Source organism: Thalassophryne amazonica, chromosome 3, assembly GCF_902500255.1.
Source record: "Thalassophryne amazonica chromosome 3, fThaAma1.1, whole genome shotgun sequence".
In the NCBI taxonomy this organism is placed as follows: domain Eukaryota; kingdom Metazoa; phylum Chordata; class Actinopteri; order Batrachoidiformes; family Batrachoididae; genus Thalassophryne; species Thalassophryne amazonica.
The window spans coordinates 13,358,332-13,430,420 of NC_047105.1; the positions used below are offsets into that span (position 1 = coordinate 13,358,332).

Sequence of the window (72,089 nt, forward strand, 5' to 3'; positions counted from 1 at the left end):
GGAGGAGGAAAACTGAAAGCATTACCAGTTACTAAGCAAATACAATCCAGTTTGAAACTGGTTTGAAATCTTTCTCTGGTAACAATTTTTGCTTCATCTTTTTCTTCAACAGATCCCGACTGTTGATTCAGGACAGGATCTGTTGACAGTTTCTGTCATTACTCCGAATTTTCCTCACTGACATGGAACCGTCTTTGCAGACTTCCTCTTCAAACTCATCAAAGCCTTCTGACATTTCCCACAATGCCACCCTGCAGCTGAATTCCATGTGGAATTTCACAAATGAGCAGTCGACTGAAGTCAGCCTCTTTGACATCCTATCGTATCTACTTTTTTTTTATTGGCAATTCATTTCAAAATAGTCTGAAATCTGAGCACCAGTCAACCAACCAACTAGAATCATCCCCCAAAACATGAATCAGCTGCAAATCGTGAATTATCAGCAAACCGTGAATTGCAAAACGTGAATATACTGAAAAAATATCTCCCAAAATGTGAACGCAGGTCTTGCAAAATGGAATTTGGAAAAAGTGAATTTCTTCACAATTTGGCTGTTGAGCCAGTGGTGCCAAGCTACCATCTGTGGGATTATGACTGTGCACCTCTCATTTTTATTGCACCACGGAGTTTCATGCCACCTCTCGGCTCGTACATGCGTTTACTTTGACGCTTGCACAAATTTGATCCCCACCCCTGCACACAATCTGGTGTGCCAATGAGTAAACCTGTCGTAAACTGTGCATGGCTGCATGCCAGTGCGCAATGAAAACTTTGAAATGTTCATCACTCTCTGTACCACTCCACCTTGAAACTATATCACTGGTAATGCAAAGTTCAAAAGTTGCACTATGCACAATTTCTCCAGTTGCAGCTGCAGAAGTTTATAATGTCTTCAGAGTTGGCTGGATGTCTTGGTGGCTTTCCTCACTTGTCTCCTTCTTGCACAGTCACTCAGCTTTTCAGAACTGTCTACTCCACACAGATCTACCATATTGTATTTTTTTCATAATTGGTGTAAACAAAGTCCATGACATAATCATCCATCCATCCATCCATTTTCTCGCGCTTTATCCGGAGTCGGGTCGCGGGTGACATAATCAGTGACTTGGAAATGTTCATGTATCCATCCCCTGACTTTTCTAAAGACAATTTACAGTAAATTCATCAAAGGGTGCCAATAGCTCTGTCAGTGTTGTGTGGGCCGCTGAAGAGGAGGTACTGCTGGCCACCACCAGAGGGCACCCCGCCTGAAGTGCGGGCTTCAAGCACGAGAGGGCGCATCCGCCCCAGGAGCAACCGGGAGTGGCAGCTGTCACTCATCATCAACGCCAGCTGTCACTCATCAACCACCACCACCATATAAGCCGGGCAGCTTGTCCACCTCACTGCCGAGATATCGACTACCCGAAGGTAACTTCTCAGCCGTGTTTGTGCTGAACGCACGTTGTTTTTCTCTCGCAATTCTGATTGTGTTTACAGGTGTTCGCTTGCTACTTACAGCCGAGTTCGTGGATGGTGAAGAAGTGAACGGATTTCACTTCTTACTCCGAACTGCAATAAAGTAGGAGACTAACCTTGCATGACTGTGAACTTGTGATTGAGGTAGAGGTGTTATTCCCACCGGACTGCAGAGAGAGAACATTTTTGCTGACTGTTTGCTGGGTGTGTGCACACACACCCACCGTTAACTGTTTCTACCTCCTGCCAGCAGTACCAGATCTGACAGCTGGAGACAGTGGCCACCTGGAGACTCAGGACTTGGTGACTCCGGCGTGCTTCAGATCCGTTGGCAGTGGAACTCGTGTGGGACCCGACTCTTCTCTGGACAGACGTCTTCTATCCTCAAGCCTGCCCACACGTCACCTCTGTATATTGACTAATATCAAATTCTGTGATTGTCTGTATTTCGTTGTGCACATTCACAACATTAAATTGTTATCTTTTGGCTCATCTATTGACCGTTCATTTACGCCCCCTGTTGTGCGTCCGTGTCACTACACTTTCCCTACAGGATATCTCGGCCAATGTCATGGATTCCAAAGGGCGTCAACCATCGGCTGAACTACCAATGGAAGAGCAGGGTGCACAGGCGCCAGCAGGAGACATGGTTGGTGAGTTGCAGCAAATCCTCACCACCTTCACTGCTCGGTTAGATTTAATGACCGAGCAGAATATCATACTCAATCGTAGGATGGAAGCTCTCACCGCACAGATGGAAGCACGCACTCAGGGTACGGCTGCAGCTCCTCCTGGTGCCAAATATAGACATTCCAGTGGTCGTTCAACGAACCTCCCCACCGTCCCCTGAAGCATACATAAGCCCCCCAGAACTGTACGGAGGCTGTGTGGAGACGTGCGCGGACTTCTTGATTCAGTGTTCGCTCATCTTCGCACAGCATCCAGTGATGTACGCGTCGGACTCCAGCCGGGTGGCTTATGTGATTAATTTGCTTCGAGGTGAGGCATGCGCCTGGGCTACGGCGCTCTGGGAGCAGAATGCACGGCTCCTAACCACATATACTGGGTTTGTGAGGGAGTTCCGACAGGTTTTTGATCACCTTAACAGAGGCAAGACCGTTTCAACAGTGCTACTGTCGTTGCGACAGGGGCACCAGAGTGCAGCTGAGTATGCAGTCGACTTCAGCATCACGGCTGCGAGGTCTGGCTGGAATGCTGCTGCACTCCGCGCCGCCTTTGTAAACGGACTGTCGTCGGTCCTTAAGGAGCACCTGGTGGCTAAGGACGAGCCAAGCGATTTAGACGGGCTCATCGACCTGGTTATACGATTAGACAGTCGGTTAGATGAACGTCGTCGGGAGCGAGACGAAGGACGTGGCCGGGCACGCGCTGTCCCTCTCCCTTCCGGGTCCGAAAGGGTTCCGCCCTCCCCACGCTCCACGGCCTCAGTGCTCCGTGCGGTTGCAGTTCCCCCTGCTGACGATGCTATGGACACGAGCAGGGCTAAATTTAAAGCATCCACTAGACAGAGGAGACTGGCCCGCGGGGAGTGTTTTTACTGCGGCTCGAGCGAGCATGTGCAGAAAGATTGCCCCCAAACGGTTAAACACCAACACCCGCCCTTAGAGACTGGTCTAAGGGTAGGCCAGGAAATCCACGTGGGACACACACGAATATCCGCATGTCTCCCGGTCACAACCCTGAGTGGGGATTTAACCCTTCAAGCACCAGCACTGGTGGACACGGGGTCCGAAGGGAATCTGCTGGATAGCAGATGGGCAAGGGAAGTAGGGCTCCCCCTGGTGGCTCTTCCTTCACCTTTGAAGGTTCGAGCACTAGATGGCACCCTTTTCTCCTTAATTACACATAAGACACAACCAGTAACTCTGGTGGTGTCTGGGAATCATCGGGAGGAGACTGAGTTCTATGTGACTCCTTCTACCTCCCATGTAATTTTGGGCTTTCCATGGATGATTAAACACAATCCCCGGATCGATTGGCCGTCTGGGGTTGTGGCTCAGTGGAGCGAAACCTGCCACCTTGGAATGTTTAGGATCCTCGGTTCCCCCCCGGTTTGAGTGCTAACGAGGAGGTTAAAGTCCCTCCCAATCTGACTGCGGTGCCTGAGGAGTACCATGATCTCGCTGACGTTTTCAGCAAAGATCTGGCACTCAATCTTCCCCCCCACTGGCCGTACGATTGTGCCATTGATTTGATCCCGGACATCGAATACCCGTCCAGTAGACTGTACAACCTCTCATGTCCAGAGCACGAATCAATGGAGACCTACATCTGGGACTCGTTAGCTGCCGGGTTGATCCAGAACTCCACCTCCCCGATGGGTGCTGGTTTCTTTTTTGTGGGCAAAAAGGACGGCGGACTCTGTCCATGCATTGATTACAGGGGGCTGAACGAGATTACGGTTTGTAATCGATACCCATTGCCCTTGTTAGATTCGGTGTTCACGCCCCTGCATGGAGCCAAAATTTTCACCAAACTGGATCTTAGGAACACTTATCACCTGGTTCGGATCCGGAAGGGAGATGAATGGAAGACGGCATTTAACACCCCATTAGGTCACTTTGAGTACCTGGTCATGCCGTTCGGCCTCACTAACGCCCCCGCGACGTTCCAAGCCTTGGTAAACGACGTCTTGCGGGACTTCCTGCACCAATTCGTCTTCGTATACCTGGACGATATCCTCATCTTTTCCCCGGATCCTGAGACTCATGTTAGGCATGTACGTCAGGTCCTGCAGCGGTTGTTGGAGAACCGGCTGTTTGTGAAGGGTGAGAAGTGCAAGTTCCACCGCACTTCTTTGTCCTTCCTGGGGTTCATAATCTCCTCCAACTCCGTCGCCCCTGATCCGGCCAAGGTTGCGGCGGTGAGAGATTGTCCCCAACCAACAAGCCGTAGGAAGCTGCAACAGTTCCTCGGCTTTGCAAATTTCTACAGGAGGTTTATTAAGGGCTACAGTCAGGTTGTTGGCCCCCTGACAGCCCTGACCTCCTCTAAGGTCCCCTTCACCTGGTCGGATCGGTGCGAAGCCGCGTTTAGGGAGTTGAAGCGCTGGTTGTCGACTGCGTCAGTTCTGGTGCAGCCCGATCCAAACAGCCAGTTTATTGTTGAAGTGTACGCCTCCGACTCAGGGATAGGAGCCGTGCTGTCCCAGAGCAGGGAGTCCGATAAGGTTCTCCACCCCGTGCCTATTTCTCCCGCAGGTTGACCCCGGCTGAGCGAAACTATGACGTGGGCAATCGTGAGCTCCTTGCGGTGAAAGAGGCTCTTGAGGAGTGGAGACATCTGTTGGAGGGAGCTGCAGTGCCATTTACGGTTTTCACGGACCATCGGAACCTGGAGTACATCCGGACTGCCAAGCATCGGAACCCCAGGCAAGCCCGCTGGTCATTGTTCTTCGGGCGTTTTGACTTCCAGATCACCTCCCGCCCTGGGACCAAGAACCAACGATCCGACGCCTTGTCCCGGGTTCACGAAGAGGAAGTCAAACCCGAGCTGTCAGATCCAATGGAAACCATCATCCCAGAGTCCACTGTCGTGGCCACCCTCACCTGGGATGTGGAGAAGACCATCCGGGAGGCCCTGACACGGAACCCGGACCCGGGAACTGGCCCGCAAAACAAACTGTACATCCCACCAGAGGCCAGGGCTGCCGTTCTGGACTTCTGTCATAGTTCCAAGCTCTCCTGTCACCCAGGGGTGCGAAGAACCATGGCAGTGGTCTGGCAGTACTTCTGGTGGGCGTCTATGGAAGCCGGCGTCCAGGAGTACGTCCAGGCCTGTACCACCTGCGCCAGGGGCAAGGCAGACCACAGGAAGACACAAGGACTCCTCCAGCCGTTACCTGTGCCACATCGCCCCTGGTCCCACATCGGCCTGGACTTCGTCACGGGTCTCCCACCGTCCCAGGGCAATACTACCATCCTCACGATAGTGGACCAGTTCTCCAAGGTGGCCCACTTCGTGGCCCTCCCGAAGCTCCCAACGGCCCAGGAGACAGCAGACCTCCTGGTCCGCCATGTCATGCGTCTGCATGGGATACCAACTGACACTGTCTCGGATCATGGTCCTCAGTTCTCCTCTCAAGTCTGGAGGAGTTTCTGCAGGGAACTGGGGGCCACCGTGAGCCTCTCGTCCGGGTATCATCCACAGACCAACGGACTGGCAGAGCGGGAGAATCAAGAACTGGGACAGGCCCTCCGCTGTGTGACCTCCGCGCACCCGGCGGCTTGGAGTGACCATCTGGCCTGGATCAAGTACGTCCATAACAGTCAAGTGTCTTCAGCCACCGGCCTCTCCCCATTTGAAGTATGTTTGGGGTACCAGCCCCCATTGTTTCCTGTGGTGGAGGGAGAGGTCGGTGTGCCCTCAGTCCAGGCTCATCTTCGCAGATGTCGTCAGGTGTGGCGCACCGCCCGTTCTGCCCTGCTGAAGGCCCGGACGAGGGCGCAGGCCCATGCAGACTGCCGGCAATCCCTAGCCCCTGCATATCAGCCTGGGCAGGAGGTGTGGCTTTCCACTAAGGACATTCCATTACAGGTGGACTCCCCCAAATTGAAAGACCATTACATCGGACCATTCAAGATCCTCAGTCCTGCCGCAGTAAAGCTTCAACTCCCAGCTTCACTGCGGATCCACCCGGTCTTCCACGTGTCATGCCTTAAGCCACACCACACTTCACCCCTCTGCACCCCCGGACCAGCGCCGCCTCCTGCCCGGATCATTGACGGGGAGCCTGCATGGACGATTCGCAGGCTCCTGGACGTCCGTCGGAAAGGCCGGAGGTTCCAGTATCTGGTGGACTGGGAGGGTTATGGTCCCGAAGAACGCTCCTGGGTGAAGAGGAACTTCATCTTGGATCCGGCCCTCCTGGCCGACTTCTACGCCCGTCATCCCGACAAACCTGGTCGGGTGCCAGGAGGCGCCCATTGAGGGTGGGGTCCTGTTGTGTGGGCCACTGAAGAGGAGGTACTGCTGGCCACCACCAGAGGGCACCCCGCCTGAAGTGCGGGCTTCAAGCACGAGAGGGCGCATCCGCCCCAGGAGCAACCGGGAGTGGCAGCTGTCACTCATCATCAATGCAAGCTGTCACTCATCAACCACCACCACCATATAAGCCGGGCAGCTTCTCCACCTCACTGCCGAGATATCGACTACCCGAAGGTAACTTCTCAGCCGTGTTTGTGCTGAACGCACGTTGTTTTTCTCTCGCAATTCTGATTGTGTTTACAGGTGTTCGCTTGCTACTTACAGCCGAGTTCGTGGATGGTGAAGAAGTGAACGGATTTCACTTCTTACTCCGAACTGCAATAAAGTAGGAGACTAACCTTGCATGACTGTGAACTTGTGATTGAGGTGGAGGTGTTATTCCCACCGGACTGCAGAGAGAGAACATTTTTGCTGACTGTTTGCTGGGTGTGTGCACACACACCCACCGTTAACTGTTTCTGCCTTCTGCCAGCAGTACCAGATCTGACAGCTGGAGACGGTGGCCACCTGGGGACTCAGGACTTGGCGACTCCGGCGTGCTTCAGATCCGATGGCAGTGGAAATCGTGTGGGACCTGACTCTTCTCTGGACAGACGTCTTCTATCCTCGAGCCTGCCCACACGTCACCTCTGTATATTGACTAATATCAAATTCTGTGATTGTCTGTATTTCGTTGTGCACATTCACAACATTAAATTGTTACCTTTTGGCTCATCTATTGACCGTTCATTTACGCCCCCTGTTGTGGGTCCGTGTCACTACACTTTCCCAACAGTCAGCATACATTTTATGTCAGGATTTTTACTTTCACTTTATGAAAGTATTTCCTATTCTCATAGTTTTTGGACATTTTTAAAATATTTTGATTAAAACAAAATTGGTTTGTTGGCATTTATTTCAGACCATTTATTACAATGTGTACATAAAATATCAGGGTACCAACAACTTTGTCCATATGTGTACATCCACAAAGGTTACGATACAAACAGGAGGACTTGTGGGTTTGTTTGCTAGACACCACCATTGTTTCACAGAGACCGAATAATAAAGCCATGAATAATGAGCCACGTATGGATTTGTCAGAAATTTCAGTGATTGAGTAATGAGCCACGTTTATGATGTTCTTCTGAAGGAATTGCAGGAAACAGATGTTAAAAAGGCTACAAGGACTTTCTCAGAGTGGAGCCTGCTCTGTTGCAGGTAGCCTGTCCTGACCTTGTTTTCCTGAGGACTGTCTTGTGCTGGTTGATGAAAGGAAGTACATTAGTTATTTCTGTTAATTACTGAAAGCTAGTTTTCCCAAACTGGACAAGTACCACATGCTGAGCAAAACACATTGTGCTTCTTGGTCAGTTGGGTGATTTAACATGTGCTTGTCTCATGTGTGAGAGAAGTTCTTCAGAATCCTGGCCTGATTTCCACTGTGACTTTGAATAAATTTGAAAGTGCGGAATAGTTTGAGTTTGTACTTTGTGAGGGACAGCAGTAAGAGCCGGGAGAGTAACGGCACCCGTTTAAAAATGTCAGCTACCTATTATATAAACAATAACCAATCCCCAGGGGCAACACGCTAGTCATATTTAAGTCTGTATTTAGACAAACTTTAATCAAAGTTAGCTTAGCCCTAACAGGTAGCTAATAAGCCAACTACCACAATGAACTGTTTCAAATTCAAATTCAAGTCACTGTATTTATCCCCAAGGGGCAATTTTAAAAAGGCACGATATTAGCTAGGAAGATTTAAAATAAGTAAATAAATAAATAAAATAACATACACACAGTACACAACCATCAACAATACACAGGCCATGCAACCGCATTCAACAGCTATAAAGGTTATAAAGTGCTTTTAAATAAAGTGCTATTAAATTGTGCTTCAAAAACATCAGTTTCAAGCCATGAGGGGGTTAAGTTCAACATTTAGGAGCTGGACAGCCCTGGGGATGAAGGTTGTCTTCCTCCTCTGATCCGACAGCCTGGACAATGACATCTGCATCCCAAAGGGAGCCACTCAAACTCTGAAGACGTTTGTCATAACAGTGGCTTTACCAGTTTCGCTTACTGCTGGGGGAGGTGATGGTCTAGTGTTGGGTGTTGGGCTCGAGACCAGAAGATCCTCAGTTCAAATCCCCGCTTGACTGGAAAATCACTAAGGGCCCTTGGGCAAGGCCTTTAATCCCCTATTGCTCCCGGTGTGTAGTGAGTGCCTTGTATGGCAGCACCCTGGCATCGGGGTGAATGTGAGGCATAATTGTAAAGTGCTTTGAGCATCTGATGCAGATGGAAAAGCGCTTTATAAATGCAGTCCATTTACCATTTACTGCCTGTAGCAACAATTAAATGGATGAATATCCCACTGTCAATGTCTGGTTTGTGAAAATTTCATGCCCACTGATTCTCATCTTTAGGGACGTCTCATACTGTCCCCAGATTGTGTCACAATTCCAAAATTAAGGAAACCAGACCCATTTTATTAAAATAACAGGTAAATTTGATATATGCAACTAGCATATGACCGCTTATAAACAAGTGTAACCAGTGGTTGCCATCACCTCCCCTAAACTATTGTCAATTATTGGCACATACACATGAGTCCCAATACACACTCCCCGATACACACTCCCCAATACATATGCTAATTCAGTCTATGTGCTATTCTGGTGTTATTTCCACACTTTTCCACCAAGCTAAAATGTATCTGTTTCCATCTCACAACTGTCTTCTGTTGAAGAACTGGGATTTAAGTAATGGAGGAGAATTAGGAGAAGCCTTCTGCTCAGATATTGAAAAATCCCACTCACTGCATATTGTACCTTCTTATCTACAGTCTCCTACTTTTGCAAAATATTACTCCCCTTTGCATCCGACTATTCACTGTTTTGGATCATGAATCCCCAATGTCGGAAATTTTTTGAACATCCATCCATTTTCTATATCCACTTACTTCACTCATGGGTCACGGGGGGTTGGAGCTCATCCCAGCAGTCATGGGGCATGAGGCAGGGTACACTGTGGACAGGATGCCAGTCTGTCGCAGAGCCACATATAGATAGACAAACACATTCACACCCGCACGCTCACCGGTGGTCAATTTAAAGTTTCCAGTTCACTGAACATGATGTCTTTGGATGTGGAAGGAAGCCGGAGCACCTTAAGGAAACCCACGCAAACACAAGGAGAACATGCAAACTCCACACATAAAGGCCCCAGGTGGGAAGTGAACCCATGACCTTCTTGCTGTGGGGCAACAGTGCTAACCATGAATCCACCGTGCCGCCCATTTTCTGAACGTTTTCAAAATGTTCTTGTGCCCTACTTTAACCATCGCTTACACGCAATTATGTTTTGGGGCCAAAACGTTGCTAATCCAGCGTCATAAATTGGCAATGAGAGACTGGTCTTAACCTTGTCCTTTCCTTTCCTCTATTTTGTCTTATCCTCCAGCCATCGTGGTGACAGTTTTTGGAGTCTGCTGGGCGCCCTTCCACATCGAGCAGCTCCTGTGGAGTTCCATCAGCCAGTGGACCGACATGATGCACAACGTTTATCAGTGCGTCCACATTCTCTCTGGCGTCCTCTTGTATCTCAGCTCTGCAGTCAACCCTGTCATCTACAGCCTGCTGTCCACACGTTTCCGAGAATGTTTCAGAGAACTCATGTGCTACCAGACGGTGGACAGCAGCGCTTTGAGGGACTCCCCTCTGTTCCCGAAGCTTTCACTGGATCACATAGACACCAGAGCTCCGGTACAGGACAGTAAGGACACCAATGCCTTCATCCCCTTGCTGTCTTCAAACACGGCACTGAGCTTGGACGCTGCAGTCCTGACCTGTGCATGCAGACAGTCTCCCTGCAAAACATCTGTGTTCTAACACACATTACACATTTTAATGAATTACTTGTAAGTATTATTCATTATTTTTGTCACTGTTCAGCAGTGCCTGCGCATTTCACTTGCTGTCTGATATTGCAGCACGCTTTTGGAAACACAAAGCAACAGAAAAATGGTTTCTCATTTCAAATACATGATCTGAGCTGAATGACAATATGGTGTATTTTTCCTTCTTCCTATTTAAAGAAAGTAATGTGTTGCTGTTCAGATAAAGCAGTCGCGTTTTTTTTTTTCTTTTTTTCTGTGATTTAGTGGAAACTATGAACAAAGAATGTGGCTTCATTTACTGTGAACTTTCCAAAGTCTTGTTTTGTCTGTTGTTGCATGTCCACGTACATGACTTGATGGATGTTCACTGTGTTTACAGTCGTTTGGTTATTGTGGAATGTCTAGATATTACAAGAATGTTGGCGCCAAACATGAATGTTTGTGTAATCCAGTTTTGGTCATTATTATTTGGTAATGGTTGCTTCACATGCTCAAAAATCAAAACCATGCTTATTTAGGGTCTGCTCCTTTCTCTGCCCCTGACCAAGGCAGCGTCTACATCTGGAGTTGGTCCTCGGGCGCCGGACTGTGGCTGCCCACTGCTCCTAGTGGTTAGATTGTGTCTAATTGTAATTAGGATGGGTTATACATGCAGAGGACAAATTTTGTTGTATGTATGTATGTGCAATGACAATAAAGTTTCTATTCTATTCTTGTCCAATGGCTGGAACAAAGTGTAACGTCACACCTAAAATTGCAACAATGGAGTAGTCCCACACACGGGTATGAAGACAGTTAGGACTGATATGTGAAGCCAAAGACTTGTCATCTTCATCCTGTGCTAGAATTTCTGTGCATCACATTCGCTCCAAAGTAGGTTGAAAATAAAATTTTTAAAGGCCAATTTTGGGGTTAACCTTCTTTGACATACCAAGTTTGGTGGAAATCAGCAAGGGGATTAAGCCAACACACAAACAAACAAACAATGAGGCACAGACAGAGCTTTGATTTGATTTATTTGGCAAGAAAAGCTACCTGTACATAAAATATATAAAACATCAATTGCTGAAGATATCACCCCCCCCCCCCCCCCCCCCAAAAAAAAGAAAGAAAATGATCTATTTCTATTGTTCTCAGGACATGGCCCCACTGATTGACCTTTGGCAAATTTGACCTTCCTGGGCAGCTGTGGAACCCACCTCCGTCAGTATGCCAGGTTGGGTGGAAATTGGAGTAAAAAAAAAAACAGTTTTGACCTTTGAGCCAATGACCTTGACTCCAATGGGTGACCTATGGCAAATCTGAGCTTGCCTTGGCAATTCTGGAACCCACCAACATAAGTGTGCAAAGTTTGGTGGACTAGACCTTGGAGTTAAAAATAAATAAACAACCTCTATTTGGACCTTTGACCCCAATGACATTGACCTTTACCAAAACATCAACAGACATCAACCAAAGGACTTGGAGGAACAAGGGAACAAATAGTCCTGGAATGAGATCATTAAAACACAGTGAAAGTTTTTGTTGTAGCCTACGTAATGTGATGAATGTCAATACTGTATGATACGTTTGATTTGTTGCCCATGATGCTTCATGAATAAGCCACATCCCAATTTTGATTGATCAGTATGGGATAAATAAGTGTCTCCACTTCAACTGGTGCTCTGACAACTTCCACGACCCTCATCAACTGGCAACAGGATCTGCTGCTCCACCACAGAGCCACGATGTGTGTTTTCTTCATGACTGAGGATGCACATGCTTCAAAAAAAGGTTCATTGGTCTACAGGGTTGGTCCTGTGGATCAGACTCTCTTTTGTGTTGCACACAGATGGTCTGTGTCAGAGGAAGCATGGCAGATATCCATCACAAAATAAATTTTACTATTTCTAACCCTAACCATAGGCTAACTCTCTTCATTCCCCAAACCCTAACCTTTCAGACCCCCCCCCCGGCATTCCGTGCTCTCGTCATAAAATGAATTTGATGTGATACGATACATTTTATTGTCCTTTTTGTGCTCCCATCACAAAAGCGTTGCATTTTCGTGTCGGAGCACAAACTAATAGATAAATCCGTGATGTCGTCACAGAATGGCGTTCAATAGGGTTGGCTTGACTGGTCTTTCACAAAGATACAGTCATCAGGTGAGGCTGCCAGCCTGGTTCACTGAAAAGCCCTTCAGGCAGTTACTGATAAGTGTTGCCAAGACAAAACAATTAATTATCAGCTTAAAACCAGATATGAAAACCGAGCCAGTTTCATTTGACAGCCAGAACGTTGAAACTGTAGAGAATTTTAAATATCTTGGCACAATTCTGGACTCCCAGGTGTGCTTCTGTGAAAACAAAGAGTACGAGGGCTGTCAATATTAAGTATAGGTCCTTTTTATTTGATGATGCCGCATGAGAGCGCTGCGCGACGTCTCGCGCCGTGGGAAGTCCTTAAAGCGACAGTATCACCTCAAAATCTCTCATCAGCCATTAAAATTTTCACCGAAAACCAGCTTAATTTTTCAAACCGTGTCCACTTCGATGTGTCTCACAGGTTTAGAAAAATTCTGATCAAACAAAGCGCCAGTCTCTCAGCAACTTCTCAGACAAAGGAATTCCGACGAGGGACTGGACGACTCCTCCCACAAGGAGTGCTCACAGGCGAATGACGTCACCGACAGGCGTGGAAAAACTCACGCATGCGCACGAGGGTTCAAGCATGTCTGACGTAAAAACATGTGAATGAAATCCATATAGTTTTTGAAAAAAATAAAAAGGACATTTACTTTATTGACAGACCTCGTATACAGATACAAGAGCCTCTTTCTTCTTCTTCAAAACTTCAGCAGCCTTGGTGTCTGCCAGCAGATATTAGAATTTGTGTACACAACAATGGTTGAAAGCGTTTTCACCTTCCGGTCTAAAAGTTGCAGATGCAAGAAGAACTTGACAATGTCAACTAAAATAGTTGTCAAATCCTTAAAACCTTTGTCCCAACTCCTCACTGAAAGGACAAACAGCAAGGAGTATAATGGCAGAGAGTTCCCATCTGCTCTTCAGCCACTTTAAGGCTTTGAACTCTAGAAGGCGCTACAGAGACCCTTTTGTCTTTGTTGCTCTTTGGTGTTTTTCTCCTTGATTGTGTAAACAACAACAACATTCCCAATGTCTAAATATGCCTATTCCAACAAAATTCCAAAGGTGCAGTTTTATATTATTTTATTATTTGTTTAATTCTTGCAAACCTCATTTTCAAAAACAAACAAACAAAGCACACAAAAAACATTTGTTTGCACATGTATTATCTTGTATTTAAAAGGCAGTTGCAGATATTCACGAGTTAATAAAATAATTGTAAAAGCCTGATTAAATATACCCTGACTAGTTGAGATATTGCAGGAAAGAAGTAAAAGTTTTATCAAATTTATGAAAAATCCACATTTGTATAGGTCAACAGCAGTCATCTTTTTCCATGTAATTTTTTATTTATTTCTTTATTTTTTTTAGAAGTTATTGGTAGAATTTTAACTTTTCAAAAGTTTTAGGCATGATAAATGTGTATTTTCAACAATAGCTTATATACACATGCACACACATATATGTTCATCTGCCAAAAACATTGGAAACTAGAAGCACTCAGAGAGTACAAACCTCCACCAAGGCCATAGGGTCACTGACCCTAAAGAGATTCCCTCCTTGGCACAGTGATCTATTCAACAATTCAGTGTTACAACCAAAACTATGATACATACACTTTTCTTTCCTGTATATTTGACATCCTCGACCATGAAAACATACCACTAGAACTTGGAATCACTTTTATGTCTTTATTAGTTCAAACGTTATTGTATAAAAATGATTTTTCGGTAATGGTGGTTTTCTCCTGGATCTAGCTCCGTAACATTTGAAGCTACATTAAATCTGATGACACCTTACTGAATCAGTACAGATTTAGCTACAATTTGGTGTTAGTTGTGCATCTCTAGCTTCATTTGTCACCTCACACTGACACATTTTCTATTTTCCCTATATTTTTGCATATTCTGGATCACCAGATCCGGAATCCGGATCCGATCATCACCAAACGTTGTTGTTTGATAGAACATTTGACTATGTTACACCCTAATTTTTTTTCTAGCCTTTCTGCCTTGTTTTTGTGGAGTTAGAAACTAGAATGTCAAAATTCCCCCTATCTTGCAATGGTGAAGAATCCTTTAAAAAATTCCTGGATCCGGATCATGATCTGGAGCACCACTAAAATTTAATCACCTGTTCCTCTTGTCATTTCCAACCACTCCACAAAATTTCATCAAAATCCGTTCAAAACTTTTTGAGTTATCCTACTGACAAACAGACAGACAAACAAACAAACAAACAAACAAACAAACTCGACCAAAAATATAACGAAGAACAAAGAAAATATAACAAAGAATTCATGTCCATCATGAATACTGTATGTATGAGTTATTTGTTGATATTCCTTGACTGAATTGTGTACACAGTGGCCAGAATTCAGGCACACGCCTGTTATATTGTCCAATCAACTGAATTTACCCAAGGTGGACTCCAATTAAGCTGTAGAAACATCTCAAGGATGATCAGTGGAAACAGGATGCACCTGAGCTCAATTCTGAGCTTCATGGCAAAGGCTGTAAATACTTATGTACATGTGATTTCTTAGTTTTAATAAATTTCTGAAAATTTCAAAAAAACTTTTTTCATGTTGTCATTATGGGGTGTTGTGACTAGAATGTCCATTTTGGAATAAGGCTGTAACATAAAAAAATCTGGAAAAAGTGAAGCGCTGTGAAAACTTTACAGACGCACTGTACGCGTACAGCATGATAATCTAAATCTCATTAACAAGAGATGGTAGAAGCTGGTGATCTGTTCATTGTAGTTCACAAAGTCAAGGACTTCAAAATAAACTTGCAGTTCTATAAAGAAAAGAAGGCAGGAAAAATCACAAGCACGGTCTTCACAAACAAAGTGTGTTCAGTTATGAGGCATAATGAAGGATCAGCGTGAAAACCAGAGCCGTAAACAAGTCAGAATAATCCATTCATTTTCTGTGCATTATACAGCGGCGTAAACACAATAAATTCCTTCACCATGATTGCAGTAAATCAACGTTTTCCAATCCTATAAGTGAGTGCCAAAATGAACCATGATTTCCATTCATAACCTTTTCATTTGCAGTCACTTACTTATTCCAAGAATGCCTCGACCCTACACCGTTTATGTGTTGGTTGGTGCAGTTTAATTCGAGAAGGATGGCCTGCGGGCGATTCTGACCACATTGTACGTGTTCAACCCAGGTGCATCAAATCCAGGGGACAAACCCTGCTTGTCAAACATGTAGAAGTTAAAGAGTTGACCATCTTGGGTTTCCAGAGACACTGAAGCTGTGCCAGCATGCAAAACACAAGGGTACTCCTTTTCAAGAACCACTCTGAACACTCGCTCAACAAGGTAGCTGAGTTTTATTGTCCTGTACTTCTCCGGGATCAGCTCCTCAATCTGAGGCCCAAACTGTTGCATTATCAGAACACCACCTGGCCCCACTTTGATCTCATAGAAGGTGACATTACTGTAGGTGAAAAAGCCTAAATAAGGATCTGGGTCTGGAGGAGCTAAGAGGACTTTCTTGGCCTCCCTGAAGGCTTTCTCTATAGCTGGAACAATGTGGCTATAGGCCTTGCTGACAATATCCTGGTTCTGGGACCTACTACCAGCCATGAGCAAAACCAGGCCCAGTTTGAGTTTGGGCATCAAGGAGAAAGTGGCAGAATAGCCATCTAGATCGCCGTCTTTACGAAACATCTCATAGCCCAGCAGCTCGTTCACCTCCCACGGGGTGCCAGTGCGGTTGGCAAAGTAGTCCTTATCACACTTGAAGAGGGGGGTCAGCATGATTTTTAGGGAGTCAGGCTCCAGGATCTTGCGATGATAAGTGCCCAGAAGCATCATGGCTAACTTGGCTAAGTCTGCGGCAGTGGAGAACATTTGACCTGAAGGTCGGTACCAGCCCAAGTCATAAAGTGGGGCGAGCTTTCCATTGGAATATACTCCCACAGCCATCTGACTCTGGAGCCCTGGGGTGATGTCGAACCCAGTGTCTTCCATCCCCAGTCGTTCCAGGATGTTGTCAGTGATCCACTGCTGGTACTCAATGCCGGCCACTCCTTCAGCCATCACATGAGCCAGCAGTGAGAAAGCCAGGTTACTGTAGTGGCATCTAGACGGGGTTAAAGAGATGTTAGAAATTTGTCAAGCTCTTCATCTGATTGCGGTTCTACTTTAGATAGATATGTCCCAGTAAATATTGCAACTGCCACTAGATGGCTTACAGTGTATTGGATTGTTTTTTTTATTTTGGGTTAGAAGACTGAGCAGTGTCAACAAGCTGCTAGGCACTGGTGCTGCTAGTGTGCGTGCGTGCGGTGGTTGCAACGTGCAATGGTATGAAACCTATGGAACCAAATTTGCACGCTAAATGGAACCAAAATTGCACGGTAAATGGAGCACAATGGCAAATGGGACAAATGATTGATATCAAATGACAAGGATTCAGTTGTTGTGGCGGCGCCAAGGGGGGGCTTGGTGGGGGCTTAAGCCCACCCAATAATGAGCCAAGCTCCCCCTCAGCCCCCCCAATAATTCTGCCAATAATGTGAATAGCGACTGACATATTTGTGGATCTCAACTGCAATTTTGCGCTGAGAATGTCTCATTATTGCGTAACTGAGCAAAGTGATGAATGTGTGTGTTCAGTGATCCACCAATACTGAATTCACCTTCACAAACAGAATTTTCAGTTTTGCAAATAAACATTTATTTGTAAAAACCCACACACAAGTTACACAACAGAAATTTGTGTTTGTGGATCACAAAGCACGTGTACAAATCAAAGGGCAATTGTAAATCACCCTCTGAGCATTTGCAAGTATTAATGAGACAAATTTAACTCTATACTCCAAAAATTTAGGTTTCCTATTTATTTATTACGGCCACTCTTAAAACTTCACTTATCTTTATTTATACCTATGTGCAAGTTTACTGAACTTGCAATCATTCTAAGTGATGTGTGTGCACATTGATGCCACATTTTAGGGAGCATGGATGACTAAAACATATACCTTGGTATTTATAAAGCAATTTACTATATATTGTTCATTTCGACGACATTTTGTGGAGCCCCTCCAACTTTTACCTCAGCCCCCCCAACAAAACTTTCCTGGCGCCTGTCACTGGTTATATAAAAACAGTTATATGAGCTTGTGCCGCTGTCGCAAGCTCGCTCAATGGTAGACAAAGCCACAAACCGGAAATGGCACAAACTTCTTTCTTTACATTATTACAATATTGTTGTACAAACAAAAAGAAGAGTAACGACAACTGTGAAGTAGCCTATCATTACTCTGAGGTTCTGCAACAATTATTCAATTTAAAATTATTGTTTGATGATATATATATATACAGATAGTGAAGAGCTTTGCTCATTAATGTCAGCGACATGGAACATATTATAACCTCCCCAGTGGAGATAATAAAGCTGGAGGTGGTCTGTAGTAATAAGGTTGTACTGCTGAGGATGCATAATAACACACTTGTGGAAACATGTGAATGCAAAAATCTTACTTGGTGCCTGGGTCGGCGACTAGGATGTCATCTTGTAGCAGATTGATTGCAGTTTGTGTTTTTCCTTTCCACAGTAGATTTGTGGCTCGCAGTCTCCTGGGCAGGCCTGTGATTGTCCCACAGCAAAACATTCAAACAAACATATTATAGTTATAAAAAAAACAAAAACAAAGTCAATTGAATTATATGAATATACGTGAAAGCTGTGTCTTTATATCACTATTCTACTCTTCACTCTATTCCAGTCTGTTATTTTGGCTTCAATGGTAAAAGTGTTATTTCTTTCTACCTTGATGCCTCCATGATAACACAAAAAGAAGGTGGAATGTCGAGATTAATGTTTTTTTTTTCCTGCTGCAGTTTCTATCAACTTTTGTTTATTTTATTGTACAGAACTATGAGGAGCGACTGAGAAGTTTTGAGCCTCACCAAGAAAAACTACCGTGTGGTTCTCATCTTTTCAGAATCATATTTATCTAATAGATTACAATTTGTTCATGTAAATGGGGAATCTTCTTCACAGACTAAGGTTAATTATGGAGTTCCACAAGGTTCTGTGCTAGGACCAATTTTATTCACTTTATACATGCTTCCCTTAGGCAGTATTATTAGACGGCATTGCTTAAATTTTCATTGTTACACAGATGATACCCAGCTTTATCTATCCATGAAGCCAGAGGACACACACCAATTAGCTAAACTGCAGGATTGTCTTACAGACATAAAGACATGGATGACCTCTAATTTCCTGCTTTTAAACTCAGATAAAACTGAAGTTATTGTACTTGGCCCCACAAATCTTAGAAACATGGTGTCTAACCAGATCCTTACTCTGGATGGCATTACCCTGACCTCTAGTAATACTGTGAGAAATCTTGGAGTCATTTTTGATCAGAATATGTCATTCAAAGCGCATATTAAACAAATATGTAGGACTGCTTTTTTGCATTTACGCAATATCTCTAAAATTAGAAAGGTCTTGTCTCAGAGTGATGCTGAAAAACTAATTCATGCATTTATTTCCTCTAGGCTGGACTATTGTAATTCATTATTATCAGGTTGTCCTAAAAGTTCCCTGAAAAGCCTTCAGTTAATTCAAAATGCTGCAGATAGAGTACTAACGGGGACTAGAAGGAGAGAGCATATCTCACCCATATTGGCCTCTCTTCATTGGCTTCCTGTTAATTCTAGAATAGAATTTAAAATTCTTCTTCTTACTTACAAGGTTTTGAATAATCAGGTCCCATCTTATCTTAGGGACCTCATAGTAACATATCACCCCAATAGAGCGCTTCGCTCTCAGACTGCAGGCTTACTTGTAGGCTTACTTAATATTTGTTAAATTTATTTTTGTTTATATATTAATAATCTAATGATTAGTATATATAATTTTAGAGAAAGAGACAAAAAGAAATAGATCACAGGAGGGAATCTCTTTAGGGTCAGTGACCCTATGGCCTTGTTTAGAGAAGTGTTTCATAAATGTTAAAAATTCATATATTTGCAGTTTAGTTGAATAATAAATTGAATTTTGTCTCTTATTTGTTTTTGTCTATAAGCACATGCAATACCAATATCGGTGCTCAGATGACAGTTGCTTCTGGGAAAGGTGCAAGTTGCAATAAACTGTGATGCCAAGCGCTAAGGATACATGCTCTCCAGTCACAGCAGATGAAACTTTTTTTTACTACTGAGCAAACTTTTTTAGGTTCATTGATTCCTGGCATCAGTGACCCCATGACCTTGGCAGAGGTTTGCACTCTCTGAGTGCTTCTAGTTTTTCTTCTTTTTTTGTCCTCTGTCTGCATATATAGTAATGGTAAATGCCACCCTGGCAGAACCATTTATATACATAAATACGTGGTGTGCATGTGTGACCCCCCCCCCATCCGCTCTTCCCTATCAGCCTACAATGTCCTACTCAAAGCCAAGAGACAACTTCTATCAGGAAGGGCTGACCACCAAAACAACATGAAGACCCAACCATACAACATACCAGGACAAACAACCACACATGAACAAGCAATGACAGCAACAGTCTGTTGTCCAGTTAGTGAGCATCCATACCCTAATCTATGACACCAGACTCTTGTAGTTCCTAGGGTTTGTAAGAGTAGAATGGGAGGCAGAGCCTTCAGCTTTCAGGCTCCTCTCCTCTGGAACCAGCTCCCAATTCAGATCAGGGAGACAGACACCCTCTCTACTTTTAAGATTACCCTTAAAACTTTCCTTTTTGCTAAAGCTTATAGTTAGGGCTGGATCAGGTGACCCTGAACCATCCCTTAGTTATGCTGCTATAGACTTAGACTGCTGGGGGGTTCCCATGATGCACTGAGTGTTTCTTTCTCTTTTTGCTCTGTATGCACCACTCTGCATTTAATCATTAGTGATTGATCTCTGCTCCCCTCCACAGCATGTCTTTTTCCTGGTTCTCTCCCTCAGCCCCAACCAGTCCCAGCAGAAGACTGCCCCTCCCTGAGCCTGGTTCTGCTGGAGGTTTCTTCCTGTTAAAAGGATGTTTTTCCTTCCCACTGTCGCCAAGTGCTTGCTCACAGGGGGTCGTTTTGACTGTTGGGGTTTTTACGTAATTATTGTATGGCCTTGCCTTACAATATAAAGCGCCTTGGGGCAACTGTTTGTTGTGATTTGGCGCTATATAAATAAAATTGATTGATTGATTGATTGATCTTTTGCATTCTGAGAAACCAGCATTTCTCAACATTGCACAAGTGAGTCAAAACTTCACACATTCTTGAGAAATGTTGGTTTCTCAGAATGCAAAAGATGGAGAACCATGCCCTATGTTTTCTGGGTCAGGCTCAAAACTTCTCAATCACCACGCCCCCCTCGTATAACAAAATGAAGAGGTACTTCAGATAACAGGTACTTAGAAATACATGCTCACGGATAGTAGTTTTCTGTGAAGATATGAGGATGCTGCTGCTGAAGGCCGTCAGCAGATTTTGTAGCTGAACAGCTTGAACACAAAGTAATTAAGTTCACAGCAATAATTCTCCATCTCACATACAACATAGTGAAGTATTAGACCAAGAGTCACTTCTTCTGCTGTCTGTGCATCCATTAATCAATTCATCCATCCATCAATGACACCATGCTTTTTGACTCCTTCATTAAGATGAGGGTTCCTCTGTCTTTTGAGTGGCGACAGTTGAAGGTCAGTGATGGTCACTTACTGTATAAACATGCCCACTTGATGTAGCACATTGTTTGTTTGTACAACACTGGATCATGAGCCTGAAATTCATGATATCACATATTTTATTGTTTTCACTGTGAACCCTCCAGAGCTATCACAAGTACTCCTCTTCAGCATAAGGCAACATGACCTCTTCAAGTATTTTGACATATCCAAACTGATCCATGATACCTGGTATGCGATATATAGGCCCAACTCCATAGTAGGAGAAACATGCCCATATCATGATACTTCCACCACCATGCTTCACTGTGAACTGTGGCTTAAATTCAGAGTTTGGGGGTCGTCTCACAAACTGTCTGCGGCTCTTGGACCCAAAAAGAACAATTTTACTCTCATCAGTCCACAAAATATTCCTCCATTTCCCTTTAGGCCAGTTGATGTGTTATTTGGCAAATTTTAACCTCTTCTGCATGTCTTTTATTTAACAGAGGGACTTTGTAGGGGATTCTTGCAAATAAATTAGCTTCAGGTCTCACGCTCGTCAGCACACTTCCTGAGGTACGTTAGATTTTGTGACTAACATTTGTACAGTCAGTAAATGTGGTGTCCCTCACACCTTGTTATATTGAGCTGTTATGTTAGTCGTGTTAATTAGCTTCCACTGCAGTGAGTTTGTGAACAGGATGTTCCATGCCTGCAGGGTGGGAAGCTGATTAGTAATTAAGCCAGGAAGTGTTTGCTGTTTGTACACCTTTGAGCGTTCTCTCTGTGTGTTGAGTGTGGATTCACAAGATGATTTCTTCATTCACAGACTCGGTTTGTCGCGGCCACCTGGGGGGTGTCGGCGGGGTCCTTGGGTCCAAACTGGTTCTGGCTCCAGACCGTTAACGCTGCTGGGAGCGCACCGCAATCCACCACGCCAGACCGCGCACTTTTATATTTATCACATCACTGTTATGTTTATTAAACTCTGTTATCCTTTGTACCGTGCTCTGCTTATTTCATACTGGGTCCTTCAAACGCTGGTCGGTTCTCCGGGCTGAGTCAGACACATAACAACTAAATCTTCAAGCACCAAATAAATAAATAAATAAAACAAGGAAGAACTAATTTAAATGTAGTAAGTTTTGATGACTAGAGTAATTCAAAAAGTAACTTTTCTTTGACATGCTGACCAGTGGCAGAATACTGCCACCTGCTGGGTGGTTGGTGGATGCTAGACTGTTTGTAAAAAAAATTAGGAGCAGGTGTGGTTGAATTCAAGCCCCTTTCACACCGGGCCAATGCAGAGTTGTGCAAGTCTGCGTACCGACTACGCCGAGCTGATGCAGCCCTACGTGGCAATACGCTGAAGGACACAAAGGGATCCGTGAAATGGATGTAAAAAATTAAATGTTTAATTTTTTCATGGACTTTTGGCATAGAGCACTGGGCGCAGTGCACTACACAAGTCTACACAACACTGTGCTACTGTACACCATGCCTCAGCAATTGTACGCTACCCTACACCGATGTGGTGAAAAATCCTTTTACGTCTTTTACCAGTACATACGAGGTCTATTAGAAAAGTATCCGACCTTATTATTTTTTCAAAAACCATATGGATTTGAATCACGTGTGATTACATCAGACATGCTTGAACCCTCGTGGGCATGCGAGAGTTTTTCCACTCCTGTCGGTTACGTCATTCGCCTGTGGGCAGTCTTTGAGTGAGGAGTGGCCCACCATCTCGTCGTTTTTTCATTGTTTAGGAATGGCTCAGAGACTGCTGCTTTGTTTGATCAAATTTTTTTCAAAACTGTAAGGCACAACTGAGTGGACACCATTCGATAAATTCAGCTGGTTTTCAGTAAAAATTTTAACGGCTGATGAGAGATTTTGGTCTGGTCGTCATTCAATTTCAATCAATCAATTTTATTTATATAGCGTCAAATCACAACAAACAGTTGCCCCAAGGCGCTTTATATTGTAAGGCAAGGCCATACAATAATTACGTAAAAACCCCTATGGTCAAAATGACCCCCTGTGAGCAAGCACTTGGCGACAGTGGGAAGGAAAAAGTCCCTTTTAACAGGAACAAACCTCCAGCAGAACCAGGCTCAGGGAGGGGCAGTCTTCTGCTGGGACTGGTTGGGGCTGAGGGAGAGAACCAGGAAAAAGACATGCTGTGGAGGGGAGCAGAGATCAATCACTAATGATTAAATGCAGAGTGGTGCATACAGAGCAAAAAGAGAAAGAAACACTCAGTGCATCATGGGAACCCCCCAGCAGTCTAAGTCTATAGCAGCATAACTAAAGGATGGTTCAGGGTCACCTGATCCAGCCCTAACTATAAGCTTTAGCAAAAAGGATAGTTTTAAGCCTAATCTTAAAAGTAGAGAGGGTGTCTGTCTCCCTGATCCGAATTGGGAGCTGGTTCCACAGGAGAGGAGCCTGAAAGCTGAAGGCACTGCCTCCCATTCTACTCTTACAAACCCTAGGAACTACAAGTAAGCCTGCAGTCTGAGAGTGAAGCGCTCTATTGGGGTGATATGGTACTATGAGGTCCCTAAGATAAGAAGGGAGCTGATTATTCAAAACCTTATAAGTAAGAAGAAGAATTTTAAATTCTATTCTAGAATTAACAGGAAGCCTGGTAGGAATGGGGTCTAATAGACATGTTGATGGTTTGGAGGAAGTAACTAATGAAAATAACTAAGACAGAACAATCGGAGAGAAAGAGTCTAACCAAATACCGGCATCACTGAAAGCAGCCAAAGATAACGATACGTCTTTGGGATGGTTATGAGTAATTTTTTCTCTAATAGTTAAAATTTTATTAGCAAAGAAAGTCATGAAGTCATTACTAGTTAAACTTAAAGGAATACTCGGCTCAGTAGAGCTCTGACTCTTTGTCAGCCTGGCTACAGTGCTGAAAAGAAACCTGGGGTTGTTCTTATTTTCTTCAATTAGTGATGAGTAGTAAGATGTCCTAGCTTTACGGAGGGCTTTTTTTTATAGAGCAACAGACTCTTTTTCCAGGCTAAGTGAAGATCTTCTAAATTAGTGAGACGCCATTTCCTCTCCAACTTATAGGTTATCTGCTTTAAGCTGCGAGTTTGTGAGTTATACCATGGAGTCAGGCACTTCTGATTTAAAGCTCTCTTTTTCAGAGGAGCTACAACATCCAAAGTTGTCTTCAATGAGGATGTAAAACTATTGACGAGATACTCTATCTCACTTACAGAGTTTAGGTAGCTACTCTGCACTGTGTTGGTATATGGCATTAGAGAACATAAAGAAGGAATCATATCCTTAAACCTAGTTACAGCGCTTTCTGAAAGACTTCTAGTGTAATGAAACTTATTCCCCACTGCTGGGTAGTCCATCAGAGTAAATGTAAATGTTATTAAGAAATGATCAGACAGAAGGGAGTTTTCAGGGAATACTGTTAAGTCTTCAATTTCCATACCATAAGTCAGAACAAGATCTAAGATATGATTAAAGTGGTGGGTGGACTCATTTACATTTTGAGCAAAGCCAATAGAGTCTAATAATAGATTAAATGCAGTGTTGAGGCTGTCATTCTCAGCATCTGTGTGGATGTTAAAATCGCCCACTATAATTATCTTATCTGAGTTAAGCACTAAGTCAGACAAAAGGTCTGAAAATTCACAGAGAAACTCACAGTAACGACCAGGTGGACGATAGATAATAACAAATAAAACTGGTTTTTGGGACTTCCAATTTGGATGGACAAGACTAAGAGTCAAGCTTTCAAATGAATTAAAGCTCTGTCTGGGTTTTTGATTAATTAATAAGCTGGAATGGAAGATTGCTGCTAATCCTCCGCCTCGGCCCGTGCTACGAGCATTCTGGCAGTTAGTGTGACTCGGGGGTGTTGACTCATTTAAACTAACATATTCTTCCTGCTGTAACCAGGTTTCTGTAAGGCAGAATAAATCAATATGTTGATCAATTATTATATCATTGACTAACAGGGGCTTAGAAGAGAGAGACCTAATGTTTAATAGACCACATTTAACTGTTTTAGTCTGTGGTGCAGTTGAAGGTGCTATATTATTTTTTCTTTTTGAATTTTTATGCTTAAATAGATTTTTACTGGTTATTGGTGGTCTTGGAGCAGGCACCATCTCTACGGGGATGGGGTAATGAGGGGATGGCAGGGGGAGAGAAGCTGCAGAGAGGTGTGTAAGACTACAACTCTGCTTCCTGGTTCCAACCCTGGATAGTCACGGTTTGGAGGATTTAAGAAAATTGGCCAGATTTCTAGAAATGAGAGCTGCTTCATCCAAAGTGGGATGGATGCCGTCTCTCCTAACAAGACCAGGTTTTCCCCAGAAGCTTTGCCAATTATTTATGAAGCCCACCTCATTTTTTGGACACCACTCAGACAGCCAGCAATTCAAGGAGAACATGCGGCTAAACATGTCGCTCCCGGTGCGATTGGGGAGGGGCCCAGAGAAAACTACAGAGTCCGACATTGTTTTTGCAAAGTTACACACCGATTCAATGTTAATTTTAGTGACCTCCGGTTGGCGTAACCGGGTGTCATTACTGCCGACGTGAATTACAATCTTACCAAATTTACGCTTAGCCTTAGCCAGCAGTTTCAAATTTCCTTCAATGTCGCCTGTTCTGGCCCCCGGAAGACAGTTGACTATGGTTGCTGGTGTCGCTAACTTCACATTTCTCAAAACAGAGTCGCCAATAACCAGAGTTATTATGTGCTAAGGGGTGGCGGTCAAGTGGTTAGTGCACTTGTTTCTAGTGCACAAGGCTCCACAAGGTTCAAACCCCACCCCTGCCCATTCTCCAATACGGAGTTGAGTAAGGATGGGCATGCGGTGTAAAACGGTGAATATGCAGCTCGATGTTGGTGATCCTGAATGAAAACAAGGGAGATACTGAAGGAAGGAACTTACTTTGAGTCAAATCGTAGTTATTTGCAGTGATGAAAATACGTATGATGCAATGTCATGTCTAATGTAACTTCTGGAGATTTTAATCTATGGTTCTTCTTAATAAGATTACATTTGGAGATGACTTTCAGCAGCCAGATGTCACATTGCTAAAAAGCCTGATGACCTATAGGACACAATACCCTGATGCTCAAAACCTGATCAGTTATCTTTCAACCTTTAACTGCAGCAAGCCTATTTCTCATAATGATGTTTAATATTTAAATAACTATTTAAATATACTTCTCATAATTTTGGTGTACCTGAGAGCTGGCTGGCCATCCTTCGCAGAGTTACAGATGATGAGCGGATCTGAACTTCACCGCTGTCAAGAAATATCAGGCCATCTGTCACGTATTTCAGTTCCGAGTCTCGCGTTCTGCCTAGCGGGTTTTTGATGGTGAAGTTTTCCACGTATTTTTCCAGAGGGTCATCTAAGGAAGCGATCTTCCCGTCCTCCCAGAGTCGGTACATCATCAGAGCGGGGAAGATTTTCGATAGGCTGGCAATTCTGAAAACACACAAATGCTGTCAATTTGAGCTACCTAGAAAAGACTTGAGCTGACGTACAAGTACGTGTGTTCATTAACTCGCACATTGTTTTACTGTCTGACACACTAGAAAAAAAAAGGTTTTAAAAAAGGTCTGACAGCAAATATATTTAAAGTAAATATGCTTCAATTATTTCTTGTTTATACAATCATTATCAAGGTTTCTAGTGTCAGTGTGTGCAGGCGGTTCAAGGGGAGAAGCTTAATAAGGTAAGTGCTCCACCAGCAGAAAACTGTTCTTCAAAATCCCACCTCTTCTGGTGGATCTATTCCTATTGCGCCCCCTGCTTCCATTGCACCCATTACTGCTGAGAACGTAATGTACTTTCATTTTTCCTTTTGCTTCAGCATGATAGCATGATTAAAAATGGGTTATTTCCTTGTCAAACGACTCCATCCTGGATCTAGAACTTGGTGAAAATGAGAAAAGAGACAACAACAGTTCAACAATAAGGCCCCTTCACACTTAGTGCGAATTTGGCCTATTTGCGCAGAAAGTGTGCATGAAGTGGGAATCGTGTGCAAAACGTGTAATTTCATAGTTGCCTTCAACGCCTCATACACCTGTTGCTGCAATTATTTGCACACACCACCGGCTGAAAGACAGAGTGTGTGCTGTGTGAACCCACTGAACCCTCTCACGGCAGGTGTCGGCCAAATTCAAGGTGACACACACAAACATGTAACACCGCTCGCACGGCACTTAAAAAATGTGTGACCATTTGTACTATCTTCACAAAAACAGTCAGCAGACAATCACTGTATTGTAGGCGGATGTTTTCTTCCCGCTGCGTTCATTGCAGGCCAACAAATGGGCATTCATGGGCATAGGGGGTTTCCGTGGAGTTGTTGATGTTATTTATGGGACTCACGTCCGCATAACTGCGCCATCACAAGATGAGGCTGTTTATATCAAGAGAAAGCGGTATCATAGCATCAACACGCAGATTGTTTTTAATGCGGACGATATGATTTTGGACGTCGTAGCAAAATGGCCAAGCTCAAAGCACGATTTAAGAATACTGTCTGAGAGCGGCCTGAGACAACTGTTTGAAGGACGTGCCAGCTGGTTGCCACCTGTTATCCATGCAGACCTTGGCATTTCACACCATACCTCCATCCTGACTCAGGACCACAACGACTTTACAACAAGTGGTGTAAATATTTTTGAATTATAGGCTATTATGCATGGGAATTGAAATTAAAAAGCAGTTGGAGTATCTTTGTATTACTCTAAATGCCTTCTTAAAATTTTTTTCAATCATCTACAGTTATTTACAATTTCCAGCTGGTGAGTGAAGCTGTGCTGTGCCCTGTGTATGTGCATAGGGTCCATAAGAAAACACAGGCAGTGGTTGAGGGGGATATTGGACAGCTGAAACTGAGGTTGCATGGCGAGGCGAGGCTGTTGCCTGGAAAAGACTGCAAAATAGTAATCGCCTGTGCAGTACTCCACAACATCTGTAAGGCCAGTCAGATCCCAGAACCTCGCGAGGATGGACAGGACAGCAGTGACGATGAGGATGATGAAGATGCTCATCCTCAGCAGGAGAGGAATTTCGCTCTGAACTGGGAATCCTTACGGAGCTCAATTTACACAGTTGCACTTTAGGTCATTTCCAATCAGTGTATGTCAGGGCTCGTGATGGACTGACACAGGAAACAGGTGGAGACCAATGCAGACTCTCAGACATGGCTGGTTGTGATGAATAAATAGCTTTATCTTGGAACCAGGCAGTAGATTCATTACACGAGTAATCAGATAATGAGGCTGAGGCATCAGAGAGGGAACAGGCTGGGACGTGGTCAAAAATACGAGCTGAGGTCATACCAATGGCGTCGAGGAGTATCACAGGCAAAAACAAAGGCAGAGTCAAAAATGCAAGCTGAGTTCAGGATTAAGGCAAGGCGGAGGTCGGAGCAAACATGCAAGTTCAAAACACAGAATCAAACAGGACATGAACTGAAGGCAAGAGAGTGAACAAAGTCAACAATTGGGCAGTGAGATGTGGAACTGTGAGGGTTTTAAAGAGGAGCAAACTAATCAGGTTGATGTGAAGCAGGTGTGTGGAAAGAGGTGTGGTGAAGTGAACAAAGAGGAGAGAAGAAAGGCAAGAGTGTGCAAGAGGGCAAAACAAAGCAGTGCAAAACAAGAGAAGTGAGTGACAGAAAAACTAACTGTGAGAAACATGACGTGTTCAAAAATTAATGTGAACAAAAACAAAAGGGGCAAACTTAAGAACTACCGTAACAAATCAAAAAGGGGAAAACCAGAAAACTAATGAGTAAAACTAAAACTAGAATGGAACTGTAACTGAACAGTACAGAAAAGTGAATACAATAAAATGGCCAAACAAACTATCGGTTAAACCGCAAATAAACAAAACCCAGTGAACACAGAATAATGCAACGAATAAAACAAGATAACTGCTAAACAGAAAATGCAATGAATAACAAATGGAACATAATGTGATGAGCAACACCAAAGATAAATAATAACAAAAACCTGTGACTAAACATTATACAACAAATGTGATAAACAGAACTAAACTAACTAAAAAAAAAACCCAAAGTGAGCAAATACGAACAAAGAATGAAACCAGTGACGGAAGTGTAACAAGAAAAAGCAACAAATAATTGAATAACTGCAAACTAAATGATGAGGTGCTGAATGAAACCAGTGACTAAATAATAAACAAAGCAAAACAATAAACAGAACCAAACTGAGACTAACTTGTTAAAGTATGAACTAATGAAAAGTAGAACCAGAAAATCACAAAGGAAATCCACCAAGGGCTAAGACCTAAACCCTGAGCTGGGGCCGAGCATGACAGTGTAATGGTGGCTGTATTGAGCCAACACACGTAAACATTCAAAACGTGTTAAAGTAAAGACATACACTGCATAATTTCTATTTATAAGCCAATTTATTTTTCAGAGTCTGTAATACTCCTCCTGTAAAAGAAGGACTTTTTTGTGTTTTTTGAGGACATCCATCTAAATCTCCAACTTCCTCTCCAGTGAGGATGGTGATGGTGATGGTGAGGGAGCAGGATCCGTCTAAGGCTGAATGTGGGTCCGTGCTGTGGAAGGCCCAGTTCTTCTGTTGGCTCAGAGCTGCAGAAAAGAGGAAATATTCAGCCTTGTTTATTATTATTGCTTTGTTTTATTTATTTTCATGCATTTCACGTGTCAAACATGGGTACACAGTAAATTATAACTATAGGCTATACTATAGGCTGTGGCCTCCTAACTGATTTTTTTCTGGATATTGTGTCTATCCTACGTTGTGAAAATCAATTTGACCTACCTTTGACGCAGTTCTGCCAACTAAATCAAGGAGCTATCAATGCCATCCTTCAGGCTGGTGATGCTGGTGTTGGACTTTCCCAACACACTAAACTCTCTGTCTGCCAACTGTGACAGCTGTTTAGCTGGTGATCCACCACCTAAACAATCCAGTAAATAAGCATGTAAATTATATAAGATTCATACATTTATTCATATCAGTGTAGGTGATGTCAGCAGCCATAGTCTAAATGGTAGCCTACAACACTCACCAGTTTGAGAAGAACTTCGCTTGTGTGCTGCAATCTCTGCTCTTGCTTTGGATTGCAGCACGTACCAGCACTTCTGACATTTGTCGCTTGTGCGCACAAGGAGAGGGAATGACGCATTGATTTGTTGGGCAATGCACTCCCAAGTCTGCCTCTTCCCTTCTGCCGTGATCCCGGGACCCAATTTCCCTGTTAAAACTCTTTTATTCTCCTCCACAAGCTGCGCCTACAGCAGGACCTTATAAATATTTCTGTACCCTTCCCCGGATTTGTGCCTCAAGACATTCCTGTCTCTGAGGTTTGTGCTCTGACATGTACTGTCAACTGTGGGACCTTATACGAGGTCTGTGATGAAAAAAGCGGTCCTTTTTATTTTTTTCAAAAAATAAATGGATTTGATTCATATGTTTTTACGTCAGACAAGCTTGAACCCTTGTGCGCATGCGTGAGTTTTTTCACGCGTGTCGGTGACGTCATTCGCCTGTGGGCAGGCCTTGAGTGAGGAGTGCTCCACCCCGCCCGTCTGAATCTCTTTGTCTGAATAGCCGCTGCAGACAGCGCGCGTTGCTTTATCAACATTTTTCTGGACCTGTGAGGAATGTCCGAGTGGACACTATTCGAGAAATTACGCTGGTTTTCGGTGAAAAGTTTAACGGCTGATGAGAGATTATGGGGTGTTTCTGTCGGTGTAAGGACTTCCCACGGAGCGGGACGTCGTGCAGCGCTTCCAGGCGCCGTCGTCGGCCTGTTTCGACCTGAAAACATTCTAATTTAAGCCTTAATTCACCCAGGACGTCGTGAGAGAACAGAGAAGATTCAGAAGAGGCCGGCATGAGGACTTTATGCGGACATTCCACTGTTTAAGGACATTTTGTAATGAAAGACGTGCGCGCAAATTCGGCGAGTCGTTTCCGTGACGACTCGACGAATCTGTGTGCTCCGCGACAGGAAAAACACCTCCGTGTTGAAAACCATTTGTACAATTCAGGCGGCTTTTGATGGCTTTCAACAAGTGAGTAACTGAGAAATTGTTTAACAGCTTGGGCATGTTCCAACTTGCCCGTTAAGGTTTCCAACGGAGGTGTTTTTCCTGTCGCGACCCTCTGCGGTCGGGTCCGGCCCGACATGCGACTGACTCTGTCCGCACGTTCTTTCATTACAAAATGTCCGTTAACAATGGAATGTCCGAATAAACTCCTCATGCCGACTTCTTCTGAAAGTTCTCTGTTCTCTGACGACTTACTGGGTCAACAGAGCCTGAAATGTGGAAGTTTTCAACTTGAAACGGCGAGACGCTGCCGCCTCGAAGCGCAGATCGCCCTCAGGCGCCGTGGGCCGTCCTTACGGCGACACTACCAGACCAAAATCTCTCATCAGCCGTTAAAATTTTTACCGAAAACCAGCTGAATTTATCGAATGGTGTCCACTCAGTTGTGCCTTACAGTTTTGAAAAAAGTTTGATCAAACAAAGCAGCAGTCTCTGAGCCATTCTTAAACAATGAAGAAATCGACGAGAGGGTGGACGACTCCTCACTCAAAGACTGCCCACAGGCGAATGACGTAACCGACAGGCTTGAAAAAACTCTCGCATGCCCACGAGGGTTCAAGCATGTCTGATGTAATCACACGTGATTCAAATCCATATGGTTTTTGAAAAAAATAATAAGGTCCGTTACTTTTATCACAGACCTCGTATTTACACAGGTGTGTGCCTTTCCAAATCATGTCAAATCAACTGAATTCACCCCAAGTGGACTCCTTTTAAGCTGAAGAAACATTCTGAGGATGATCAGTGGAAGAAGGATGTACTTGAGCCTAATTTTGAGCTTCATGCAAAGGCTGTGAATACTGTACATGTGATTTCTTAGGTTTTTTTTTTTTTTTTTAGTATTTTAATGCATTTGCAAAACAAACAAACTGAATTTCATCCATTTTGGAATAAGGCTGTAACATAACAAAATGTGGAAAAAGTGAAGTGCTGTGAAAACATTCTGGATGCATGGTAAGATGCACCAGAGTACAAGCCCTAGCCCACAATCCACAATATATACTCCAGAAAATAAAGTAATCTGTGTCACTTAAGGGGACTAAACAACACTTACAATCCAACCTCAGTGTACCATGACCTATACAAAAATACATTAAAGCCATCCCAGACCGGCAGCTATAGCCATGTGGGGTCAATGAAGGTTTAAACAGGGGTCAACGTTTAAAGGTTTTCCAATCATATTGACTAGTATACCACAGGAATTCATAAAACATACAGTGTGGGTTATCTATGAACAAATGTTCTGGATTTATGTCAACAAAAATGGTGGCAAAGGTCAATTTCAGTTTGTACAGGCTACCCAAATTTTGGTAAAAAAAAGTGATGCAAATTATAGGCTGAGTTAATATGATTAACAAATGGAATAGTTTTGACTGTCCAAAGTCAAGCCCCAACAAGGTTGATGTCCATTGGATTCCATGACACACATCACTCTGTATTGAGATAGCTAAGCGTAACACATAACTACTCCTACAATAGCATAACTATTGTGGGAGCCTCATAATGTTTAACAAAAAAAAAAGCCTAAACTGCATTAACAGAAAAATGCAGACTTTTGTACATCAGCGTTATGCAAGAATGATTCATGCAATAATTACAATGTCATTACTTTGCAGTATTTACTTCTGGCAGGTTGGTTCTCATGGGAGAAATCTGCCTCATATTTCCAGCTGCTGGACAAGAATGAAAACCAAAACAGAGTTGTGACTGGATGGTCCCAGGTTTGATCCTGGCACGGGTCACACATATGGCAAGGGAAAGGTGTGCTCAGCCAATCAAGATGCAGATCAGATGCTCTCCTGCAGCAGGGTTAGTGACCCCTATTTTATGACTTATTGCAGGTTTTGAACAATTTCAGTGCAAATAACATATCCCAGATTAAAAGCTTATTAGTGTTAGACATTCTGACTTTATACCAACTGTCAGAAAACACAGTCCAGCAAACAAAGGATTTTATTTCAGATTATACACTTTTCAAAATGGTTATTCCAGAAACCCAATAAACAAGCTGCTGGGATTGAAATTTGAGTTTATATAAATTTGAACTGCAGAATGATTTAGAATTACTGAGCAAATTGAAAACAGTTTCTACTCCAACATTCTAGCAGTCATATGATGGACCATGGCAACCATGTTTTGAAACATATTTTGCACATGGGTAATCGTGCCTGTTGCCATGGTGAAAAGCAGATGGCCTTTCTTTTTTAACTGATGGTACCATCAATTAAAAAAGAAAGGCCTTGGACGCTACGCAAGAAATCTGAGAAAAACAACAATTAGAAAGCACAAACCTCACTTATAAAGCAAAAACCTGCAATATGTTGTAGAGCACAACATGAAATGATGAAAACACACCTGTAGATTGTGTACTCATTGGGCGGCGCTGAGAAGGGATCACTGCCGTTCCTCTTTCCGAAGTTTCCCGTCCACAAAACGGTGTCGTTTAGGATGACGATGGCTGACAGAGAAGGGAGGCTGACGGGGTTGATGCTCTGTCGAAGCAAAACATCCACCTGAGAGCGAAAACAAAGAGTTGACTGTAAACAAAAGCTTACATCAACAAAAGTGTTGAGAAACTTTAAGTCATTTTCAAAATCCTGTTGTACGGCACGTACCCAAAGTACTGGCTTATTTTTCACTGTGCAGCTAAAAGTTTTACACATTATGTTGCTTTTTGATAACATTATGGTACTTTTCCTTTTCAGTACACTCACATCAGGCAAAATTTCATTCCATATGGTGTAAAAGTACTTAAAGTGGTTGAAAGTGCTTTCTTTTGTATTTGATGCTCATGATCGACTGATTATAATTAGATTTTTAAGGCCACCCTGTGGCTCGTGCCCTTTTTAATCAACTCCAGTTGCACTAACAGCAGAAATGGCCTGAATTTCATTTTATCTGGTTTGTTTTCATGGTTGCCTGCATCTGATCTGATATCAGAGCAGCAACGCCGCAGCAGTCATATCAAAATGTGCAAGTGACCAAAACCTTTTATTGTAGTAGGCTCTCACATTTCAGAAAATATCTATGACCTCTTTTATAAGCCACAAGCGTACACATAGTGTAAAACATGTCTATACCTTGTTTCCCTGCACATGAAGTGGAGAATGTTCCCACATCATGCATCCTTCAGACCAGGCATACATGAGCAATTCTACAGTCACGGAATTACAATCACAGCAAATTTTAATGGTGAGCTAAGACGTGGTCAGATTTTGCTGCCATTGTAATTCCCCACACACTTTCCAGCGCAAGTCAAGCCAGACATCATGAAGTGGAAATTGAAAATAAGGTGAGACAGAATTTAACATAAAGAAAACTGTTGTTGTCACAGTGGCTGTAATTTCACACGTACACATATCTACAATTTCTCTTTTAATTTACAGTAAACTGCTGGCAGCTGACAATGTCCAGCCCCAGTAAACTAGTTTGATCACTTTTCATGCAGTGGTTAAAGATACATTTGGCAGGCAGGTAGTTTACTTCAAATAGTGTTTCAATTACTTAGTTATCAAATATGTAACGCAGTTGTCCTGAAAAAAGTGATGTGCAGTTTTTGTAAGTCTGATTTATGATACATGAACATCTAGTGTATTATTTAACGTTTCCACATGGCCGAGTCTTACAAAAGGCAAACAAAAATCACAGTACAGGTCAGCCTCATTTTGAGTGAGCCGTTCTTCACAGTCAAGTTGTGGACCCCGAAAATTTGGACTACTGTATAAAAGTAAATTTTGATTGTTTTTGGGAGGGATTGTCAGTGCGGATGATTCTGGAAAATGATTTCTTCTTCCTCCTTCGGATGCAGCAGGTCAGCGATGAGGGTGGACGATTCTATGCAGACGATTCCTGCCAATTCAAAGGTTTTGGATGTGACTCTGTAGATCCTTACTGCTGGTTCAGATTGGGCCGGAATGTATGAATGTACATGTGGCGAACCCACTCCAGATGAAGTTTTTTGGTCAACTTCATTAACTTGCATTTTCAGATAACTCGCAGTCTGATTTCATGGACCCTAACTCGTGTGACTTAACAGGGCTTAGTTGTACATGATAATATCAAATTGCAATACTTGTACAATCACTTTTCTTAAGTATCACAATACATATCAAATTGGCACCCAAGTATCATGATACATATTGCATTGGGAGACAATTGTAATGTCCCAGCCCAACCAATATCCCACATTTTCACAGAGATTCGCGCGATGAGCAGACCTGAAGAATTCTTTCTTACAAATTCAGTGTTTTTACTTTTAAAGAAGGCCTACAGTTCATATGTTTCACATTCATTGTGAGCTGCAGGACAGATTAAAACAAGGAAACTGACCCGTTTTCTGTAATGTGGAATATATATATATATATATATATAGATAGATAGATAGATAGATAGATAGATAGATAGATAGATAGATAGATAGATAGATAGATAGATAGATAGATAGATAGATAGATAGATAGATAGATATACACTCAGCAAAAATATAAACGCAACACTTTTGGTTTTGCTCCCATTTTGTACGAGATGAACTCAAAGATCTAAAACTTTTTCCACATACACAATATCACCATTTCCCCCACAATAAAAGGCCACTCTGAAAGGTGCAGTTTTGTTTTATTGGGGGGGGGATACCAGTCAGTATCTGGTGTGACCACCATTTGCCTCATGCAGTGCAACACATCTCCTTCGCATAGAGTTGATCAGCTTGTCAATTGTGGCCTGTGGAATGTTGGTCCACTCCTCTTCAATGGCTGTGCGAAGTTGCTGGATATTGGCAAGAACTGGTACACGCTGTCGTATACGCCGGTCCAGAGCATTCCAAACATGCTCAATGGGTGACATGTCCGGTGAGTATGCCGGCCATGCAAGAACTGGGACATTTTCAGCTTCCAAGAATTGTGTACAGATCCTTGCAACATGGGGCCCTGCATTATCCTGCTGCAACATGAGGTGATGTTCTTGGATGTATGGCACAACAATGGGCCTCAGGATCTCGTCACGGTATCTCTGTGCATTCAAAATGCCATCAATAAAATGCACCTGTGTTCTTTGTCCATAACAGACACCTGCCCATACCATAACCCCACCACCACCATGGGCCACTCGATCCACAACATTGACATCAGAAAACTGCTCACCCACACGACGCCACACACGCTGTCTGCCATCTACCCTTGATAGTGTGAACCGGGATTCATCCGTGAAGAGAACACCTCTCCAACGTGCCAAACGCCAGCAAATGTGAGCATTTGCCCACTCAAGTCGGTTACGACGACAAACTGGAGTCAGGTTGAGACCCCGATGAGGACGACGAGCATGCAGATGAGCTTCCCTGAGACGGTTTCTGACAGTTTGTGCAGAAATTCTTTGGTTATGCAAACCGATTGTTTCAGCAGCTGTCCGAGTGGCTGGTCTCAGACGATCTTGGAGGTGAACATGCTGGATGTGGAGGTCCTGGGCTGGTGTGGTTACACGTGGTCTGTGGTTGTGAGGCTGGTTGGATGTACTGCCAAATTCTGTGAAACACCTTTGGAGACGGCTTATGGTAGAGAAATGAACATTCAATACACGAGCAACAGCTCTGTTTGACATTCCTGCTATCAGCATGCCAATTGCACGCTCCCTCAAATCTTGCGACATCTGTGGTATTGTGCTGTGTGATAAAACTGCACCTTTCAGAGTGGCCTTTTATTGTGGGCAGTCTAAGGCACACCTGTGCACTAATCATGGTGTCTAATCAGCATCTTGATATGGCACACCTGTGAGGTGGGATGGATTATCTCAGCAAAGGAGAAGTGCTCACTATCACAGATTTAGACTGGTTTGTGAACAATATTTGAGGGAAATGGTGATATTGTGTATGTGGAAAAAGTTTTAGATCTTTGAGTTCATCTCATACAAAATGGGAGCAAAACCAAAAGTGTTGCGTTTATATTTTTGTTGAGTATATAGATAGCTAGATAGATAGATAGATAGATAGATAGATAGATAGATAGATAGATAGATAGATAGATAGATAGATAGATAGATAGATAGATAGATAGATAGATAGATAGATAGATAGATAGATAGATAGATAGATAGATAGATAAGTGTCTTGTGTATCAAACTTCTTGTGCACTAAAAGCAGCTCGATCCTCACTACTGGTGCATGTGCACACACACACACACACACACACACACACACACACACACACACACACACACACACACACACACACACACACACACACACACAGCTCTCTATCCTCTTTGTGCATGAAACAGGAATTCAGCTCAGACTGTCCTACTTTTTCAGCTGGCGTGTCTTTAATCTCTGCCTGTCAGAAGTCTAAGGCGTGTTGGTGTTGAGGGTTTGCTGTGAGGAGCCTGTGACCACGGTGGAAACCTTCTCTCACCTTTTCTAGGGCTTCTTTCAGACCGGGGATTGGGTGCTCCAGTGGCAGAGGCTCGGGGAAACGGGGACACATTATCTCTGATTTGGTGTTGTGGCTCACTGAGTCATCTGATATACAAATGAGAAGCAGAGCAGAGAATAACAGCTTATTGATATTTGATGGCGTAACGGCTCGGCAGCACAAAGACCAGTGCAGTGTGCTGTGGCTGGACACCTTGGACAATTCACTGAAGCTTTCTGAAGAGCTGTGTTGATCTTAATTTAACCTCATATTCCACTCTCTGATCTAAAGAGACTTATTCTAGTGCCATAATAAAAATGTACTGTTTCCTTTTCAAGCTTAAGAGGTACAAGAAAATAAAGAATGCTTTGATAATAATAATAATAAAAAACTCGTCTGTGCCTTTTCACTGACTGGAACGTTATTATCTGCCACAATTTTAAAAAATAATCAGACACTAACAAACTCATTCTTTAAATCATGGCTGGTAAAACATGCTTTATGTCATGTTTAAAGTTGCAGATTTTCTACATCTAATACATCATGGTCATTTTTAAATATCTGTTCATATGTTGACACCCCTCTGGATGGAAGATCATCAACTTAGACTGTATCTCCAAATTATATTGAATTATCTGACTTTCTGCTTGCAGTTAGGAGATGTGTATCTTATAATTTTGAGCCATTAATATGTTGATAATCTTCAGGATGGTTGACACAGAGGCTGTAGTCATCATTATTCAACAACATTTTTCAGTAAAATATGGTTTAGGTAGCTGTAGCATTGTTGAAACACACAAAGGTTGGCCTGGTGATATTTTTTTAAAGTTACATTTTTAAAAATGTTTTGTTGAAATAATTTGTTAATTAATAACCAGTTTTTGAGTCATTTATTTATTTATTATTATTATTTTAGATTTATTTATTGACCTAAATTATTTTAGCTGTTGTTTGGTCGATTAATAATAATAAACGTATTTGGTGGAATGGCATTTTGTCATGCACTGACTTTTTTGAAGTGTTGTGTTGTCAGTGTGTTGATATCTGGGAGGGGGGTGGGCTCATAACAAAATTTTGCTTGGGACCCCAGTTTGACCAGGGGCGGTGCATCCCTAAGGGCCCCTTCACACATAGTACAAATGTGGTCGAATTGCATGTGAAGTGCGCATGAAGCAGGAGTCGTATGCAATACGTGTAAAATCAAAGCTGCCTCCAACGCCTCGTGCACCTGTTGCTACAACTGTTTACAAACACCAGTGGCTGAAAGACAGAGTGTGCACTGTGAGAGCCCATCGATCCCTCTTGCGGCAGGTGTCGGCCAAATTCCAGCTGACACACACGAACATCTAACACCGCTCGTTTGTCACTTCAGAAAATGTCTGGCCATTTGCACTGTTAACATGAAAACAGTCAGCAGACAATCACTGTCGAGCTCGATGTGAAATTTGTCTAAGTGCCCCACTATTGTGAAGTTGCCGAGTGCACATGTGGCGTGCCAGAGTGTCGGCTCCCCCCACAGCACATGTGTGCATGTGTTTCGCATGCTCCCCCTGCTCCCTCCAAGAAATGTGTGCGTGTGGTTTGTGCATCCCCCCACAGGTGAGACACCTCTCATCTGATCACAGAGTGACATCTTGGTCTGTGCGCTGACAGGACAGGGGGCGTGGCTGGCTGGCCACACCTGTTGAGACATCTCCAGTTCTGGACATCACAGCTGCAGAACACGTCCTTTGTTTTGACGGACATGCACATGTGTGTGCTTGCTGTCCTCATGTGGAAATACATAAAAATATATATCGCTTTTGCGACAGGCTGGAGAAATGGACCGTCAGTTCATGTGGACATGCAGCAGGTGATCTGAATGTCACATCTGTCTGACAGGACACACGTGTCGGGCCGTGAGGACTGTGAGCAGCACGCCGCGGGACAAGCCAACAGTGCGACAAATACGCCACTTTCAGTCACATGTCAGCAGAAATGCGCCACACCATTTGGTCAGTTATCACAGCGCTTTTTTCTCTTTTATAAAAAATATGTTAATCTGCTTGTTGATTTTAGCCATTTCACGCTCCTGTGAATCCTGTGAGTTATTTTTATTTTAATCAGGGTTATTTAACTGCGGGGTTCTGTATTGCGTCCCTCGCACGGCACCATTGCCTGCATGACACCATCACACCAGGATCGTGCACGCCTGCCTGTCGGCTTGATGTTTTTGTGGTTCGTTCATACGAGCTGTTTCATACTTATTCGTACTATGTGTAAAGGGGCCCTAAAGTTCATCAGTTCTGTTTGTACAATTATTATTATTGTTGTTGCGATTATTATTATTATTAATTTGAAGAGCCTTTACCTCTAAGACCTTTACTTTACCTCTATGAGCAAAATTTAGACATTATGTGTGACATGTCAGCAGGCTCGGACTGATAATCTGTGATTTTGGGCATTTGCCAGGTGGGCCGCTGCACATTTAGACGTGCGTGGGCCGGCCGTCCCATATTTATAGAGCTGCTGTCAACACAAGGAAAGTCCGTGATTGGTGAAGCTACAGCATTTAATCGGCACAGCTGCAGAACCTCTTCCTGAATTTGTGTCAAAATAAAAGTTCTGTAGTGTTTCATACACGGCGCAGTCTTATTCTAGGTTTCAGTTTTGTTTCCGTTTGATCACACAACGGAGACTTACATCGAGCACAATGATTGACATGACCAACAGCCAATGACAATTGGAGAAGCATACAGGGTGGCCAATCAGATTGCAAGAAGAGCAGGGGGGCCGCTCCCACCCCTGTGAATGAACTGACTCCTCGGTGCCTGGACTTCTCTCCGCTCTCCTACTGATTACAAAGTTGGAATTGTTTCTTTTATCCTAATTAACTGTGCTTTACTTTTGTTAATCTTTAAATGCAACAGCTACGGACTTCAGCTCCTTAATTTGCTGCTGTGTGAATCCTAGCAGTGGTTACACATTACCTCTCTTTCTCTCGCTCACTCACACACACAGTTTGGAGACACAAACACTTTTTTCCGCTTGTGTGCTGCTTTTGCTTCCGTTGTTGTCAGACCTGGCACCAGAAAAAAAAAAATATTAAGGGGCCACGAGTTTATCATCACCCCCCTCCCCCAAAAAAAGTGTGCACCGGAGGACACGTGCGCTCCTGTAAAGCTCGTGTATTTACGCTGCACCGTTGTAAGAGACTGACTAAGAGTGAAGAGTGATGACAGTATTTTTTTAAATTATTATTTGAACGTATAGATGCTCGGTCAAGTGATCTCCTGCATACCACAGAGCCGGTGTTCTGTCAAGATGAGGTGCGCCAACTTTCAACACTCTGAGCTGTGATGTACCTTCGCATTGTCCAATAGGAACGACGCGTCGGGCCAAAACACGGAAGACTCGTGGCAGAAACCACTGATCTCTACAAAATGGATTGGACCAATCCGATTGGTGCAGAAACGACTGATCTGTACAAAACATTAACGTGTGACAGGACTGCTCATTTATAGAGCAGTTTTCTGAAGAAAAATCATTGGAAATGTTTTTTTGTTGTTGTTACCTCAAAATTTCTGATTACTGTTAAAAAAAGTTTAGAACACTTGTAATTAAAATAGGTCAATAAATCAATAAATGGTTCTTTAGAAACCTTTCATCTGTATTAAAACCACCTGTTATTTCAGATTAGATAATTTCTTTTTTAACATAAGGAACCTCAGACATTTATTTTTAGACAAATAAAATAACATGGAAACTTGTATATTTTTTGAAGTCTGGTAGATTATTTATATCTTATTTCAACCAGAAAAACAAATACTAAACAAATACAAATGTTTATTATAAATGCAAAAGGAAATAATTTAACAATGACTGCAGTGCAGTGTTGCCAGTTACTTTGAAAAAGTAATCCAATTACTGATTACTGATTACTCCTTGAAAAAGTAACTTAGTTACTTTACTGATTACTCAATTGTAAAAGTAACTAAGTTAGATTACTAGTTACTTTTTTAGTTACTTTCCCCAGCTGCCGACAACAACCCACGTCAACATGACAATGATACCTGTTTTGCCAAAACTCACTTTATAGTCACCCTTTCTTGACTTCAATGAAAATAAATACTTGTTTTATAAAAGTAAAATAAACACCTCTTTCTTGACCTCATATTTAACTGTTGACAGCACTGTAACAGTAAAACTTGCAATTTCAAACCTACATTGTTTATAAATGCAACTATTAAATTCTAACATTTTTCTAACATTTAAATTCTCTCTAAACATTTTACTTGTCGAAATTATTATTATTTTAAGCAATATTAGTAGTTGTAGTAAAAAAACGGCTTCAAAACTGGACCTTTAATCCAGGGGTGTTGCCCCACGCCCCCATTCCATCTGGATTTGCCCCTGCTTTGGCGTTTGAGCACAAAGAATGAATAACATTTATTTATGCAGAAAACATGACCAGATTTACAGGTAAGATAGTTTTATTGCGTTTTCACATCATGCGGTCCTCAGAAAGAGAGTTTAGGGGCATTTGAGTGGAAAATAGTGTTAGTTGTTGATGCGTCGCGGAGGATCAGCTGTTTTTAGCAGCAGATACGGAGCGGCTCAGCTCAGAGCTATAGTCCTCTGTGGCCCCGAGGAGCGTCCGTGGGTCCCCTCTCGCTTCGTGCTGGATCCTGCGTTGATTCAGTCCTTCCACGCTGCTCATCCCAGCTCTCCTGGGCCGTCTGGGGTCGGCCGTTAGAGGAGGGGTACTGTCAGGGTTTAGGTTTTGTTTTATTGTGTTTGCTCTGCTTAGATTACGTTTTGTGATTTCTCTTGTGGGGTTTTTTTCTGCTTGGCCTTGGTCTGTCTCTTTCTCTGATCTGTCTCTCCTGGTGGTGGGCAGGGCACACTGTTGGGCCACACCCCTATTCTGGTGGTTTCCACACACCTGCTGCTAATTGGTAGCTCATCACCAGGGTGTATATTAGCTTCACGGGTTGCATGGTTTATTCGCCATTTCGTTGTGCTTTATGCCTTTGCTTCATAGCCAGTTTTGTATGTTTTTCTCAACCCGTTTTCTCTCTGTGTTTTGGACTACCTGCTTGTTTATTGGACCATGCCCTTGCCTAATGTTTCTGACGCTGTTGCTGATTTTTGACTGCCTTTCTGTGTACCAGACCCTGCTCGTTGTTCCAGTAAAACCTTATTGCCAAATCCCATCTGAGTCTGAGCTCTGCATTTGTGTCCAGCCATCCGGTGCCACTGGTCCTGATACTATAACATTCTGTACATTATCTTGATGTATTAACCCTCAAGCAACCGAGTGGGGTCATTTACGACCACAGGCATATATGTTTGTGCACCATTCCTCCATTTCAAATTGGAATAAGGTTTCCAACAATTTGTCAATCTATTTGTCCGGCATGTGTTGAGAGAATTTTGCAAGACCCACCGATCCGTGTGGTAACTATAATCCAAACTTGTGTGAGGTCACTTACCCAGAGAGCTCTATGTGATTTTTGACATTATAGCTTCAGATGGTATTGTAATTTGCCATCTCTAATCATTATATTGTAGCGATCGCCGGGCCGGTTGCTAAATCTGAGAACTGCGATACCGCAGTGCATCATGGGAGTACGGGGTTTGGGAGTTTTTAAGCGCTGTTACTGCCTTTCATGTTAGTTTAATAGTGTGGTTGGAGTTATTGATTTAGTGTGTTTAACTGTCCAATTGGGTTAGTCAGGTTTAGTTAAGTGTTCTGTTGTCACCATAAGTAAAAAGTGTATTATGTTTGATGTTCTCCACCATTTCCCATGTTGTTGGGGTTGAAAAATAAAGCAGCAACTCCTTCAAATCAAATCAATTTTATTTATATAGCGCCAAATCACAACAGTTGCCCCAAGGCGCTTTGTATTGTAAGGCAAGGCCATACAATAATTACGGAAAAACCCCAACGGTCAAAACGACCCCCTGTGAGCAAGCACTTGGCAACAGTGGGAAGGAAAAACTCCCTCTTAACAGGAAGAAACCTCCAGCAGAACTAGGCTCAGGGAGGGGCAGTCTTCTGCTGGGACTGGTTGGGGCTGAGGGAGAGAACCAGGAAGAGTGCACTCTCCTTGTAGCAGAGTGCAGAAAAGCTCCAAGCATGTCATTCTTCCACACCGCTCGCTACAATATTTTACTGTTTAGCTGGAAAACATGACCAACGGACCCAGAGTACCAAGATTTACAGCTGCACAAGCATTGAAACTGATTCTTCATGCCCAGAGTGAGGATGAAAATAGCTCCATTGATGAAGATGAGTCAGCATCAGACAGTGAAGATCGTACCTCTGAGATGTCACACCACCCTGATATAGAATCTTTATGGTATATTGTGAAGCTATAACTATCCTACCATGTTGTAATACATATTGCACTCAACAAAACTTTACTTTTTTGATGAAGAAATAAAATGCAAGGAAATAAAGGTAATGTGCATTTTACATGATGTAACAGACAAGGTACCTTACTACATTAGATGATGGACAACTATTATTAGGGATTGTACTAAAAATGAAGAACCCCAAAACAATAATTTATATAGACTTATTTCAATATAAAGTTAATGGGGTCATAAATGATTACACTTGGTCATATTCATTGCTAAAATAGCTCAGCCACTTGAGGGATAAAATTATCAAGTGTAATTTGCCTCCTGAGTCTTTTTGGTAGAAATTCCACCAAGGTGGCTGGGTGTTTGGTAATGTGTCTGTAGTAGATAGATTTTGGCAAAGAAGTTTCTCAAAAAGAAAGCATGAAATTTTAGCTGAAGTTTTACAAGCCTTGGATTTTAAGTCTTTTGGAGTGACTCAAAAAATCCTTTTCTGAGCCACTCAGTCACAAAGCTGTATAACTCATGATACAATAGACAAAAATTGCACTAAGCACGGTTTCCGCAATCGCCAACACACCTACAGCATACGACACCTTCAGAGCTTTCATAGGTGTTATGTTGGCCTCCCTCATGAGACTCCTTTCTTACATGGTCACATCCCACACAAGACCTAAGACCTTTGAGAACTGTTTCCTCGATGTCCTCTTTGACTGAGGCGTCAAATGTTTTGCTCTTACCTGGCAGTTCTTTTGGCAGCTGGTATTGCCAGATGAAGCATCCCGTCATCACCACGGACAGTAAAAGCAAGAAGACTAAAGCCACATGGGTCCATTTCACCTTCATCCTGTGGGTATTATTGAGTACTCCAGATTTAATCTGCGCAGCAGCAGCAGCCACTGTAGGAGTTGTCTGAAACAAATAAACAAACAATATATATATATATATATATATATATATATATATATATATATAAAAACACAACAACATGCAAAATGTGGCAGGTTTACAGAAAAGAAGACAGCAGAAATGAGGTCAAGATAAAAAATAATCCAAACTGCACTTAGTGCTTCTATTCACCACCTGATGATCAGGAAAAAGCAGGATGGACTGGATTACAGTCAGACAGCAATCTTCTTATCAGTCACTCAACATCCTAAATCACTAACTCAGTGTTAGTCCTACGATGAGCAATTCATAAACCCCAAAGGGAGGAAATGGTGACCCATGGAGCTTTTCTTGAGCAACAGAAAGTGACAGACATGGACTTCCCGACGTTGACTTCTCACTGGCCATCCTGTAACCATAGGCCTGCGGCAGACTGTGTCTCACAATTCAATTTCCTTTCCTGCAGCCATGAGCTGATGACATCATAATCCCCAGATTTAATCCACCAAAAGGACCAGGGAAGTCTTAATCCCTAATCCCTGGGAATCATTTTCACTTCAGTCCAGATTCACCAGGGCTGGCAAAGATGGCTCTCGCTCTTTCTCTCTCTCTCTCTCTCTCTCCTCTCTCTCTCTCTCTCTCTCACACACACACACACACACACACACACACACACACACACACACACACACACACACACACATATATATATATACGAGGTCTGTTAGAAAAGTATCAGACCTTATTTTTTTTTTTCAAAAACCTGATGGATTTGAATCACGTGTGCTTGCATGAGCCAACTTTGAACCTTCGCATGTGTGATTTTTTTCACGCCTGTCGGTTGCGTCATTCGTCTGTGAGCAGGCTTTGAGTGAGCACTGGTCCTCCCCCCTCGTCTGATTTTCATTGCAAGGAAAATGTCTGAACGATTGGAGCAGCGCTGAATCAAATTTTTCCAGAAACTGTGAGAGACAGCCAGGTGGAAACCATTCGGAAGATTCAGACGGCTTTCGGTGGCTTTTCAGTCGAGTGAGTATCCGAGAAATTGTGTAAGAGCTGGACATGTCACAACATGTCCTGTGAGACTTCCAACACGGAGGTGCTTTTTGTTCTGCGCCATTAGTGGCTCCATCCCAACGCGCAAACCCTCCGCATGTCTTTCATTACAAAATCTTCTTTCACAGTGGAATGTGCCAAAAAAGTGCTGATGTCCACCTCTTCTGCAATTTCTCTGGTAGTCAGACGACGTCCCGGATCAACACAGCGTTCACTTTGGAAATGATCTGGTCATTTCAGCCTGTCGATGGCCTCCGCCATTGTGCACCGTCTTTAAACTGGTTGTAACACTCCTTAATCTGTGTGATGCCCATAGGATTGTCACCGAAAGCCATCTGAATCTTCCCAATGGTTTCCACCTGGCTGTCTCTCACAGTTTCTGGAAAAATTTGATCCTTTCCTCGCAATGAAAATTCAACGAGGGGGGAGGACCAGTGCTCACACAAAGCCTGCTCACAGGCAAATGACGCAACCGACAGGCGTGAAAAAAATCACGCATGCACACAAAGGTTCAAGGTTAGCTCATGCAAGCACACATGATTCAAATCCATCAGGTTTTTGAAAAAAAAAATAGGTCTGATACTTTTCTAACAGACCTCGTATATATATATATATATATATATATATATATATATATATATATATATATATATATATATATATATATATATATATATACATATATATATATATATATATATATATATACATATATATATATATATATACATATATACATATATATATATACATATATACATATATACATATATATATAGGATGTGGACATGAGCACTTTTTCGGCACATTCCACTGTTACAGGAGTTTTTTTCATGGAAAGAAAAGCGGAGGGACGCGCCACGAAGCCGTTCATTACGCGGCACAAAACCACCCCCGTGTTGGTCTCACAGGACGGCTTTCAGGTGGATTTCAGACGACTGTCGGTTGCTTTTCAGTCGTGTGAGTATCCGAGAAATTGAGCATGAGCTGGACATGCCCCAACATGTCCTGTGAGGCTTTATCACGGCTTTGCTTTGCGCCATGCGGCTCCACCGCGACGCGCGGAATTCCGCTCCTCTTTCCATGACAAAAACTCCTGTAACAGTGGAATGTGCCGTTCATTTTTAAACTGGACGCTGTCTTGATCCGGTATGTCATCTGACTAGCACAGGAATTGTGAAAAGACGTGGACATCAGCACTTTTTCGGCACATTGAGACAGACGTGCGGAGGAGTTCCGCGCGTCGCGGTGGAGCCGCATGGCGCAAAGCAATGTCCAGCTCTCCACAATTTCACTGATACTTACTGGACTGGTAAGCACTGAAAGCCGAGATAGACATGTCCAAATTTGTCCTCTGACAAGCCGAAACGGAGGTGTTCCTTTGTCTCGCTTCCAAAGCGAATCGGTCGTGATGCGCGAAGTCTCCGCGTGGCTTTCCATGACAAAATCTCTTGTTAAAAGTGAAATCTGCCGGAAAATGGCTGATGTCCAAATCTTTTGATAACCAGAGAAAGAGCACACGATGGTCTCGTATCCACAGAGCGATCCGTTTAGAAATGGTCCGGTGGCTTGTGCCGCGTCGTCGCAGCTCGGAGCATGGTGCGCCGAGCGTCCTTAAAGGGGTCCTTAAAGCTGTAGTAACAGACCTTACTCTCTGTGAAGCCCGTAAAATTTACCCCGAAAGCCAGATAAATTTTTCGAATGGTTTCCAGGTGCCAGTCTCTAACAGCTTCTGAAAAAATTCTGATGGAAAAAAAACCCCCAAATCATTCTGCCATTTCCAGACAATGAAAATCCGACGACGGGGTGGGACCACTCCTTCCACAAGGCGTGCTCACAGGCGAATGACGTCACCGACAGGCGTGGAAAAACTCACGCATGCGCACGAGCGTTCAAGCTTGTCTGACGTGAAAACATATGAATCAAATCCATATAGTTTAAAAAAAAAATAAAAAGGTACAATACTTTATGGACAGACCTCGTATATCTATCTATCTATATATATGTGTGTGTGTGTGTCACAGAAGAGGCTGAAAAAACCCACAATTTTAATTATATACATATACATTTGGATTCTTTAAATTGGAAACTGCTGAATTACCTGAACATTAGTACCTCAAAATGTCGTATTTTATCCATGAAGAAAATGAGCAACGTATTAATCAATGACACTGATAATCTTTGCAGTACATACAGTTCTTAGTTTTCATTGTGTATATTCGTCACTCATATTACTTCTTCAGTTTAATCAGTAAATAATTTTTCCCATTAACATCATTTAATCTAATTTGTCTAAAGGTCTGTAATTATTTTTTGTGAACTGTGAACACGGGGTGATTCTATCCAACCACAAATCAAAAGCAATGTCTGATTTCCATGAGATAATTTTCAGTAAATTTTTATTTATTACTTTTGTCAGTTACAACCCCTGGCAAAAATTATGGAATCACCGGCCTCTGAGGATGTTCATTCAGTTGTTTAATTTTGTAGAAAAAAAGCAGATCACAGACATGACACAAAACTAAAGTCATTTCAAATTGCAACTTTCTGGCTTTAACAAACACTATAAGAAATCAAGAAAAAAAGATTGTGGCAGTCAGTAACGGTTACTTTTTTAGACCAAGCAAAGGAAAAAAATATGGAATCACTCAATTCTGAGGAAAAAATTATGGAATCACCCTGTAAATTTTCATCCCCAAAACTAACACCTGCATCATATCAGATCTGCTCGTTAGTCTGCATCTTAAAAGGAGTGAACACACCTTGGAGAGCTGTTGCACCAAGTGGACTGACATGAATCATGGCTCCAACATGAGAGATGTCAATTGAAACAAAGGAGAGGATTATCAAACTCTTAAAAGAGAGTAAATCATGACGCAATGTTGCAAAAGATGTTGGTTGTTCACAGTCAGCTGTGTCTAAACTCTGGACCAAATACAAACAACATGGGAAGGTTGTTAAAGGCAAACATACTGGTAGACCAAGGAAGACATCAAAGCGTCAAGACAGAAAACTTAAAGCAATATGTGTCAAAAATCGAAAAATGTACAACAAAACAAATGAGGAACGAATGGGAGGAAACTGGAGTGAACGTCTGTGACTGAACTGTAAGAAACCGCCTAAAGGAAATGGGATTTAAATACAGAAAAGCTAAACGAAAGGCATCATTAACACCTAAACAGAAAAAAACAAGGTAACAATGGGCTAAGGAAAAGCAATTGTGGACTGTGGATGACTGGATGAAAGTTATATTCAGTGATGAATCTCGAATCTGCATTGGGCAAGGTGATGATGCTGGAACTTTTGTTTGGTGCCTTTCCAATGAGATTTATAAAGATGACTGCCTGAAGAGAACATGTAAATTTCCACAGTCATTGATGATATGGGGCTGCATGTCAGGTAAAGGCACTGGGGAGATGGCTGTCATTACATCATCAATAAATGCACAAGTTTATGTTGATATTTTGGACAATTGAAAGGATGTTTGGGGATGATGAAATCATTTTTCAAGATGATAATGCATCTTGCCATAGAGCAAAAACTGCAAAAACATTCCTTGCAAAAAGACACATAGGGTCAATGTCAATGAGCAGATCTGATTTGATGCAGGTGTTAATTTGGGGGCCGATGATTCCATAATTTTTGCCAGGGGTTGTATTTCAGTGATGATTGTGGGTATTTATTTCTTGAATGGAAGGGTACCAACAAATTTGTGTGTGTGTGTGTGTGTGTGTGTGTGTGTGTGTATATATATATATATATATATATATATATATATATATATATACACACACACACACACACACACACACACACACACACACACATATATATATATATATATATACACTCAACAAAAATATAAACGCAACACTTTTGGCTTTGCTCCCATTTTGTATGAGATGAACTCAAAGATCTAAAACTTTTTCCACATACACAATATCACCATTTCCCTCAAATATTGTTCACAAACCAGTCTAAATCTGTGATAGTGAGCACTTCTCCTTTGCTGAGATAATCCATCCCACCTCACAGGTGTGCCATACCAAGATGCTGATTAGACACCATGATTAGTGCACAGGTGTGCCTTAGACTGCCCACAATAAAAGGCCACTCTGAAAGGTGCAGTTTTATCACAGAGCACAATGCCACAGATGTCGCAAGATTTGAGGGAGTGTGCAATTGGCATGCTGACAGCAGGAATGTCAACCAGAGCTGTTGCTCGTGTATTGAATGTTCATGTCTCTACCATAAGCCGTCTCCAAAGTCGTTTCAGAGAATTTGGCAGTACATCCAACCAGCCTCACAACCGCAGACCACGTGTAACCACACCAGCCCCGAACCTCCACATCCAGCATGTTCACCTCCAAGATCGTCTGAGACCAGCCACTCGGACAGCTGCTGGAACAATCGGTTTGCATAACCAAAGAATTTTTGCACAAACTGTCAGAAACCGTCTCAGGGAAGCTCATCTGCATGCTCGTCGTCTTCATTGGGGTCTCGACCTGACTCCAGTTCGTCGTCGTAACCGGCTTGGGTGGGCAAATGCTCACATTCGCTGGCGTTTGTCACGTTGGAGAGGTGTTCTCTTCACGGATGATGCGAAGGAGATGTGTTGCACTGCATGAGGCAAATGGTGGTCACACCAGATACTGACTGGTATCCCCCCCCAATAAAACAAAACTGCACCTTTCAGAGTGGCCTTTTATTGTGGGCAGTCTAAGGCACACCTGTGCACTAATCATGGTGTCTAATCAGCATCTTGATATGGCACACCTGTGAGGTGGGATGGATTATCTCAGCAAAGGAGAAGTGCTCACTATCACAGATTTAGACTGGTTTGTGAACAATATTTGAGGGAAATGGTGATATTATGTATGTGGAAAAAGTTTTAGATCTTTGAGTTCATCTCATACAAAATGGGAGCAAAACCAAAAGTGTTGCGTTTATATTTTTGTTGAGTATACATATATATATGTGTGTGTGTCACAGAAGAGGCTGAAAAAAACACAGATTTAATTATATACATATGCGTACATACATATGTAATAATCTGATTCTTTAAAACTGAATTACCTGAACATTAGTACCTCAAAATGTCATAATATAATCTTTGTGTTGTGTGGTCCGCTGAAGAGGAGGTACTGCTGGCCCACCACCACCAGAGGGCGCCCTGCCTGGAGTGCGGGCTCCAGGCACCAGAGGGCGCTACCGCATCATGGGAGTAATCTGGGTGACAGCTGTCACCCATCACCAAACACAGCTGTTTCTACTCAGCACCGAGGTATATCAGGAGGACGGCGTCTCCACCTCAGTGCCGAGATATCGCCTAAGACCAAGGTAACATTCTCTGCAGCATATTCTGTGATTGATAAACTTGTTAAACCTTTCAGGACTGGTGACTACTGAGACCCTCCTTCTTTGGATAAGTACTCACCTTCCTGCTGAACTTTGCCAAGAGGTGGAGGCGGCTTCTCCCCTCTCTGTACTGGGTGCGTTCATCCACTCCTGTGTGTTCTTGCTCTCTCCTGCCAGCAGTACCGGATCCGACGAGCGGAGGCAGTGGCCACCTGGGAATTCGGGACTTGGCGGTTCCAGTATTTCCGGGGTTCGGTGGCAGTGGAGATCTGGGTGGTTCCGGTTCGACTGAGACGGACGTCTCCTATCTTCGAGCCTGCCCACACGACACCAGCGGATTCGACCCTAAACATTGTGTTTGTTATACTACTCGTGCTTGTTTCAGTAGTAAATCTTGTTTTTTTACTTCCTCCATTGTCCATTCATTGCGCCCCCTGTTGTGGGTCCGTGTTCCTACACTTTCACAACACTTTGCAATACATACAGTTCTTAGTTTTCATTGTGTGTATTCGTCACTCATATTACTTCTTTAGTTTAATCAGTAGATAATTTTTCCCATTAACATCATTTAATCTAATTTGTCTAAGGGTCTGTAATTATTTTTTTGTGAACTGTGAACATGGGGTGATGCTGATTCTGGCAGCATAGTGCACAATTACTGGAGAGCAGCAGACGGTCAGTTTCACCATCAGTCAGAACCCGATCAGCAAGAAACAGATAAGCGTATACGTCTGCACGTAGCTCAGATACCTGTGTGTTAAAATCCCACAAGCAAATCTACTAAGAATGATCAAAGCAGGCAACTGAGGTACTTGAAATCATGGACAGAAACAAGCAAAAACGAAAATGATGTTGCAAATAACTGCTGAAAGAGAAAATACCTTCAAAGTGTCCTGGTTGTGCAACCGAACAATCTGCAAACCTTTCATCATCATTCTGTGCACATTATCCATACTGACACAACTTCAAATGTTTTCTTCTTTAAGTAGGATGCTTGATGGCATTTACTAAAGACTGACATTTTGAGATGTTTGTTCGAAAAACCTGTGTGGGTGGTGGTTGAAAGTACAATTCATACCTCTTTAGTACTGGCAGAAGATTCTCTGCTGTGTATTTACACAAACGTTCGGTTTATAACGTGCAGAGCTGACGTTAAGCTCTCGAGGGCCCTAAGCAAAGTTCTGCTAAGAGGCGCTCCTACCTGACTCTTTGGCATTGATGCACAAACACCAGACACCCCGGTGTTCCTTCTACAATCTGCATTACTTCATCAAGCAACCCAGTCCAGTCGAAGATTCAAGCTTCTCTACTATGGAAACCACCTGGACAACTGAGAGCCTACACAGAAACATTACTTCATCTGTTTGTGTTTCAAGTTTGTGTCTCATCCAGTAGTTGACAGAAAATCCAACACGGCTTCGCGTTGTACCTCTATCAAAGTTAACCAGGAAACATCTGCAAGAAATTCTATCTAGACAAGGATTACATGCATGCAAGGGCAGATATGAGGACCTTAGGGAGCGTCAACAAAAAATCTGAACGTGAACAGTGAAGCTGACAATCGACATCCACGAGTAAACATCTAGCTTTTTCAGTTTGATTATATGAGATGCACATTCTGCAGCTTCACAGAAGAAAACCATGCTGTCTGGAAACCATGTTGTACCGTGGCATGTCGACCTTTTCCCAGAATGCATTGCGGTTACAGGCCATTTTTACCTACACATAACTCAGGCAACCTCTATTGCAAAGCTTAATTCTGAATGTTGGATTGAACAATAAAGTCATTCTTTCAGTTTCTACACCTGCTTACTGCAATCTTGGGACATGTGTGTGTGTGTGTGTGTGTGTGTGTGTGTGTGTGTGTGTGTGTGTGTGCCTTGATTAGAGAGAGTGGTGACATGATGAGTGGAAAAAAATCAGTCACGTGACTCATCTGTCTGCATGTAAATCCAGCTATTTTATTTATTTATTGGCCGAAAACACCGGGTTGTTGTGCATTTGGATGCACAAATAGTCACAGCAAGGTCTTCGAGATGTACAGATTCCCTTCAGATCCGAACAGAAGAAACGTGGGAAAATAAAGTCAGTGTGGGATGAAAGCCGACTTCATTGTCAAAGCTTTGAGAGGTAAATTTATTGTTCAGTTCCATGTGCAGTAAAACTCACCTAAACCGTCATCGTATAAACTAGATATTCACAGTCACCAGACAAAAAAAAGTCCCAAAGTTTTTGTATTGTTTTCCATGTAATAAACATCATATATAACAGATTTTGTACAGCGGATTTTTTCGCTCACATCAGATAAAATGTCCTGTCCAATCACAATGTATTTTCATTAAACCCCTCACATGTGGGACCAGAGTAATTTCCGTGATTAAAAGCCCGACCGTTTATTTTTTTCACACTGTGCTCAGACTCGGAGCTGCAGCCTGACGTGCACCTGTTAAATCAGACACCGCAAAAGGCTGTGATTTCACACTTTATTGCTTTCAGTCCTTCATCTCTCATCATATTTTAATAGTTTTTACAGTGTGCACACAGATTACATTTTGATAATGGATCAAATACATTTGGCAGAAAAATAAAATTCAGAGGAAATTTTGACTCTGTCATTAATGAGGCACACGTCCCGATTCAGGATTCCCCATAGATGTGCAGTGCCTCCTGACTGTAACTAATCCGTTACATACATATGGCTCACACTGGATAAAATGTCCCGTCCGATCACAATGTATTTCCATTAAAAACCCCGAGCAGTCTGGATGTGCAGAGGTACAAATTAGAGAGTGACATGGGAGTAGATTTTCACTCCTGTCCCATCCCTCTCCCACAGAAAAATTCCTGTCTCATCCCAATCCTGGTAAAATGACTCCCACTACCATCCCACTCCCATTCAGAATGACTCCCACTCTTGTACTGCTCCCATTTTTTTTTTCTTTTAGTTTTTAGGCAATACACCATATTTGATTGGATCTTCTCCCCATTCTTTTTTTTAGATTACTCTGTGTTCTGAAGTTTTATTTCAGAAGATATCGCAACAGGAACAGTTAATCAGTGGTAATATAGGGTGGCTCTTATTGCCTAAATCCAAATAAAAAAACTTCACTAAAAGACACAAAACATAAATGCATGGCCTGTGGTCTTATAGTTTTCCAAAATGTGGTGGCGATGGACAAGTAATGACCCTGACATTTACTTTGACTTCTATTTGTGTAACTGTAGACTGTATGAAACCAACATATTTCATGTTTTGTGAGGTCAGCTTTATTTTTATTTTTTTGTTAATATATATTCATTCCTACATTTAAGGTCTGCAGTTTTTTCCAAGAAAAAAAGATTGGGGCAGGGAAGTTTACTCTAAATGTAAGAATTAATTAATCATTTTTACAGCCAGTTTTCTTGAGAAATGTCAGAGTATGAATACATGAACATTTGCAAGTCACTGAATGTCTCTTAGACTTCATTTATATCAATCATTCAGAAATACAAACAGTGTGGTACTTTATGGTAAATCTGTGTCAAGTAGGCAGTTCTCAAAAACTAAATGTCCATGCTGGAAGGAGACGAGTGAGGTAAGCCACCAAGACACAACTCTGGAAGAACTTTTGGCTTCTGTGGGTGTGAGTGGAGAAACTGGGAACAGTGCAACATTTTTATTTTTATCTTCATTTTACACACAGTCACATTTTTTTCTGATTTGTGGTTGTTTTTGTTCCATTTCTGAAATTACAGAACTGCTACGAGGTCTATTAGAAAACTAACCGGCAGGTTTATAAAAAAAAAAAAAAAAAAACTATATGGATTTGAATCATGTGCGATTACACCAGACATGCTTGAACCCTCGTGTGCATGCGTGAGTTTTTTCATGCGTGTCGGTGACGTCATCCGCCTGTGGGCAGGCTTTGAGTGAGCACTGGTCCAGCCCTCTCGGCTGAAATCCTTTGTCTGAGATGCTCCTGGCGACGGCGCGCGTTGCTTTATCAAAATTTTTTCGGGACCTGTGAGGGATATCCGAGTGGACACTATTCAAGAAATTCTGCTGGTTTTCGGTGAAAAGTTTAACGGCTGATGAGAGGTTGTGGAGTTTCTTTCACTTTAAGGACAGCTCACAAAGCGGATCGGTGCGGCACGGTCGGAGGTGGCGTCCGTCTGGCTGGTTCGAGCTGAAAACTTCCTAATTTAAGGCTCTGTTCACCCAGGATGTCATCAGAGAACAGAGAAGTTTCAGAAGAAGTCGGCATGAGGAGTTTATGCAGACATTCCACTGTTAAAGGAGATTTTGTAATGAAAGAATGTGCGGGCAAATTCGCCGAGTCGGTTCTGTGACGACGATGCAAATCCGTCTGCGCCGCGACAGGAAAAACACCTCCGTGTTGAAAACCATTTGTAAAATTCAGGCGGCTTTTGATGGCTTTCAACAAGTGAGTATCGGAGAAATTGTTTAACAGCTGGGCATGTTCCAACTTGTCCGTTAAGGTTTCCAACGGAGGTATTTTTCCTGTCGCGACCCCCCGCGGTCGGGTCCGGCCCGACATGCGAATCTGTCCGCACGTTCTTTCATTACAAAATCTCCTTTAACAGTGAAATGTCCGAATAAACTGCTGATCCCGAGCTCTTCTGAAAGTTCTCTGTTCTCTGACGACGACCTGGGTGAAATGTGGAAGTTTTCAGCTTGAAACAGCGAGACGACGACGCCTCGGAGCGCAGATCGCCGTCAGGCGTCGTGGGCCGTCCTTAAAGCGACACTTACACACCAAAATCTCTCATCAGCCGTTAAAATTTTCACCGAAAACCAGCTGAATTTATCGAATGGTGTCCACTCAGTTGTGCCTTACAGTTTTTAAAAAATTTTGATCAAACAAAGCAGCAGTCTCTGAGCCATTCCTAAACAATGAAAAAAACGACGAGAGGGTGGGCCACTCCTCACTCAAAGACTGCCCACAGGCGAATGACGTAACCGACAGGCTTGAAAAAACTCTCGCATGCCCACGAGGGTTCAAGCATGTCTGATGTAATCACACGTGATTCAAATCCATATGGTTTTTGAAAAAAATAATAAGGTCGGATACTTTTCTAATAGACCTCATATAAAGAAAAGTGTTAACATTTTATTGTTTTTTCTAACTTTGTAGAATGAATGTAAACATCAAACTCTTATAAAGAAGGAAAAAATACACAAACGTGAATGAAAAACTGAACAACGCAGACTGATTTGATTCGTGATTTTTGAAAATAAGAGGTAACTTAGTAGAGAAGCTTGAATCTTCGACTGGACTGGGTTGCTTGACGTGAGGACGTTTCGCTTCAAATCACAGAAGCTTCCTCAGCTACAATTCTTGCTCTGGTAGTCTGACTGGCAAGATGTGGGGACCGGCAACAGTTGTAGCTGAGGAAGCTTCTGTGATTTGAAGCGAAACGTCCTCACGTCAAGCAACCCAGTCCAGTCGAAGATTCAAGCTTCTCTACTATGGAAAACAACCTGGACAACTGAGAGCCTACACAGAAGAGGTAACTTACTTTGAAATAAATGAAACTCAGAGCTGCAGCCTAATAACTTTGAAAATAACAAAAATCAACAGCTTGTATTTTTATTCTGACTAGAGTTTATTTCCTTTTTTTCTCCTCCTCAGTCACATTTTGTGGTTGAACATAAAACAACTACATTAAGCCATCTAAAATAAGCATCTTTGGAAAATAACAGCCTGTTAAAGTTCAGAGTTCTCAGCTGCTTTATGTGATTTCTGCTTCTGACCATCACTGCAGAGTTTCTCCACATCAGTTTTTATTACAAACACACGTGTGTGATTTTTATAACGTTCATTCCAATAAAGGAATTTTGACGATTTATTTCATTTCATAATTTCAGTATAACTGTCACCAACACGTATACGCGTTTTTGATGCGGGTGAAGCGGGAAGCTGCCCGGGGCGCATTTTTTTCATGACACACAGGGGGCGGCACAAAGACTTAAAAAAATAAAAATAATCATCACCTGCGCAAGAAGCGGTGATCATATCACTGTGTGGGGAATTAGCAAATTGGTGCCCCCTCTCTGCAGCTGCAGACGCCCCTGCTTGCTGAGCTGCACAGAACAGAACCAGTCTAAAAGGTTCGGTGGTTCTTTTCTGTGGTTGTCCCCTGGGACAGATGCTCTGCTCCTCTTTGATGGACGGATCATCCTGCAGTACTTCTGTTTCTCTGCTGTTCCACTCAGAAGGATCCTGCTGTCCATTGGCAAAGTCCATTTAGGACGCAGCACAGAACCAGAACTCTGCACCCAGAACAGGCGTTTGAAAGCAAACAGAGTGTAAGAACGGGTTTGAATTTCACCAGAGAGGACAAACAGCCCACTTGTGGAAAAAAGTTTGCAGAAGGAGAGCCTGCTTATTGAGGGTTTAGAAATTGAGCTGCGTTCACATTACTTGCTGAAGTGACTTGAATCATTAGTTGTATTGTATTTTACAGTATATTCTGTTTAATATTTAGACAACTGAGGTATGCTGGACCGATTTGCAGAACTAGATTAGGTGAACATAGCAGAGTGTGAATATGCCAAATCAAATTATTTGATGTGAGATTTGGGCTCCTTACTGTTTTATGAGCCGTCTGAACATCTCAAGTTTAATTTATGTGTTTTTCTTGTTACCTTCCTTTGTGTATGTGCTCAGAGATCAGATTCAGTTCTGATTTCATTCTGCTTTCTGTGTCATCACTGGTGATATGACTGCTGTGAGATCAGATAACGGTCACTTACAAACAAGAAGAAAAAAAAAAAAAAAAGATTCAGGAACAAATATCACAATGACTCAGAAATGGACAGACTGTCATCAGAAACTGTAACCATGAAACCAGGGCCAGAAGGAAAGTCAGCACTGCAGAATCACTGGCAACTACAACAGGCGTCTAGCTTCATATGTCAGAAATGTCTTAGAGGATGTAAATCTAAGATTGATCCACACAGGCAAACAAGATGATCCTTCTGTTGCTACACCATAGTTAATATGACTGATGGTTGACAACAGATATACAAATAATGAATGTTTATGAGTTCAATGGTACAAATATTTTATGAGGTGAAAGCTGGAACATATTATTCAATGAGGCAAAGCCGAGTTGAATAGTATGTTCCAGCTTTCACCAAATTCAATATTCGTTCCACTGAAAGAATGTAAAAACATTCATTATTTGTTTTATATAACAGCTAAAATAGATCCTTGTCATTTGATATTTTATTAATTTATAAACAACAGAAAAGGGACTTACATTTTGGTGTTCCACTGTAACATAGTCCAGTGATGCTGTGCACTGACTTCAGACTTCCAAAAAAAAAAAAAAGGACTTTGTGTAGTTCCTCAGTCCAGCCAAAAATCACCTCAGCATTTCATGTGAACAGGTCTTCATGCATCCAGACGGCTTACAGCGGAGTGGATTTTGTGTGTGTATGTTACAAGAATTAGCAGCATCAGTTATCTCAATCTAATCATCGTGTCGTTGTCCTCTGCGCGCGCACACACACACAACCAGGTCAGTCGACTGTGTACGTCCTCAGTGCAGCGAAAAAAAAAAAATCACCTCAATAATGAGTCCAGCTTTTCAGTCTTTCTTCCTGTTAACAGCCTCCAGACAGCACAGTGGATTTTGTCGCGGCTCGTCTTTAGTCTTCTCGGGATGTCTTCTTTTAGATAACACAAACTAATTGCAAGTGATATGCTAGAAAAAGGACACAACACTTTAGAATAATTCAGCCTTAAGCAAGATAAAATGCACAGAGTTTTTAAGTTTATTAAGCCTTCGACACAAAGCTTAGACAAACTGAGTCCTCTAGAGAGACTGAATATGACAACCGCGCTCGTCTATTTATTGGAGACCCGCGGGCATCGCTCCTCCTTCAACTTTTTTATTTATTTCATTCCTAAGACATGGTTTTCTATTGGAAGCGTCCTCTAGTGAACCCTAAGCAGGTGTTAGGCCATTATTTCAATGTGACAAACGCTCCCATTAAAACATGAAGGATTTACAACTGATTTTTTTAAAAGACCTTCAGCCACAGGTGCAGCTGGCCTGAGGCCCCCCCCGCACGTGGCCTCAGCCACACGTGCAGCTGGCCTGAGGCCCCTGCACGTGGCCGGCGGGAAAGCACCTAAGAGGCCTTGGAAAGCCCCTGACAGACTGAATGACTAATAGAGCCCTTTTTTTTGGGTTGAACACCTGCTAGTTCAACCAGAGGACATACAGTTCGGATCAGGACACTTGATAGTTCATCACAGTTCAAATATGGACCTAAAAATTCTTCTACAATTTGTTTTGTGTGTGTGTGTGTGTGTGTGTGTGTGTGTGTGTGTATCTTACAAGAATTACCAGTGTCAGTTAGCTCAATCAAATTATGTCTCGGGAGTCGTTATTGCGCATGTGTGCACACACACGCAACCTGGTCGGTGCTTGTGCATGTGTACTACCAAAAAAAGACTGTGTACGTCCTCTGTGCAGCGGAAAAAAAAAAAAAATCACATCAGAAATGAGTCCAGCTTTTCATTCCAACTTCCTGCCAACAGCCTCCAGACAGCACAGTGGATGTTTCGTGTGTGCGTGTGCCTGTTGTGTGTTCGCATGCATGTGTGGGTGCACGTGCGCACGAGCAGTGTGCGCATGCGCGCGCATGCACAAGGACATGCGCGCATGCATGTGTGTGCAGAGTGCAAAAAGTAAGTCCCTTCGGCTGCTCCCTTGTTTGCACTCGGGGTCGCCACAGCAAATCCAAGGTGGATCTGCATGTTGAATTGGCACAGGTTTTATGCCGGATGCCCTTCCTGACGCAACTCCACATTACATGGAGAAATGTGGCAGGGGTGGGATTTGAACCTGGAATCTTCTGAACTGAAACCAAGCACATTAACCACTTGGCCACCACCCCTGATTATGTGTGTGCAGAGTGCAATGGTACCAAATGTATCGAACAAAATTTGCACTCTAAATGGAACCAAGCCGCACTCTAAATGCAATACAACACAAATGGGATGAATTAATCCATGTCATGTGACATACAAAGCACCAATCAAATGACAAGGATCCACTCAGCCGTCATATAAAAATAAGTAAGAAAATGTTGTGACCACTTTTCAACTTTAAAAATGCAGAACTGTCTTAGGTGATTTTACAAACATCAAGCTAAATATTGAGCTAAATGTTGAGACAAATGTACACCTTAATAAAAGAGCTAATCGTTCCTCCCTAAAAACAATGGACATTTAGCATGTCAGGGCGTGTTTATTCAAATTTGCACTTCATGGATGTTTTGTATTGTAGCCCGCAGTCTTTTGATGTCAATTTCAATTGCAATTTCAGGGGCACTTCTAAAATATTTGAAATAATAATAAAATGAGAAAAAATGGCTGTTTGTGCAAACTTTTGCCCATTTTTTTAAGGGGGGAGGGGCTCGTAGGAGGTCTCGCCCAGGGAGTAATTCAGTGTAGAACCGCCACTGCCAGCATGCGCACATGGTGTGAACAGGACCTACCTTCAGAACAGTCCAGGGTGTAATAAAGGCAGCACCACGGTTTGTTTGTTTTCTCTTAATGTGTTGCTTCACACTCTGTGTTTATCGCGTGCACTCACTCTGCACTGACTGAAGCTTCTCATACCCCTCCCCCCTCCCCTCTCCCTCCTCACAGCCAGCAGACTCACACACACACACACACACACACACACACACACACACACACACACACACACACACACACACACACACACACACACACACACACACACACACACACACGACTGCAGTGACCGAACACAGTCCTAATTTTTGATGGCTTTAAGCAAAGCTACCCACTATTTTTTTCGGCGTCTTTTCTGAAAATTGCCCACCCAAATGATGGCAGGATGGCTCGCTGCCTAAAATCTTGGTTTCCGCTCCCCTCCACTCTGGCTAACTTTTAATCCTGTACCGTCCCAATCACGTGATAAATAGCAAAGTGACCCGTGACCCGTGGGATTCCAAAAAAAAAAAAAAAAAAAATGTCAGCCTCTAGTACAAATTAAAGTTCAGCTTTGACACTCGTCGATTTGAGGAAAGTGGGATTGGAGTCATTTCTGTGATTAAAAGTCTGACCGTTTATTTTTTTTACATCGTGTTCAGACTGGGAGCCGTGGCCTGATGTGGACCTGTTAAATCAGACACAAAAGGCTGTGATTTGACATGTTTCTGCTTTTAATCCTTTGTCTCCCATCATATTATAATAAGTGTGCATGCTGATTACAAATGGATCAGAAAAGTCTGCACATTTACAGCACAAAGTCGGTAAAAGAGGAAAATGTACAGCTTACTTTTGATTTGGAGGTGAAGATTGTAGAAAGAAAAGCTTGTTGAGTTTCATATTAGTCCATAATAAAGCATAATCCAGAGACGGAGAACTTTTAACCTGTCATGCACGTCATTGCATGACACGGAGTTACAGCTGTGCAGCTGCATAAATCAGGCTTTAAATTAATTAAATAAATCATCATGAATTGTAAATGTATGTAAATTTGATAGCTTAACTATATATATATATATATATATATATATATATATATATATATATACGAGGGCTGTCAATAAAGTAACGGTCCTTTTTATTTTTTTCAAAAACTATATGGATTTCATTCATATGTTTTTACGTCAGACATGCTTGAACCCTCGTGCGCATGCATGAGTTTTTCCATGCCTGTCGGTGACGTCATTCGCCTGTGAGCACTCCTTGTGGGAGGAGTCGTCCAGCCCCTCGTCGGAATTCCTTTGTCTGAGAAGTTGCTGAGAGACTGGCGCGTTGTTTGATCAAAATTTTTTCTAAACCTGTGAGACACATCGAAGTGGACACGGTTCGAAAAATTAAGCTGGTTTTCAGTGAAAATTTTAACGGCTGATGAGAGATTTTGAGGTGATTCTGTCGCTTTAAGGACTTTTCACGGTGCGAGACGTCGTGCAGCGCTCTCAGGCGCCGTCATCAGCCTGTTCAAGCTGAAAACCTCCACATTTCAGGCTCTATTGATCCAGGACGTCGTGAGAGAACAGAGAAGTTTCAGAAGAAGTGGGTTTCAGCATTTTATCCGGATATTCCACTGTTAAAGGAGATTTTTTTAATGAAAGACGTGCGGACGGATCCGCGCGTCGGGACGCAGCCGCCGCGATGCTCCGCCACAGGAAAAACACCTCTGTTGAAAGCCTTAAGGACAAGTTGGAACATGTCCTGCCTGTTAAACAATTTCTCATATACTCACTCCACTGAAAGCCATCAAAAGCCGCCTGGATTTTACAAATGGTTATCAACACAGAGGTGTTTTTCCTGTGCCACCGCACCGCGTCGGCTGCGTCCCGACGCGCGGATCCGTCCGCACGTCTTTCATTAAAAAAAATCTCCTTTAACAGTGGAATATCCGGATAAAATGCTGAAACCCACTTCTTCTGAAACTTCTCTGTTCTCTCACGACGTCCTGGATCAATAGAGCCTGAAATGTGGAGGTTTTCAGCTTGAACAGGCTGATGACGGCGCCTGAGAGCGCTGAGCGACGTCTCGCTCCGTGAAAAGTCCTTAAAGCGACAGTATCACCTCAAAATCTCTCATCAGCCGTTAAAATTTTCACTGAAAACCAGCTTAATTTTTCGAACCGTGTCCACTTCGATGTGTCTCACAGGTTTAGAAAAAATTTTGATCAAACAACGCGCCAGTCTCTCAGCAACTTCTCAGACAAAGGAATTCCGACGAGGGGCTGGACGACTCCTCCCACAAGGAGTGCTCACAGGCGAATGACGTCACCGACAGGCGTGGAAAAACTCACGCATGCGCACGAGGGTTCAAGCATGTCTGACGTAAAAACATATGAATGAAATCCATATAGTTTTTGAAAAAAATAAAAAGGACCGTTACTTTATTGACAGCCCTCGTATATATATATATATCACCTGTACCTGGATGTTTTGCTGTATGTGGTTAAATGATTTAAAAATTTTTTGGAAAACATTAAAGGTCCATTCAGTAGTTAAGCGCAGTTGAACCCAAAATGACGCCATGTTCTGAGGTGACACCACTCTCCAATCAAGGCACTCTAGTGGCGCCTATCCCAGCAGTCATAGGGCATGAGGTAGGGCACACCCTGGATAGGAAGCCAGTCTATCACATGACCTCATATAGACAAATACATTCACACACCTACTACAGTCATTTTCGAGTCACCAATTCACCAAAACCGCATGTCGTTGAAAGTGGGAGAAAACTGGAGCATCCAGAGGAGAACACTATATAACATCTTCAATATATAGACAGAAAAAAAACAGATTATATTTACACAACTTTACATAATAAATAAAACATAACCCAGTTAAAATCATTTTAAAGTAAATATGTTTTGTCATAAACATTGCCTTAAACTAAAAGCTATGTTGTATGTACATTTTAATATTTGAGGAATAAATAATACAATTTTTGATCAAGTGTAACTAGAATAAACAACCAAAAGCCACAAATCAAAGATATGTAATGAACATGGACTTGATAATAAGCCCTTTTATGCCTTTATGGGTTTTTGTTGGTTTCACTGATATGATGATATAGTATTTCATATTGTTTTTCAGAAGGAGCATATTCTTATAAATTACCAGAACGTTTGGGTGAAATTCCATTGTACTTGCATTAATGGTAATTGTCTACTAGGTGGAGATATATATCCATTTCAAGAAATGAATTAAGGCTGCTGTGGCACACTACAACAAACCTGTTGCTTATAGTAGTAGATACACTCAACAAAAATATAAACGCAACACTTTTGGTTTTGCTCCCATTTTGTATGAGATGAACTCAAAGATCTAAAACTTTTTCCACATACACAATATCACCATTTTGTTATATGGCTGGGGGGGCCTGGCTGCCGGTTTGTTTCTGTCTTTTGGTTTTCCTCCCAGGTGGCGTGCGTTTGGGACTGAGTGGCTGTGTTGCTGAGGCTGTCAGGACCTCACCCTGATCACCTGCGACTCGTCAGGACTCACAGCTGTGGTGTATCTGGATGGATTGGAACATGTTGGCATTTAAGACTGGAGTGCACAGTGTGTAATGGCCAGAGACTCGACCTTGTGACCAGACGGGTGAGATCGTCGTCTCAGGAGCCATCTCATCAACAGCGGATGCTGAGAACGTCCAGGTTTGATGCACAGTCTGTGAAAGAGGAGGGGGTGAGGTTTCACGCTCGTCAGCACACTTCCTGAGGTACGTTAGATTTTGTGACTAACATTTATACAGTCAGTAAATGTGGTGTCCCTCACACCTTATTGTACTGAGCTGTTTGTTAGTCATGTATCAGCTTTCGCTGCAGTGGAGTTTTGGGAACTGATTGTTCCATGCCTGCAGGTTGGGAAGCTGATCAGTAATCAAGCCAGGAAGTGTTTGCTGTTTGTACACCTTTAAGTGTTCTGTGTGTAGAGTGTGGACTCACATAATGGTTCCTTCTTTCACAGACTCGGTTGTTGCGGCCACCTGGGGGGTGTCGGCGGGGTCCTTGGGTCCGAAACAGCTTCTGGCTCCGGACCGTTAGCGCTGCTGGGAGCGCACCACGCCAGGCCGCACCTTTTGTTATTATATTATCACTGTTATGTATTAAATTCAGTTAGCCTTTGAACCGTGCTCTGCTTATTTCATACTGGGTCCTTCAAACGCTGGTCGGTTCTCCGAGCTGCGTCCGACACATAACACATTTCCCTCAAATATTGTTCACAAACCACTCTAAATCTGTGATAGTGAGCACTTCTCCTTTGCTGAGATAATCCATCCCACCTCACAGGTGTGCCATATCAAGATGCTGATTAGACACCATGATTAGTGCACAGGTGTGCCTTAGACTGCCCACAATAAAAGGCCACTCTGAAAGGTGCAGTTTTATCACACAGCACAATGCCACAGATGTCGCAAGATTTGAGGGAGCGTGCAATTGGCATGCTGACAGAGCTGTTGCTCATGTATTGAATGTTCATTTCTCTACCATAAGCCGTCTTCAAAGGCTTTTCAGAGAATTTGGCAGTACATCCAACCAGCCTCACAACCGCAGACCACGTGTAACCACACCAGCCCAGGACCTCCACATCCAGCATGTTCACCTCCAAGATCGTCTGAGACCAGCCACTCGGACAGCTGCTGAAACAATCGGTTTGCATAACCAAAGAATTTCTGCACAAACTGTCAGAAACCGTCTCAGGGAAGCTCATCTGCATGCTCGTCGTCCTCATCGGGATCTCAACCTGACTCCAGTTCGTCGTCGTAACCGACTTGAGTGGGCAAATGCTCACATTCGCTGGCGTTTGGCAGATGGCAGACAGCGTGTCTGGTGTCGTGTGGGTGAGCGGTTTTCTGATGTCAATGTTGTGGATCGAGTGGCCCATGGTGGCGGTGGGGTTATGGTATGGGCAGGCGTCTGTTATGGACGAAGAACACAGGTGCATTTTATTGATGGCATTTTGAATGCACAGAGATACTGTGACAAGATCCTGAGGCCCATTGTTGTGCCATACATCCAAGAACATCACCTCATGTTGCAGCAGGATAATGCACGGCCCCATGTTGCAAGGATCTGTACACAATTCTTGGAAGCTGAAAATGTCCCAGTTCTTGCATGGCCGGCATACTCACCGGATATGTCACCCATTGAGCAAAGGAGATGCGTTGGAGATGTGTTGCACTGCATGAGGCAAATGGTGGTCACACCAGATACTGACTGGTACCCCCCCCCCCCCCCCCCAATAAAACAAAACTGCACCTTTCAGAGTGGCCTTTTATTGTGGACAGTCTAAGGCACACCTGTGCACTAATCATGGTGTCTAATCAGCATCTTGATATGGCACACCTGTGAGGTGGGATGGATTATCTCAGCAAAGGAGAAGTGCTCACTATCACAGATTTAGACTGGTTTGTGAACAATATTTGAGGGAAATGGTGATATTGTGTATGTGGAAAAAGTTTTAGATCTTTGAGTTCATCTCATACAAAATGGGAGCAAAACCAAAAGTGTTGCATTTATATTTTTGTTGAGTGTATTTGTCTTGTTTGTATAACTGTGTAACTGTGTAACTGTGCTTTGCATTTGCTGCTGTCAATCTTGGCCAGGACTCCCTTGGAAAAGAGGTTCTTAATCTCAATGGGATTTTTTTCTGGTTACATAAAGGTGAAATAAACATAAATAAATCTGTTATATCATGCTCATTCTGGACATGACACCCCGATCACTGGCGCTGTGCGCTAGCGCGATTTTGTGACACGCAGCCGTGCACTGTGGACATCTGGATGGGGTGTAACAGCCATGATAACATGATAATACAGATACATCCTCTGACACATGAGGTGGACTGACAATGGATGTGTGCTATCATGCTTATTCTGGACGTTACACCACCGTGCATGCGTGGAGCTGGAACACGTGCACTCAGCTGCATGTGTGCGCTCATAAACAGCTGATCACTTTCCTGCACATGCATCCACATCAAACATCTGATTCTCTGGAAGGTAAAAGAGAGAGAGAGCAAGAGAGAGAGAGAGAGAGAGAGAAAGGGCATCCGCATTCGACCTGCACTCCGGGTAGTCGACCTGGATTCCGGAGCTGCTGCACTCCGAATGTGCGCAAATCTTTTGAGGGAGCTTCAAAATACATTCTGGCTGTTCATACTTCGTTTGTACACGGCTGTATGAATGTCTGTCCTGTATGACTGCGGCTCCAATTCTGGCTGTTTTTCCCATTCGGCTGATTCGTATGGCATTCGCGCTCATTTGTGCTCTAGTGTGACGGGGCCCTTAACTTTGCTACCAGCATTAGAGACTGAGAATGTTATATTTCTTGAATTCAAATGTGGAGAGGGGACAACACCATTACCTAACCACTGTTCTTGCAACTCACTTTCACATTTTTAATCATCTTTTGTGCCCCACAGGGTAGATTTTATTATCTTGATATCAAAGTTGTCACCAACAAGCTTACAGGGAGGTCCGGCTCTGTATACAGCATGTGTGTAAGGTGGATCCTTTTACCTGTACTTGAACATTGTCCACAGGTGTGTCAGTGTGGGCTTTACTAACTGATATGCCCATGGTGGTTTCACTGATCCAGCTGCAACATAAATAATAAAGACAAACTACACCATTAGAGCTTACTGAAATTTACATCTCGAAAATAATTTGATATCAAAATTAAGACAGTACAACCAGGGGTTATGTAGATATGAAGAGTGGGAGAATACAGTGTAATATGTGTAACCGCACCCCCCCACACACACACCAAATTAGTCCAGTCAGTCAGCAAACACCCCCAACTAGTACTTTTCTATTTTATTTACAAGAGTCTCAGAAGAAATATGGTCAATTCTGGTCAAATTCATCAATGCAACTTGAATATTGCAATAGCCTCAGAGTCATTCAGCAGCTTGAGCAAGCCAAACCATGACCATGATTAAAAAAATAGATCAGTGGGCTTACTCTGGTTCTCAAGCATAGGCACTGTTCTGTTCTCAATTCAATTCAATTTATTTCATTTATATAGCACCAAATAAATAAATAATGCAATTTCTCACCATAAACGGCAAAGCTCTAAGCTCAAAACTCTTCATGGTTTGGCTCCAGGTACACTACTATTTTTAACTGTGACAATAGATCGTCTCCTTCAAATTCTCAGTTTATTCCAAATTTGCTCAAAGGAATATTCACCACCAGTGGACCCTGGTTGTATTATACACCTTTTCAGCAAGCAAATTCAAAGTTTTTATTCAAAGAATTCTTCATAGCCACTTAAAGTGCAGGTGACACCAAAAATGTGCACAAATAATCACTAAAAATGATGAAATGTTGATATTTAAAAAATCCAGAACAATAAAAGTTGATGATAAGTGCGCAGGTGAAAGATAAACTACAGCTGTCTGAAGCCTGCGCTCTATTTCAGCCCTCAGCCGTGGCCATATTGTTGCTACATCATCACGAGAACGGCACCTGCTGATTCAAGCCCAAATCAATTGTAAACACGGCGGAGGTCGAGCTGTTTTTAGACAATTTTTTTTCTAGTGTGGAGCTTTTTATTTTAAGTCCAGTCTGAAGGTTTTTTGAAGCAGCTGGAGGACACAGCCTTATGGTTTTGAGCCTTATTTAGACCACAGTGAGGGAGATGAAACCTTGGAAGAAAACCTTCAGTCTGACAACAGTGACGATATTTATTGGCAGAATTCAGAACACAAAATGGTGATTATAAAATAAATAAATAAAGCAGGCGATTTCGGCATGCAGCAGGTGATAAAACTGTTTTCCCAGCTGTGTGGTCATAAAAGACTGATAAAAAAATTTAAAAGTTTGTTTTACTGTCCTTGACATCAGAAAAAAGTGATGAGAAAGTGTGGATTTTTTAATTTTTTTTGTTGTTGTTTTTTTGCTTAGAATAAGGTACATACATTTCAATTTTGAAAAATGACAAAATAACTGAAAATATCAGTTATTTTTAAAGTAAATATTGTTTCCTGTTTGAATACGGGTAATGTGCTGTACGTCAGTAGCGTAATACATTATTATTAAATATTAAAACCATTCTCACAACGAATCAATTATATGGTCTTACCTGTACATTTCAGTGAGATCATCTTTAAACTTATCCACCTTTACAAAACAATGTCTGAAAATAATTTAATTCCTTCTGTCTTGGCTGAAAAAAAGTCCATTTGTCACATGGGAGATTGGTGCCAGGTTACAGCGCTGGCTGTAATCCGTTATTGTGGCTGATTGATCGAGTCATTGCTGTCAACGAGCTGCTTTGTGCCGCAAGTTAAAAGACTGCCAGAGTTCCTCATCTGCTCACACGATGAAATTATGCCATGACCCACAAAACAATAAAATAAAATAATCTGAAAATACTCCGTTGTGCCTCCATGTCGAGTGGAGAAGCCATGAACACCATGCGTGTGTGCTCGTCAATATGTGTTTCCACCTGCCAATCAAAAAGAATCAGCCAGTGAGAATGAACCGTTTTCACACAGAAGACACGGTGCAGCTCCGACCCAGACCACTAGGTGGAAATGGGGCTGTCATTAGCCTGTAAAAATCCATAAATGAAGCCATAAATTAATGGGGCTATTATGCTGTATGGATCATCTAAGAACTAAAATCTAATACACCACTAATAGTTAATACTGGCAAAAAGTAAATTTACATTATTAACATGTTACAATAATGAAACATGATCAATAAAAACCTGATCATTAAGGTTAGGGTTACTAACTCAGTACAAGTTTGCCTCATGAGTTTATCATGACAGTCTAATGCCAGTCTGCTGAACTCGCCTGCACCTGTTGGGATTAGAAGCTGCCACCTGTGAAAACAAAGCCCAGACTTAAATATGAGCTCTCAGGTGGAAAGGTGGAAAGTAGTTTAGAGCACAGATGGCCCCAATCAGGAACGTACATGGCATGATCACGCCGCTGATTACAAAGTCTGCCTGCTGGCAGCACAGCTAATTATTCCAAGTTCATGCATCATTGAACATTGGTAACATCTGTTGAATAGTGCACAGCAGAATTACCTGCAACAACAAAATCAAGTGTGTTCATCCGCTTACAATCACAACTTCATATCTACAGGGTGCAGGCCACATAATTACCACCCGACCCACCTATTAGGACAACCCAGGTTAATTGACATAAATGGGTGAGTCCATACACCTGCAACATATCACTGACAACTCCCAATTAACATAAAGGGGTGTGTCTATATACCAAATACAATAAATGCAAATACAATAAAAATATCTACTATGCCAACTTTCAAAAGACTTAAAAAGCAGGTTCAATAGTAAATGTATTTGGGACCCAATCTCAGGCCAGGTTTGTGATGGTGTGGTTTCATCTATTAGTTTGTGATATTCGCGATGGTGTCATGAAATTTGGGGTGACACAGGGGAGCGTTGGTGTTGTGGTCAGGTTCACTGAGTGAAGGGTGATTGTGATGGTATCTGTTGATGATTAAACATTGACGTTTTGTCTGTTTTTCACTGATGTTTTTCATCCTCTTCAGTGTGCAAATTACAGCAGATCATAGTTTTTTACTCAAACTATTTTTTTTTTATTAAACTTGAAACTTCAGTCCGGCTGTAGAAAGGGAAGCTGGACATGTCTTCCCCTGTCAACTCTGCCCCACTGTTATTTCAGCCCATAATATAAACTATGGGTAGATCGGCCTCTTGTGTTAACACTTCATGATGACGTGATATAGAGGTGGACTTTCTTTCATGAAAACATCAAATCTCAGATGTACCTTCTGGCAAACTGGAGCTCAACTTTCAGGTCTTCTTTTTAATAAAACCCTCCTCTATACAACTTCATCATGAAGCTGTATAACTGGGGATACAAAATGCAAAACATGCACTATACACAATTTCTCCAGTCACAGAAGCCTGTAATTTCTTCTGGGTTGTCTTGGTGGCTTTCCTCACTCTTCTCCTTCTTGCACAGTCACTCAGTTTTTCAGAACTGTCTACTCCACACAGATTTACTATAGAGTGCCATACTGTTTGTATTTCTTCATAATTGATGTAAATAAAGTCCAAGACATATTCAGTGACTTGGAAATGTTCATGTATCCATCCCCTGACTTGTCTGAAGAAAACTGGCAATAAAACTGATTATTTATTTGTTTGTACTACCAAAGGGGCTGATTATTTATGCAACCCATCATCTTGACTTTTATATTTTTAATTAATTTATATCAGGTTATAGAGATTTGCTTTGAGTTTGAGTTTAGGGAAGATAATTTTAGAAATTTTTATATTGAGAAGCCTGATTTACTTTTTGTATATGAAATGGCAGAAATAAAGTAAAATGTGTGAAATACCAAGGGGCCGAATGAAAGGCACTGTAATGTGTTCTAGAAAGTTGTACTTAAAAATTCAGATTTAATGTTTGGAGGGTAGTCAAACACTGCTAAATGTGATAAAGGTTAAGTAAAATGAAGCAGTGTTGCTGAACTGAGTTAAATTTTGGGTGCAATGCATTTATTCCCTATCATTTTGTTTCACAGTTTTAGAATTATGATTTTCATATCTGAGTGTTAAAGTATGCCAAATGCATCCAGACATTTTTTCCTAAAGTATTTTTTTTCTGTTTTGTTGCGTACAAAAAGAGACAGACTGTATCAGATTTGTGTCAGTATCAGCAGATATTCAAGTTGAAAATATCCTGTTCTTAAATGCAACTGCTTTGTGTCCTCTGCCTTACATGTGCCATACAATGTGCATCATCTGTGCACACTCAGTGAGCTGACCTAACATTAATGAGCTTGACAGCTCCAGTAAGAGATAAATTTCCTTGCAGAGAATTATTATAACAATAAATAAGACATCTCTTGATATATATATATATATATATATATATATATATATATATATATATATATATATATATATATATATATATATATATATATATATATATATATATATATATATATACGAGGTCTCTTAGATAATAAACTGACCCTTTTATTTTTTTTTAACTATATGGATTTGAATGACATGCGATTACACCAATCATGCTTGAACCCTCGTGCGCATGCGTGAGTTTTTTCACGCGTGTCGGTGACGTCATTTCCCTGTGGGCAGGCCTTGAGTGAGATGTGGTCCCGCCCTCTCGGCTGAATTCCTTTGTTTCACACGCTGCTCGAGACGGCGCGCGTTGCTTTATCAAAATTTTTTCTGGACCTGTGAGGAATATCCGAGTGGACACTATTCGAGAAATTAAGCTGGT

General features: G+C 42.5%; 1 protein-coding gene across 1 annotated transcript; it reads right to left on the reverse strand.

Annotated features, from left to right (window-relative positions):
- Positions 1-15,519: 15,519 nt before the first annotated feature.
- lactbl1b (lactamase, beta-like 1b) lies at positions 15,520-44,848 on the reverse strand. Its single transcript, XM_034167651.1, has 6 exons — positions 44,743-44,848; positions 37,655-37,761; positions 33,612-33,769; positions 26,364-26,611; positions 17,980-18,085; positions 15,520-16,576 (listed from the first exon to the last, which is right to left on the reverse strand). Exons 1-6 carry the CDS (start codon positions 44,846-44,848, stop codon positions 15,598-15,600), a joined length of 1,704 nt encoding a protein of 567 aa, XP_034023542.1. The 3' UTR covers positions 15,520-15,597.
- Between the last annotated feature and the right edge of the window lie 27,241 nt (positions 44,849-72,089).

What these genes read in the sequence shown, in the direction of transcription:
- lactbl1b (XM_034167651.1), bottom strand. Translation starts at nt 44,848, where the DNA reads ATGAAGGTGAAATGGACCCATGTGGCTTTAGTCTTCTTGCTTTTACTG. An exon ending in AATGAGTACACAATCTACAG is followed by an intron (nt 26,612 to 33,611) that starts GTGTGTTTTCAT and finishes GTGTGTTTTCAG; the next exon opens with AATTGCCAGCCTATCGAAAA. An exon ending in GTCGCCGACCCAGGCACCAA is followed by an intron (nt 16,577 to 17,979) that starts GTAAGATTTTTG and finishes AACCCCGTCTAG; the next exon opens with ATGCCACTACAGTAACCTGG.